The sequence below is a fragment of the Eleutherodactylus coqui genome, chromosome 13 (genome assembly GCF_035609145.1).
Source record: "Eleutherodactylus coqui strain aEleCoq1 chromosome 13, aEleCoq1.hap1, whole genome shotgun sequence".
NCBI lineage: Eukaryota > Metazoa > Chordata > Amphibia > Anura > Eleutherodactylidae > Eleutherodactylus > Eleutherodactylus coqui.
The window spans coordinates 73,327,657-73,399,745 of record NC_089849.1 but is presented as its reverse complement, the minus strand read 5'-3'; the positions used below and the strand labels follow the sequence as shown (position 1 = coordinate 73,399,745).

The window sequence follows — 72,089 nt, the reverse complement described above, 5'->3', positions numbered from 1 at the left end:
CCCTCACAGTGGCCTCAGTAGTAAAGGCGACCCCCACAGTGGCCTTAGTAGTGTGATAGACATGATGATTAGTTAGTATAAAATGTCTATTGATTTGTATAAACCAAATGTATTATGCTGTTGTAATGACTTCAACCTAATGTGGAACTCTGCTGCATAAGGAAAGAGTTAAATCACAGTGTTATATATATATATATTTATATATATATATATTGCTTGTGCCCATCTTGGATGAATCCCCAGCCCTGCCCCCACACAGAAAGTTACTAAATAACACAGAGACCTCTCCACCCCTCCCATCCTGAAGCTAGACAAACAATGGGTTGCCACATACACAGAAACTGCTTAAGGTTGCCTGCATAGAGGACAGAGTCCATGCCACATCAGCACTTGGAGAGGGTGGGCAGAGAGGTGGGAGATTCTATATGATCCGACAAATGAGAATCCTATATGTTACTGATGTAACCTGTTGCACGCCCATTCTATGTCTTTACAATAAAAGGGGCTGTCTGGCTGTTTCTGGGCAGAGAGCCATTTTGGATATGAGATTGATCGCTTATGTCTAATTTGCTCGACGATGTGTGCACACGATACAATTCGGAAGCTACAAAATACCCCGAAACCTGCTGGAGAAAACCGTAATCCAGATCAGTGGCGTATCCTGGGTGGACCGAGTTAGAGATTTTGATTTCTTTTATTCTGGAAAAATACAGAGATCGGCGGATGGCACGCAGAACTCAGGGGCCCGAAAATCTACAGAACACGGTAAGATTGCTTTATGTAATTCTACCGATGTGAGCTGAGTTCTGACTGCTTTTCTGCCTATTTCTGATCCAGAGCGATAAATCAATGAAAGGCAGGTAATATAGTTCTTTCTTACTCGGAAAAAAGACCACCGTTTTAACCTGCTTAAGGGGTATTTTGTATGCTGTGGCTGCTATGTCTGAGACGGTTAAAAATTGTGTATACAAGACCAAGAGACAAATTCTGTGAGGGTTAATGTGTCAGAAGGGCGGACTTGGCTGTTTAAGTCTGAGGGAGCACGCCAGAGAGAGAGACACTTACTCCTAGGTAAACTAGTGTGAGGTTAGGAAAATTTATGATACGCATATTTACCTTATGATTGAGCGTGTTATGTTCTCATATGTGAAAAGGTATATACGTGTGAAGTATAGCCGTGGTGTGACGGCTGATGTCTCCAGAATATTGTTGAGGTTTTGGTCATTGAAAATAATCGTCAGTCTCTGTGTATAGCTAAAATGTCCTGTCCAGACGGATTACTAGTAGAGGGTGGGTTGATATAAAGGTAGATGAGATATATACCTTGAGCCGTTGTGGGTATTCTCCAGTAATCCCGTCTGTTTGGTATTATAGAAAGAATGTGCAGTGTTTATTATTGGGGGAGGGGTGCTGATAAGAGAGTGAACTGAAAGCATTCTCCAATTAACCCTTTCTGTTCCCGTTGTCTTGTGTTTTATAGAATTAATGTGCATTGTAATCTGAGTGGGAAAGAGAGGTTATATTGGAAGGATTTGAAGAAAGCAGATTTTACAAGAGAAACACTACTGTGTCCAGAAACTTCGAATAGGCTAGAATAAGCAGGTAGAATAGAATGAGGGATCAGTACAGGATGTTTTGAAATATTCAAAACATGTAGAAAGTTTTACAAAGAAATGTCAGGTTATGGACAGATAAGCAGAAATGAGTATGGTAAGATAGATTGTAGAAAGTTTTCAGAAGATGAGCAGGAAGCCTAGCAGAAAGAAAGGTGTTTTTAGATTGCTAGGAGGAGGTATAACGTAGTTAAGAGATTTAAGAGGAGAAAGCATGTAGTGGGGTATGTGTATTGCTAATGAACAATGTAATGCCTTTGTGTTGACTACAGCCCCTCCCTGTAATGGCGGCCGTGCTTGCAATGTTTACAACTCCACATAGTGTGACTCTGCAGCACTTCCCCCCATGTGCTCACTTTCAGAGTGTGTGATGTTACTTCCGGTCCCTCCGGGACAGGACCTGGCCCTGCCCCTTCCTCCTCCAGCGGCCATTTTGCCTCACCTGGGAGTGCTGCTGCCCCTGGCCCCACCCCTTCCTCCGGCAGCCATCTTGCCTCACCTGGGAGATTTGTAGCTCCGCCCCTTTCTGCCTCTCGTGGCCATTTTGCTGCACTTGGGAGGCCTATATTCCCCAATGCCACTGTATCCAGTGCTAATATCATGATTGTCTGAAGTAAGGTTTTGTTTGACCAGACTTTGTTACGCTCCAAATGTGGCCACTTTGGATGTGTGATAAGTTCAGGGAAACAAACCTTTGTGGAGATGCAGCTTGGGACATAGTAGATGACTAAGCTGGTTTATAGTGCACGGAAGATTGGAGTTGATGCATGGGGGGCAGAGACCAGGAATACATGACAGGGGACGCTCTCTCATGTTCCCAGGGGCTCTGTTTTCCACTGCCCGCTTCTCCAATGGATGCTCAGACAGATGATGTTATGGAAGGCTCCTACAGATGGAATAATTTCCCTATAGTCACCCAGCAAACTTTTTCACGCAATTTGGTGAAGTAATTTTACTTTTTATGTGAAGAAAGAGGGACTGAATTGCCCAGAGTAGGATGTTAATTCATCCGTATTCTTTAGTTTTTCCTTAAGTCTTTTGTATATTCTAGTGTCAGTCTACACTGAAGCTATAATTATATTCCGACAGAAGAGTAAAAGCTAAACGCTGGACTTCCCCTGAAATACTATTATACTGGGTGACGTAAAATTTGACTTGTGTTGCGCCCCCTTGTGTTAAAAAATGCTAACTGCAACCTGAGGAAAAAATCTAAAGGATATTTTCGCTCAGACTTCGCTGCATATAATATCACCTTGACCTACAAGGTGCTTGTTTTTGTGCCTCTTGGTTTACTAGTTTGAACGCAATTACTCTTTTTTTCCATTGAGTATTCCGGTTCAAAAGGGGGGTGGCATAGGTGATCTAGGTCATAGATGATCTAGGTGTTGTAGATCAGCTATTGGGCTTTTAAAAAAAAAAAAAAAAAAGTAAATAAATAAATGGAATAAGATAACAAGATTCCGAGCCATGTGAAATAGAACATCAACATGATTATTTAGTACTAATACAGTAAGAAACTGCAGGTATGCAAACAGTTACCAGAACCCCTGTTGATAATGCATATGTTGAGCTTTTTGCAGATGGTACCAGGGTGAGGATTGATGACTGCACATCGGATATGCAGTGGTCACACAACAAGATGTCCTAGAAGCAGAAGCTCTGCCTCCGCATGTCACAGTACAAGAAGCGGAATTGACGGGCCTCACTGAGGCGAGTAGAGTGGCGAGAGGTAAGACGGCAACCCTTTACACTGACTCCTGGTATGCATTTGGCATAGCTCATGATTACGGCCCAATATGGAAGGCCAGACAGTTTTTACCTTAGCAGGACAACCAATTGAGAATGGTGCAGCGGTACAGAGTCTCATGGAGGGCCCTACTTCTACCTGACAAAGTTGAGAGTTCGCACCGATTCCTACACTGGAGAGGCGAGAGACGACACCCTCGCTGACAGCATAGCAAAGGCAGCGGCCTTCAAGCCGTGGAAGAAAGAAGAAAGATACTGAAAGCATGAGTCAGTGGTAAAAAACTTTGGACATTGACAAAAATTTGGACTTTGATATGCTAAAGGCTTTTACAGTTACAAGCCAGCAAGGAAGGAAAGAATAAATGGACTAATATGGGAGCAGCAGAAACAGGACAGCGTGTGGTGAACAGTCAACAGCACTTGCCTACCACAGTTCCTGTATCCCATGATGGCCCAGCTGATGGACGGAAAGACCCACCTAGTAAACCAGCAATGACGACGACGCTTGAAAGACGATGGGCGACTTCTGGGTTCTCTGTAGCTGCTGCATCATTTGTCCAGTTTAGCATGATCTATGCCATAGGTGAGTCAGGGCAGAAGTAAATTTGCCACATCACACTTGCCGGGATCACTCTACCCATTTCAGGGATTGCAAATTGACTACGTTCAGCTCCCACTTGTTGGGAAGTATGAATACGTGCTTGTTGTTGTTGATGTCTTTGCAGGTTGGAGGCTGACCCTGTTACCAAGGCAAACAAGTAGGTAACCGCAAAGAAGCTCATGAGCGAGGTAAACTGTGAATATGGGGTACCAGAAGTGATTCAGAGTCAGACAGAGGTATAAACTTTGCAGGTGAATGTAACATGTCATTTCTGCTCTGGGTGTATCCCAGGCCTTTTACATACTCTACCATCTTTAGAGTAGTGGAAAGGTGGAGAGACGTAGTGGCACGCTAAAAGTAAGATACTTAAAAATGACGCCACTTTGGAAAGACTGTCATCCAATAGCCTTATACAGTGTTAGATATGAACCCAGGGGGGATTATACATTATCTTCCTACGAGATTGTTTGGGCTAGCCCCAAGGCTAGGTCGTTACTATCCTCAGTAGTCACAATTACAATCTGATGTGTTGACTGAGTATGTGATTTCCGTTGTTAAAGAACTAACCAAAGCCTATGCACAGGTGTTCTCTTCCAGACTCAGAGGCAGACACTGGGACACATATCTTGCAGCCTGGGGATTGGGTGTGCGTCAAGAAGTTCCTCAGGAAGCACCCTCTTGAGCCCCGATTTGATGGCCCCTACCAGGTGCTTCTGACTACTGCCACAGCTGTGAAACTAGCCGAAAGACTTACATGGATCCATGCTTCATACTGTAAGAAAGCTTCAGATCCGGGAGACCAGTCTTAGTTATGCCAAAGACATTACTCTGGTTAGGGCTAGTGAGAGAGGAGGGTGGCAACTGGAATCCTTAGTCGGAAGAATATGAGGGTATGGTTACCTTCTAGTATAACTCGTTCAATGCTCAAGTAGCCGCATATTCCTTCGTCGATTGTACTGTGGTCCCGTGTCTAGGCGCAAGATCCCACCGCAGGCCAGATTTAGTCCAGTCCAGCTGGTTATATGACTTATATACCCGGGGAATACAATATGTTTGCGCCACTAATAACGTCTGGGGAGAAGACTGCCGTTATTGGGGATTAGTGGGATGTAACACAGGAATAGACTGGTCCTATAAACCGCAAAGTGCCTTAAATAAGAAAGATAAGAGCGGGAAATCCCTAATTAGTCGTATAACCCTCCTTGAGAATAATAAGGACAGCAGGTATTGGAAGGCTGAACTTAGTATGCTGCTTGGTTTTAATGCGGTTTTTACACTAACCATGGGAAATCCAAGCCCGGGGGACGGGGGGGCTTACAGTTTGGGGACATACCGGTACGGGAGGACAGATCCCTTAGGGAAGTTTAAAATAAGGGATATGGTAGATGCACCCGAATGGAAGCCTTCACTTAGTCCCGTGCCCATAATTAACCCCCTCCGCCGTGAGATAAAGACCTTGACGAACATGATGATCATAGCCGACCCTACCTTTGAGGACACCTTGACAGTAGCGACTGGCTACTCTGACCAGAATCTCTGGTTGGAGTTGATGAGGTACAATGCTAACAGGAGCAACAAGTCTAACTGTTGCGTGTGCGGTAGTGCCCGACTATACTCGGGGATGGTCCCCCTAAATCTCCCTGTAGATGCTGAAGAGTGGTTTATTAGTCTCTTCACGAACATTTCCACTAATTACACTGTCCGTGAGAAGTGGAAGAAGCAATACTCTATAACTACTTAAGTGTTTTGCACTGGAGAGAGTATTACTGACTACCCTGGAAACTACACCTGCCGGGCAAATAGGCAGGGTGGAGGGAGATTTTTGGGGAACTCACCAACGGGTATTGCTCCTCCTACGGTACGATAGGAGGGGAATGGACACAGAATCAGGTCCAGTCCTTAGGAGACGTTTACTGGCTTTGTGGAGACATGAGGTAGAGGACCCGCCTGGAGGGTAATTGGACAGGGGAGTGTGCCTTAGTAAAGCCCTTATGCTCCTCCACATCCTGTCAGACAGCATTGAGGATAATGAGGCTACCCCCAATAGTTACTTTATCTCGATCCATCTCAGTCTGTGTTTTGTGGTTATCCTGTCATGTTGGTCTATCCTTGTTTTCCGCATAGGTACGGCGGTTCCTTCCAGTCTTGTCACTAGGTAGTGTAGGGTCAGGGTGAGGCGACCTGGACGTGTTCACCATTAGGACTATCTCCAGGAGGGACATTGGTGTGGGTGAAGATTAGGGAGTCCCACACCGTGCGTACCTGTGCACGCTACTAGTATTGTAACATTATACTAGAGCGAGAAGAGAGACCCCTGGTGGTAGTTTTGATCTACACGTGTACATTGACGTCATAGGATAGCCAAGGGGGGGTACCTGACGAGTTTTAAAAAATTAGAGACTAAGTTAAAACTAGATTCGAGTCCATTTTCCTGGTCATTATGGTAAATAAACGTTGACTGGATTAATTATGTTTATTATAATTAGCAGTGGTTTATAAATTATACTAGAGATGCCTTATAGGGACTAGTCGACCAATAGGACCTACCTCGACTATGACTTTTCAAAATAGAATGGCCTTAGATATGACTTTAGCTAAAAAGGGGAGTGTCTGTAAGATGATAGGGGAGACTTGTTATACCTACATCCCAGACGACACGTGACCCGCGGGTAAAGACGCAGTTGCCATTAAGAAGCTGACCGCGCTAACTAAAAAGAGCTAACTTTTGGGAAGAGTACTCGCCATGGGTGAGCGGGTGGTAAAGGATCCTGGCACAGACGGGCGTCGCTGTTGTATGTGAACTGATGGTTACCTTCTCTGTTCTAGTCTGCTGTGTTATCCCCTGTGTCAGAGAGACCTGCGAAACTGATGCTGGAAAAGCCGCTCCCATCATGAGTTTGCTGGATGCATCCCCAGAAGGAGTGGACAAGTCCTACACCCCCTTGAAGACCCTAAAACGAACCTCCAACGCGCTCCAGTTATAGGCTCATGCGCAGAGAACTGTGAAAATTAGATAGAGAATTAGAGGATAGACATTTTAAGGGGGGATTGTGATAGACATGATGATTAGTTAGTATAAAATGTCTATTGATTTGTATAAACCAAATGTATTATGCTGTTGTAATGACTTCAACCTAATGTGGAACTCTGCTGCATAAGGAAAGAGTTAAATCACAGTGTTATATATATATATATATTTATATATATATATATATATATATATTGCTTGTGCCCATCTTGGATGAATCCCCAGCCCTGCCCCCACACAGAAAGTTACTAAATAACACAGAGACCTCTCCACCCCTCCCATCCTGAAGCTAGACAAACAATGGGTTGCCACATACACAGAAACTGCTTAAGGTTGCCTGCATAGAGGACAGAGTCCATGCCACATCAGCACTTGGAGAGGGTGGGCAGAGAGGTGGGAGATTCTATATGATCCGACAAATGAGAATCCTATATGTTACTGATGTAACCTGTTGCACGCCCATTCTATGTCTTTACAATAAAAGGGGCTGTCTGGCTGTTTCTGGGCAGAGAGCCATTTTGGATATGAGATTGATCGCTTATATCTAATTTGCTCGATGATGTGTGCACACGATACAATTCGGAAGCTACAAAATACCCCGAAACCTGCTGGAGAAAACCGTAATCCAGATCAGTAGTAATAGTGACCCCAACAGTGGCCTCAGTAGTAATAGTGATACCCACAGTGGCCACAGCAGTAACAGTGACCCCCACAGTGGCCTCAGTAGTAATAGTACCTCCACAGTGGCCCCAGAAGTCATAATAACCCCCACAGTGGTTTCAGTAGTAATAGTGACCCCCCACAGCTGCCCCAGTTATGATGTAAGCATTTTATTGTATGACCCTTGGGTAATATTTAGATAAATAGATGGACACCAAGAAAACAAGTGTAACGAGGCGCAACCAACTTATGGCATAAACCAGGATAATGGCAACAAAAACAAAGAGTCCATAAGGAAGAACCTGGCGCACACTCAAAATTCCACAAACATATAACACATTTTATTAAAGTCATACAAAATTACCTTTAAAAAACCATGTATGTGCGTACGTGATCTGCACGGATGGATTTAGAACCAAATTGGTCCAGAGTGCTTTCCACATGGATAAGCGGCCCAGAGAATGCCACAAAAAAAATTCCCCATACCTTATCTCTGCTGCCGCCGGCTTGTGTTCTCCTAGCAGTGGTTGCAGTGTGTTTGCTCTCTGATGTTTCTCATCTGACACGCCAACGTCCATCTATTCATCCATCATTATCAGAAGTGCTGCCTGTATCTGGAAAATGACGGCGGGCACTTATGTACCTGAATGATACACCCTGTAGTAGGGAGACGATGTCCTAGATTGTCACCATCTTCTTTACTCTGCGATAGGACCCAGGGGGAGGAAGTGGCGGGGGTCTCCCAGGAACCTTCCTACTATGATCTGTGTGCTGATGAGGAACCACAGGAAGATCTTATAAACTTTGTACAACAGATGTAGGTATTTCACTGTAGGACCCCCATGATAGTGACTGCAATATCTGGTGCTATTCTTCACAGACATAAAGCCCCATTTACACAGGACGAATGTCAGCAAACGATGCCCGTCCCTGTGTCTCCACGGTCCCATGCTCCTGCACGGGAGCTAGCAGAGCAGGCTGGTTCACAAAGCGGCCAGCAGGGGAGCGGGGCAGTGCAGGAGATTTCTCTCCTCTCGCTTTCCCCCTCCATTCACATAACACAGCGGCCATTCACTACTGATCTTTTATGCTGCATGTTATTGGGCTCTCGGGTGATCAAGCGTCCACACGTTATGCCTTACACATGTGCAAGGTTACATTGGGATTTTCCCCTTCATGTTGACTAGGAGCAGAGGTCAGTTATTGTGCATCCTTAATTCTGCGCATGCGCCAATGATCACTACAGTAGCCGGAATGAATGCACAAACTCATTTGCTATACCCTGCTCGTGTGCACTACCGCGGTGGGGCTCTATTGCTTTAGGCTGTCCTACGGCATAAGCGTAGTATCGCACGACCTCTTCTTAAATTTCGCGCATGTGATAATGATCATTGCAGTAGGTGGAATGATTGCACGGACTCAATCGCTATGCCCCACGCGTGCGCACTACCACGGTGGGGCTCTATTGCTTTAGGCTGACCTACGGTATGAGCGTAGTATTGAACGATCTCTTTCTGAATCTCACGCATGCGCTATTGATCATTATGAACGCCCATATGTTCAACCATGAGGGGGTGGTGATTTCTCCATGACGGGTGAGCCCGAAAAGGAAAAATAAAAATGAATTTATTCCAATGCTCCTCATGAATCTATTGGGGGAGTAGATGAAATGCTTGAAGGTAAATTAGACCGCGCTGGAAGGGTCAAAGCTCTGGCTGTTAGGTTCCATAGGCGCATAGTCTGCGAATAATGGTACCAGGACGACCATGTTTTTTTTGTACAACCCCTCCCGATCCATAAGAATAGCTGATTGGTTTACCTGTGTCTCTCTATTGGTCTATGTAATGTATACTGCTTGTATATATGTGGGTCATATTGATGTATGTGCTTACGCTTGACAAAGACCATTCAGGTCGAAATGTTGCACACTCTTATGGAGCAACAAATAAACCTGATGGACTTTTTCTAAAGATACCAGAAGTGGATTTGAGTTCCTGAGTGCCGCTCCTTCTTATATTTATTGGATTATTCATTCAACACTTGGCATCATTTGTTTGTGTTTCTTCCTTCTTTAGATACTTCAGAAAAGTAGTTTCTACCTGCATCCACAGGATGCCACATGACCATGGATGAAACCTTTTCCCTTCCCAATCTTCCTCCCCCTCCCACATAACTGTCTCCACACCACAATCCCCCTCCTCTCCCATCCACAAACATAAAAACATGGATGGACATGTACAGGGCTCTCCACTGGTTTTGTGACATGAGTGCCCAAGGAAGGGATGAAAAAGACCCTTGGTCATGACCAGCTCTAGGTGTCCATGGGCCCTTGGGCAACAAAGTCAAAGTGCTCCCCCTTAGCAACTATAGACCCCACTCTGCCCTCTCAGTAAGCAGCCATTCCTTTGCCACTAACTGTGTGTAAATACTGGTTATTAATAAAATGATGGGAAGTAGCGGCACCATGGTAGGCTGCCATTATAGGGGACTTTAAAAACAAATGACTCCATAATGTGGAAGGCAAATCGTATGGAATTATATCATCATCTATTCATTCTTTATTGCTAGTTTGAATTATTTTTTGAATGATAACTATCGTTCCACGTAAAAAAGGTCTTATCTAATATAGCCCCTATCAAACTTATCACCACTAGAGATGAGCGAGCATACTCGCTAAGGGCAATTACTCGAGCGAGCATTGTCCTTAGCGAGTACCTTCCCGCTCGGTAGAAAAGATGTGGGTGCCGGTGGGGGGCAGGGAACGGAGGGGAGATCTCTCTCTCCCTCTCTCCCCCCTGCTCACTCCCGCAACTCACCGCTCCCCCGCGCCGGCAGCCGAATCTTTTCTTCCGAGCGGGCTGGTACTCGCTAAGGACAATGCTCGAACGAGTACTTGCCCTTAGCGAGTATGCTCGCTCATCTCTAATCACCACCCTTTTATAGTAACTTATGCACTGTAACATTTCCAGTACTGGTGGGTGGTAATCACAGCATCCTCACTGTTGAGAGGAGGGGGCTATTTTGGCTACCCAATCGATACCCTCACAACGTGATTATGGGTGGCCAAGCAATTTTAATAGATTCCCAGGGCCTAACAGTGCCCTGTAGAGTCAGGACTTAATTAACGAACACTGACAGGGATAATACATTGCAATACAGAAGTATCACAATGTACAGTATTATACACTTGATCAAATATTGAAGCTGGGGGACTAGTAAAAAAACAAAAACGGAAAATTGTGAGAATTTTGAACATGTTTAAATAAAAAGTGAAATAAAACATTTGGAAAGGAGGCAGAAACCAGATACCCTTTAATATCTTCAGACAGCCAAAATGTAATGGTTGGATTAATCTTCCCAATATAAAAAGCTATATAACATAGCAACATCAACAAGGATAGGAATAGATTGGCTACAACAAACTTGTGTTTTTGTAGATGCACATATTGAACAAAAGTTCATATTTTGGATTGCTCTTCCTAACTTTCCCCCTCTCCCACCCCAGATGATCCCAGGGTAATGCAGAGATAAGTCCCTATTAATGTCGCCATGGAAGGCATGCCACAAGTCACATAAATTTATTTGCACACACCCAAATTATTGAACATACTTAACCTCTTAATGACAGCCCATATGTGTCTTTTGACGATGGCCTTAAAGAAGCTTTATTCCACAGTGCTGTCATTGGACGGCGACTACACGAGAAGCTCTGCGTGGGTCTCCCTTGCCAGGGAGACTGGATGTCAGCCATCAGATGACAGCCTGGCACTTGCTCTAACGATGGGACTGAAGAAACCTTCAATCATTGGTGTTTAACTCTTTAGACGTCGCAGTCAGTGCGACCACAGCATGTAAAAGGGGTTGACAGAGGAGGCATAGGGCTGCCTCTCTCAACCATCAAACCCCAGTGATGTGATCGCTGGGTCCCGATGGGTTGCTATGGCACCCAAACATTTGAATATTGCCTCCGGGTTGCTCAGTAACGCTAGCCTATGAGGCTCAGCCTCTGGCTGAGCTTTAAGGCTTTCTAATGCACTAGTATACTGAAGTAGTGTATTAAAAAAATGATAAAAAAATGCTGATAATCAAGTCCACCAGTGGAACACAAATAGTTAAAAATGGGTAAAAAATTAAAATGCCAAAAATCTACCTTTCCCCATCCACTATGTAATAAAGATAAAATTAAGAAAAAATAAATAAAAATAATCACACGTGGTATCGCTGTGTTCGTGATGATTCAGAGAAAAAAGTTAGTACATTATTTAGTTAGTACATTATTTAACCCGCACAGTGCACACCACAAAAATAAAATACAAAAAAAAGGTGAAAATAGCTAGTTTTGCCTATCTTGCTTTACAAATAACAGAATAGAAAAAAATGTTGCATGGATCAACAAATTGTACCATTAAAAAAATATAACTCATCTCGCAAAAAAACCCTTTCACAGCACGGTTTACAAAAGAAGAAAAATGTTGAGGGTCTTTGAATGCAGTGATGAACAAAAAATACATTTTTGTTAAATGTGAAAAAGTTGCAAAAGAAACAAAAAAAAAACAACAATAAACTATAAATTTGGTATTGGTGTCCTCGTACTTATCTGCAGAATTAATTTAACGTATCATTTAAACTGCACAGTGAACACCGTAAAAGTAAAAAATGGAATGAAAAGAAATCAAAATTTTATGTGTTCCCAAAATTGGATAAAGACTAGAGTTCATTCTGCAAAAAAAAATAATACCGCCCCCTAGGGCTCCATTGATGGAAAAAGAAAAATTAGTTGGTCATTTATGCACAAACAGGCTTTGTCAGTAAGGCCGCCTGCAGACGAGCGGGTCGGATCCGGCAGCGAGAAATCTCGCCGCGCGATCCGACCCCAGAGCCTGCAGGGACGACCGCGTACTCACCCGCGCCTGGCGGCCCCGGCTCTTTGATGTGCCGGCTGCCGCACAGCCGGCGCATGCGCAGACCGGAGTCGGCGGCCAGGTGAGTGCGTGCCCCGCAGAAAATTAGAACATGCCGCGGTTTGTTTGCCGCGCGAGATTTCGCGCGGCCAAACCGCGGCCGTCTGCATAGGAGTGCGTATTGTAATGCACTCCTATGCAGACTTTCAGCGGCGGAAATCCCGCGGGAAATCCCGCGGCGGGATTTCCGCTCGTCTGCAGGCGGCCTAAGGGGTTAACATTGCTGAAAAACCACAAACTTTCAATGCAACACATCTCATGGGGAATTCCACCTATGGCATGGAGGAGGAATAATTAACATTGAATACCTACTAAATAAAGACCAGCTAAATGCCCACAAATCCATTTTACCTTTCTTCCCTTTTTGCAAGCCAAAAGTAAAGTTGATAAGATATGGACCAGTAGGTCTCCACAGGAATGCCTTGGGCTGGGTTCACACGGGGCGGATTTGCCATGGAATTTCTGTGCGGCAAATTCCCTAATGTATTTTTACATAGGTTTTTGGTTGCCCCTTAGCCGTCTTTTTTCCAGGGTAAATAATCCCTCTCTGGGTATTCCAGTCCTCCCATTCCATGTATTAGTTTAGTTGCCCTTCTTTGAACCCCCTCCAGCACTGTAACATCTTTCCTGAGCACCGCTGACCAGAACTGTACACAGTATTCCATATGAGGCCTAACAAGTGCCTTATATAGTGGCAGTATAATGTTCTCGTCTCTCGCCCCTATACCGCTTTTGATTTCAAATGTTTTTTTTATTTATTTTATACATAAAACGCCATATTATAAAATTGTATGTAACCCCTCGCAAGGGGATCTTTTAGAAATAGCAATCTAAAGGTCCATTTACACCAGCCGATGATCGCTAAAAAATTGCTAATCAGCGATCGTTTTACCGATAATCAGTGCGTCTAAATGTGCGCCCATCGTGCACTGCTAGCTGATCGTTAAATTCAGTCCAACCTAAAAATTGTCCTTCAGCCTTATCAGCAGTTCTCCACAGGGAGTGCTGATAGCACTGTTTCCTGCTGGAGAACAAAGGATCTGAGCACAGATAAGAACCCTCGGGCTATTAGCTGCATTCAACTAAGGCTTCATTTGCACACTTAATTGCTGCTAAGTAGCTGAGTAGCTACTTAATAGTTTATGCAAAATGATCGCTCAAAGCTGTCACTCAAACTGTCCTTTGAGCGATCATCGGCCCGTGTAAACCAGCCTTTAGGCCGGCTTCCCACGGCTGTGACGGGCTCCGCTGCGGAATTCTGCGGCAGAGCCCATCACGGCGCCCCCTAGAGACCTTAATACTTACCCCTGGATCCGGCGTCTTCCGTCCCGCATGACGCTTCGGCACGCATGCGCAATAGTGCGTGTGACGCGCCAGCCGCGTCATATGACACGCCCACAGCGTCATAAGACGCGGCTGGCGGTGGGCGGGGAAGCGGTTTCACGCTATCTTCCGCTGTGCTACAGCGGAAGATAGCGTGACAGACGGCTTCCATTGACTGCAATGGAAGCCGTCCGCACGTACACCTGCGGCATATAGAGCATGCCGCGGGTGAGGACGGGTGATTTTACAGTGCGGAATTCCGCACCGTGAGCATTGAGCTATTAGGGTCAATAGAACCTAATAGCTGCGGGCAACGCGGCGGATTTTCGCCGCGGAAATCCGTCCATGGGAAGGAGCCCTAAGAGTCAGAGTTAATTGTCAAACAAACATTTAAACAAATAAAAATAAACGATATCAAAGCAAAGTTCCGCTCTTTTTTGTGTCTGTGGTGAAATAGCCCCTGTTAATATTTTAAGTGTTATCATTAGTCATCCTTTGTGTCTTAGGGAGAATTCCCTTAGGAGGTCAGTACCCGTGGCAGATCCGGGATATTTAGGTACTCAGACCACAGCTGGCAGGTCCTGAGGAAGCCCACTATACTATCGCTTCTCATGGCGGGCAGTTTCTCCTACTGCCCCTATACCTCTTTTAATGCACCCCAAGACTTTATTAGCCTTTGCAGCAGCTCATTGGCATTGGTTACTCCAGTTAAGTCTACAGTCCACTAGTACCCCCAGGTCTCTTTTCATCTCACTTTTCCCTAGCAGTACCCCATTTAGTATATATTGGTAACATCCATTTCTCCTGCCCATGTGCATAATCTTACATTTATCAACATTGAATTTCATTTGCCATTTTCTTACCCAAGCCCCCAACTTATCTAGGTCCTTTTTCAGCCATACATTGTCCTCTGTTGCAGCTTATATAATTTTGTATCATCTGCAAATATTGATATTTTGCTGTACAGCCCCTCTATCAGGTCGTTGATAAATATATTGAACAGAATGGGGCCTAGTACTGAGCCCTGTGGCACCCGCTAGCGATGGTGGCCCAATCAGAGTACGAACCATTTATTACCACCCTCTGCTTTCTATCTCTGAGCCAATTCTTTACCCAGATACACATGTTTTCACCCAATCCGAGCTGTCTCATTTTGCATACAGCCTATTACGGTATGCGGCACGGTGTCAAATGCTTCAGAAAAATCCAGATATACGAGATCAATAGACTCTCCCAGATCCAGCCTAGAACTTACTTCATTGTATACCTCAATGGATTACACCACTTCTCAATGCGGATCATTGATATCCCTGAAGTGACTAGACCACAATTACTGACAGCCCTAAAACATAGCTTGTGCCTTCTTCCCTCAAGTCGCTATGTCGAGATGGCTGTACAACTTTTCCATAGAGCACACATTACCCCCTCATACAAGATAAATGCTTTCGGTGTCAGGAGGCCGTGGCGGGTCTTCGGGACTGTCCTATCCTTCAGATTTTTGGGGTCAGGATGCATAGGTTCACATAATACATTTGCCCTCAGCCAGCCTTTTTAATCCTACCTATGCAATATTTGCTAACATCAATCAAGTTGAGAGAAGTACAGCAAGAATTCGAAAACATTTGCATATGGTTGCTATGGCTGGAGTTAAAGCAATCTTGCAGATGTGGATTGTCAGAACCCATCCTCCATATAAACTTTTCTTAGAGAAAGGCCTCATGTCCACAGACAGGTCAAGGTTTCATGGGCGGGAGCCTCGCCGCGGGATCCCATCCTGCCCGCGGCATGAGGACATTCTGGATGCCTGTGGGCCGCTCGTGGTCTCCTCCGTGCATGTGGGCAGGCGCGCCGGCCGGCACGCCCCCCACACATGCGCAGTGGAGATTTTTTTTTTTAAATCTCCTGCTTTCCCGCAGCACACCCAGAGTGACAGTTCCCAGTGTGCCGCAGATCAGACGGCTTCCATTGACTTCAATGGAAGCTGCCCCTGCAGGACCTGCGGCAAAACGCAGCATGCTGCGCATTTGTTTTCCGGTCCAGAAGGTCCGAAAAACAAACCTGCATGTCTTAATTAAGCTTCAGGCGCCCATGAATAGTCTATGGGTGGCTTGAACGCCGGATCATCTGCGCAGGTACACCACGCGGATCCCGGAATTCAAACCCGCCCGTGGAAATGAGCCCAAACTCTCATTTCTTAAACAAATTGCTTGGGCGGAGACCTCTGTTAGAAACACAGGTACAAACATTTTTGGAGAGATGGGAAACCTTTATGGACATTACCCCGCCATGTGAAGGAGACTGTAAAGGAGTCTTTCATATTAGCCTTCTGAGATCCACGATAGGAGACCCACCGTTCACCCGAACGTGAGATGCAATTCTGAAAAACAAACAGGGGTTCCGTGTGTCGGCGAGCCCGCCTCGGTTAGCTGGATGTAACTTTTATTGAGTCGGATATGCGCCAAAGGGGAGAAACACAGCAAACCATTCTGATATAACTATGGTGTCAACTAAGTTTAAGGTTTGCCATAAAGATCGAGTTGCAGGACCCTATGTTATATAAAGTCAAAGAAAAGCAGTTTCCCATTTATTACATATTTACAAAAGCAATTAAAAGTCACCTGTATCCCAGAATGCTACCAATAAACCCACAGCTTGTGCCAGATAACCGAGCCCTTACACAGCCCCATCAACTGAGCACTAGGAAAAAAAAAAAGTTACGGACTCAGACCTGTCCTCAGGTGTATGCTACCCGAACCACAAGCAGCATGATCCCGGGACAGATATGTAGACCTGTCCCCAGGTGCATGCTACCCGAACCACGAGCAGTATGATCCCGGGACAGATATGTAGACCTGTCCCCAGGTGCATGCTACCCGAACCACGAGCAGTATGATCCCGGGACAGATATGTAGACCTGTCCCCAGGTGCATGCCACCCGAACCACGAGCAGCATGATCCCGGGACAGATATGTAGACCTGTCTCAGGTGTATGCTACCCGAACCACGAGCAGTATGATCCCGGGACAGATATGTAGACCTGTCCCCAGGTGCATGCTACCCGAACCACGAGCAGTATGATTCCGGGACAGATATGTAGACCTGTCCCCAGGTGCATGCCACCCGAACCACGAGCAGCATGATCCCGGGACAGATATGTAGACCTGTCTCAGGTGCATGCTACCCGAACCACGAGCAGTATGATCCCGGGACAGATATGTAGACCTGTCCCCAGGAGCATGCTACCCGAACCACGAGCAGCATGATCCCGGGACAGATATGTAGACCTGTCTCAGGTGTATGCTACCCGAACCACGAGCAGTATGATCTCGGGACAGATATGTAGACCTGTCTCAGGTGTATGCTACCCGAACCACGAGCAGTATGATCCCGGGACAGATATGTAGACCTGTCCGCAGGTACATGCTACCCGAACCACGAGCGGTATGATCCCGGGACAGATATGTAGACCTGTCCCCAGGTGCATGCTACCCGAACCACGAGCAGTATGATCCCAGGACAGATATGTAGACCTGTCCCCAGGTGTATGCTACCCGAACCACGGGCAGCATGATCCCGGGACAGATATGTAGACCTGTCTCAGGTGTATGCTACCCGAACCACGAGCAGTATGATCCCGGGACAGATATGTAGACCTGTCTCAGGTGTATGCTACCCGAACCACGAGCAGCATGATCCCGGGACAGATATGTAGACCTGTCCCCAGGTGCATGCTACCCGAACCACGAGCAGTATGATCCCAGGACAGATATGTAGACCTGTCCCCAGGTGCATGCTACCCGAACCACGAGCAGTATGATCCCGGGACAGATATGTAGACCTGTCCCCAGGTGCATGCTACCCGAACCACGAGCAGTATGATCCCGGGACAGATATGTAGACCTGTCCCCAGGTGTATGCTACCCGAACCACGAGCAGTATGATCTCGGGACAGATATGTAGACCTGTCCCCAGGTGTATGCTACCCGAACCACGAGCAGCATGATCCCAGGACAGATATGTAGACCTGTCCCCAGGTGCATGCTACCCGAACCACGAGCAGCATGATCCCGGGACAGATATGTAGACCTGTCTCAGGTGTATGCTACCCGAACCACGAGCAGCATGATCCCAGGACAGATATGTAGACCTGTCCCCAGGTGTATGCTACCCGAACCACGAGCAGCATGATCCCGGGACAGATATGTCCATTCAGCCCATGTATGCTTTATTCTGTAATGCTGCTGGGTTTCAGATAAAACATATGTCACTTCCGTGTGGCTCACAAGCACCACACTTAGCACAGACGCAGGGTGATGTTCAATACTACTAGTAGATAGATTTATGCATCGAAGAACAGTGCACACCACAACTGAAATACGTAGCCTAGAGGTAAAGCCTGTACGCCACAAACGTACACTCAGCACGAAACAGGGAATGTACACACAGTTGGAAAAAGCCACACATCATGCTATGCAGAATAGTAGCACCACTCCAGGGAGAGGGAAGGAAACATGGCTCTAAACTAGCAGGGAGGTGACGGGTCCCTGCCTAAAGCTGAGTCATCGCCTTGATAAAAGGTGGCCCCACGGTCTTCTTTCTGGGCCCCGATTGCCCCTATAGGGACCCCTGGAGAGATGAACGGACACGCAAAGCAAAAACAGAAATGAAAAGCAACAATACAACTTAAAAAGAACCCGCAGCAACGTATCTGCAAGTAGAAAAACTCCCAGCACAGCTCCAAACTCCAAGATCTCCACCATGGAACGGAATAAGCAGCACTGAGCACCAGGAGGAGTGAGAATATAAAGCTACTCTGCACCTGAAAACTGGCAGAGTGAATAGAAAACCACATCTCCACCCTACTCCCAGGTATGGCTAATCCAGCATGCATCCATGCAGCAAAGAAAGACAGCAGCAGCAGAACTCTGCACATGGTGCATTAACCCTTGACCTGCTTAACAAGGCAACAGGTCTTTGCTTGTGTTAAAGCCATGCTACGACGCTGTCACGACCGACAAGCTGCAACAATATCGAGAAGTTTGACTGGGTGCAAAGTTGCAACAGAGCTCTAAGTCAAAGAGGCGGGCCGCGCCGGACTCTACCCATCAGGTCATCAAGGCAGCCCTCTCCCTATACGCAAGCAGTGGATGAAGCCGTCACATGTGATGCTACTGGCGGGAGAGCTGGAGGTGGCCTGCCTCTTTAACGTCAAGCTTGATCTGTGAGTCAAACTTCTAAGGCTAATGTCACACGAGCGAGCGAGATATCGGGCCAATATCACGTTTGGAAACATGTAATTTCCCCACGGATGCGAGGCGTGTCTGAAACCCCTTGCGTCACTTCTGAGAAGTAGCGATCCTGAAAGCCGCGCCGGAGCATCGGCAAGTGTATCCCATTGTTTTCAATGGGCAACTAGCATCACATTGTGAGCACCTTACACGGCGTGCGCTGTTTTTCCCACCCCATTGAAAAAAAAATGGGTGAGGTGTTCTGTGGAAACGCGCAAAGATAGGACATATTTTCCTGCACCGTGCACTAAACAAGGCTTTTTTGCATGCATATCAGCATATTCTGCTTTTTCTGCTCCCAGGACATGTACATCTGCGTGCGGAAAACAATCGCATCCAGTGTAATGGCTAATTAGTTCTAGATGTGTTCTTCTTCATGCGTAATCATGCAGTGTTTCAGGGATCTGCCTCTTGTTAGGAAAATACTAAATGTCTGATTATTTAGATTTCATTCAGCCGTTTTAATTACAATTTTGAGCCTTTGACCAAAATATACTGAGTAGGTGGCTAGACCAGTTCTATGTGCAAATCAGAAGAGATTCTATTGACTTGGACACCAAGGTGAACTCAACATGATGGACATTTAAGATTACATCCTGGTCTAGGAAGAGGTGGAATTAAGTTTGTATTCAGACAATGTCAATATTTATGACCATTTGCAACTCTTTGCTGTCCACTTCACACAAGAATGTGCTGATACCTTTTTGTTTAGAAGGCCTTGGTATGCAGCCATATGGTAATCTGTTGGAATGAGGACTTGGTCATCTGTATTAGAATATAAAAAGGTCCTATCTTCTCAAGTTAGGAGGAGTAGTAGCTTTTGGAAGCTATGAGGAAAAGTCCTGGACTCTCTGATGGAAGGATGAGAAGCTCAGGGTAGTACGGACTCTTCAGAGACCAGATGAGGAGGTCATCTGTTGAACCCCTAGAAGTGAGGGAACCTTTGGTGATGGTAATATGTGACCTGTAACCTTTTAGGTAATAATTAGAGATGACCGAACGTACTCGCTTCGAGTAATTACTCGATCGAGCATTGCTATTTTCGAGTACCTGGCTACTCGGGTGCAAAGATTCGGGGGGCGCCGGGGAGCGGGGGATGGCGTGGAGGAGCGGGGGGTAGCAGTGGGGAACAGGGGGTAGCTCTCGCTCCCCCCCACTCCCCTCTGCAACCCCCCGCTCACCCACGGCGCCCCCCAAATCTTTTCACCCGAGTAGAGAAGTACTCGAAAATCACGGTGCTCGAGTGAAAAAGGGGCGTGGCTGAGAACGCTCGCTCATCTCTAGTAATAATGTAACTTGCTATCTTTATACTTGATGTGACATCTGCAACCTTTATGTTTTGTATATAGCTATTATCCCTTGTATATAGATATTATCCTTTGTATATAGATCTGATAGTTTACAAACGTAGGACAATTATTCACCACTATGCTCAATTATCATTTGGTTTTAATAAATTCTTATTGATAAACCTTTTATAGTGTCTTACTCTCTTTAAAGCGTAATCTGAGCTAAGTCTTGCTCCTTGCAGCAATACGCCTCTGTATTGTACCCCCCCCCCCCCCCCCGACTTCTATGCGCACCTTGTGTGTGAATACACAGAAAAATAGTGGGTCTTCTATTTTTTTTTCCTGTGCAACCAAAATGTGTGTGAAAAATACGGAAATGCGAATGAACGCACTCAAAAGCAATCATGGTGCCCCAAGGCTGAAAAGGGGTTAAATGCGATAACATAAATCTCAGTTTTTTGTTTTTTTTTTAAATCAGAAATCCCACATAACCTTCATGACTGCTCACACAATGGGGTACAAGCACCGTTCCCCCATAGCAGGCAGCCTCTTCCCTCATACAGCGGGGTATGAGCACCGTCCCCCCATAGCAGGCAGCCTCCTCCCTCATACAGCGGGGTACAAGCACCGCCCCCCGCCCCAATAGCAGGCAGCCTCCTCCATCACACAATAGGGTACAAGCACCGTCCCCCCACAGTAGGCAGCCTTCTCCCTCATACAGCAGGGTATAAGCACCATCCCCCCATAGCAGGCAGCCTACTCCCTCAAACAATGGGGTACGAGCACCGTCCCCCCATGGCAAGCAGCCTCCTCCATCACACAATAGGGTACAAGCACTGTCCCCCCACAGCAGGCGGCCTCCACTCTCATACAGCGGGGTACAAGCACCATCCCCTCATAGAAGGCAGCCTTCTCCCTCATACAGCGGGGTACAAGCACCGTCCCCCCATAGCAGGCAGCCTCCTCCCTCATACAGCGGGGTACAAGCACCGTCTCCCCATAGCAGGCAGCCTCCTCCCTCATACAGTGGGGTATAAGCACCATCCCCCCACAGCAGGCAGCCTCCTCCCTCATACAGTGGGGTACGAGCACCGTCCCCCATAGCAAGCAGCCTACTCCCTCATACAGTGGGGTACGAGCACCGTCCCCCCATAGCAGGCAGCCTCCTCCCTCATACAGCGGGGTACAAGCACTGTCCCCCCATAGCAGGTGGCCTCCACTCTCATACAGCAGGGTACAAGCACCGTCCCCCCATAGCAGGCAGCCTCCTCCCTCATACAGCGGGGTACAAGCACCGTCTCCCCATAGCAGGCAGCCTCCTCCCTCATACAGTGGGGTATAAGCACCATCCCCCCACAGCAGGCAGCCTCCTCCCTCATACAGTGGGGTACGAGCACCGTCCCCCATAGCAAGCAGCCTACTCCCTCATACAGTGGGGTACGAGCACCGTCCCCCCATAGCAGGCAGCCTCCTCCCTCATACAGCGGGGTACAAGCACCGTCCCCCCATAGCAGGCGGCCTCCTCCCTCATACAGCGGGGTATAAGCACCCTCCCCCCATAGCAAGTAGCCTTCTTCCTCATACAGTGGGGTACGAGCACCCCCCCCCCCCCCCAATAGCAGGCAGCCTCCTCCATCACACAATAGGGTACAAGCACCGTCCCCCCACAGCAGGCAGCCTCCTCCCTCATACAGCAGGGTATTAGCACCATCCCCCCACAGCAGGCAGCCTCCTCCCTCATACAGCAGGGTATTAGCACCATCCGCACATAGCAGGCAGCCTCCTCCCTCATACAGCGGGGTACAAGCACCGTCCCCCCATAGCAGGCAGCCTCCTCCCTCATACAGCGGGGTATAAGCACCCTCCCCCCATAGCAAGTAGCCTTCTCCCTCATACAATGGGGTACGAGCACCCCCCCCCAATAGCAGGCAGCCTACTCCATCACACAATAGGGTACAAGCACCGTCCCCCCACAGCAGGCAGCCTCCTGCCTCATACAGCAGGGTATAAGCACCATCCCCCCCATAGCAGGCAGCCTCCTCCCTCATACAGCAGGGTATAAGCACCATCCCCCCCATAGCAGGCAGCCTCCTCCCTCATACAGCAGAGTATAAGCACCATCCCCCCATAGCAGGCAGCCTACTCCCTCATACAGCGGGGTACAAGCACCGTCTCCCCATAGCAGGCAGCCTTCTCCCTCTTACAGTGAGGTATAAGCACTGTCCCCCCATAGCAGGCAGCCTCCTCCCTCATACAGCGGGGTACGAGCACCGTCCCCCCATAGCAGGCATCCTCCTCCATCACACAATAGGGTACATGCACTGTCCCTCCATAGCAGGCGGCCTCCACTCTCATATAGCGGGGTATAAGCACCGTCCCCCAATAGCAGGCGGCCTCCTCCCTCATACAGCGGGGTATAAGCACCCTCCCCCCATAGCAAGTAGCCTTCTTCCTCATACAGTGGGGTACGAGCACCCCCCCCCCCCCAATAGCAGGCAGCCTCCTCCATCACACAATAGGGTACAAGCACCGTCCCCCCACAGCAGGCAGCCTCCTCCCTCACAGCGGGGTACAAGCACCGTCCCCCCATAGCAGGCAGCCTCCTCCCTCATACAGCAGGGTATAAGCACCCTCCCCCCATAGCAAGTAGCCTTCTCCCTCATACAGTGGGGTACGAGCACCCCCCCCCCCCCAATAGCAGGCAGCCTCCTCCATCACACAATAGGGTACAAGCACCGCCCCCCCATAGCAGGCAGCCTCCTCCCTCATACAGCGGGGTACAAGCACCGTCTCCCCATAGCAGGCAGCCTCCTCCCTCATACAGTGGGGTATAAGCACCATCCCCCACAGCAGGCAGCCTCCTCCCTCATACAGTGGGGTATAAGCACCATCCCCCACAGTAGGCAGCCTCCTCCCTCATACAGTGGGGTACGAGCACCGTCCCCCATAGCAAGCAGCCTCCTCCCTCATACAGTGGGGTACGAGCACCGTCCCCCCCATAGCAGGCAGCCTCCTCCATCACACAATAGGGTACAAGCACTGTCCCCCATAGCAGGCGGCCTCCTCCCTCATACAGCAGGGTACAAGCACCGTCCCCCCATAGCAGGCAGCCTCCTCCCTCATACAGCGGGGTATAAGCACCCTCCCCCCCATAGCAAGTAGCCTTCTCCCTCATACAATGGGGTACGAGCACCCCCCCCCCCAATAGCAGGCAGCCTCCTCCCTCATACAGCAGGGTATAAGCACCATCCCCCCATAGCAGGCAGCCTACTCCCTCATACAATGGGGTACGAGCACCGTCCCCCCATAGCAGGCGGCCTCCACTCTCATACAGCGGCGTACAAGCACCATCCCCTCATAGCAGGCAGCCTCCTCCCTCATACAGTGGGGTACAAGCACCGTCCCCCCATAGCAGGCAGCCTCCTCCATCACACAATAGGGTACAAGCACTGTCCCCCCATAGCAGGCGGCCTCCACTCTCATACAGCGGGGTACAAGCACCATCTCCTCATAGCAGGCAGCCTCCTCCCTCATACAGTGGGGTACAAGCACCGTCCCCCCATAGCAGGCAGCCACCTCCCTCATACAGCGGGGTACAAGCACCGTCTCCCCATAGCAGGCAGCCTCCTCCCTCATACAGTGGGGTATAAGCACCATCCCCCCACAGCAGGCAGCCTCCTCCCTCATACAGTGGGGTACGAGCACCGTCCCCCATAGCAGGCAGCCTCCTCCATCACACAATAGGGTACAAGTACTGTCCCCCCATAGCAGGCGGCCTCCTCCCTCATACAGCAGGGTACAAGCACCGTCCCCCTATAGCAGGCAGCCTCCTCCCTCATACAGCCGGGTACAAGCACCGTCCCCCCATAGCAGGCAGCCTCCTCCCTCATACAGCGGGGTATAAGCACCCTCCCCCCATAGCAAGTAGCCTTCTCCCTCATACAGTGGGGTACGAGCACCCCCCCCCCCCCCCAATAGCAGGCAGCCTCCTCCCTCATACAGCAGGGTATAAGCACCATCCCCCCATAGCAGGCAGCCTCCTCCCTCATACAGCGGGGTACAAGCACTGTCCCCCCATAGCAGGTGGCCTCCACTCTCATACAGCAGGGTACAAGCACCGTCCCCCCATAGCAGGCAGCCTCCTCCCTCATACAGCGGGGTACAAGCACCGCCTCCCCATAGCAGGCAGCCTCCTCCCTCATACAGTGGGGTATAAGCACCATCCCCCCACAGCAGGCAGCCTCCTCCCTCATACAGTGGGGTACGAGCACCGTCCCCCATAGCAAGCAGCCTACTCCCTCATACAGTGGGGTACGAGCACCGTCCCCCCATAGCAGGCAGCCTCCTCCCTCATACAGCGGGGTACAAGCACTGTCCCCCCATAGCAGGTGGCCTCCACTCTCATACAGCAGGGTACAAGCACCGTCCCCCCATAGCAGGCAGCCTCCTCCCTCATACAGTGGGGTACGAGCACCGCCCCCCCCCCCCCCCATAGCAGGCAGCCTCCTCCCTCATTCAGCAGGGTACAAGCACCGTCCCCCCATAGCAGGCGGCCTCCTCCCTCATACAGCGGGGTATAAGCACCCTCCCCCCATAGCAAGTAGCCTTCTTCCTCATACAGTGGGGTACGAGCACCCCCCCCCCCCCCAATAGCAGGCAGCCTCCTCCATCACACAATAGGGTACAAGCACCGTCCCCCCACAGCAGGCAGCCTCCTCCCTCATACAGCAGGGTATTAGCACCATCCCCCCACAGCAGGCAGCCTCCTCCCTCATACAGCAGGGTATTAGCACCATCCGCACATAGCAGGCAGCCTCCTCCCTCATACAGCGGGGTACAAGCACCGTCCCCCCATAGCAGGCAGCCTCCTCCCTCATACAGCGGGGTATAAGCACCCTCCCCCCATAGCAAGTAGCCTTCTCCCTCATACAATGGGGTACGAGCACCCCCCCCCCCAATAGCAGGCAGCCTACTCCATCACACAATAGGGTACAAGCACCGTCCCCCCACAGCAGGCAGCCTCCTGCCTCATACAGCAGGGTATAAGCACCATCCCCCCCATAGCAGGCAGCCTCCTCCCTCATACAGCAGGGTATAAGCACCATCCCCCCCATAGCAGGCAGCCTCCTCCCTCATACAGCAGAGTATAAGCACCATCCCCCCATAGCAGGCAGCCTACTCCCTCATACAGCGGGGTACAAGCACCGTCTCCCCATAGCAGGCAGCCTTCTCCCTCTTACAGTGAGGTATAAGCACTGTCCCCCCATAGCAGGCAGCCTCCTCCCTCATACAGCGGGGTACGAGCACCGTCCCCCCATAGCAGGCATCCTCCTCCATCACACAATAGGGTACATGCACTGTCCCTCCATAGCAGGCGGCCTCCACTCTCATATAGCGGGGTATAAGCACCGTCCCCCAATAGCAGGCGGCCTCCTCCCTCATACAGCGGGGTATAAGCACCCTCCCCCCATAGCAAGTAGCCTTCTTCCTCATACAGTGGGGTACGAGCACCCCCCCCCCCAATAGCAGGCAGCCTCCTCCATCACACAATAGGGTACAAGCACCGTCCCCCCACAGCAGGCAGCCTCCTCCCTCATACAGCGGGGTACAAGCACCGTCCCCCCATAGCAGGCAGCCTCCTCCCTCATACAGCAGGGTATAAGCACCCTCCCCCCATAGCAAGTAGCCTTCTCCCTCATACAGTGGGGTACGAGCACCCCCCCCCCCCAATAGCAGGCAGCCTCCTCCATCACACAATAGGGTACAAGCACTGTCCCCCCATAGCAGGCGGCCTCCACTCTCATACAGCAGGGTATAAGCACCGTCCCCCCATAGCAGGCAGCCTCCTCCCTCATACAGTGGGGTACGAGCACCGTCCCCCCATAGCAGGCGGCCTCCACTCTCATACAGCAGGGTATAAGCACCGTCCCCCCATAGCAGGCGGCCACCTCCCTCATACAGCAGGGTACAAGCACCGTCCCCCCATAGCAGGCAGCCTCCTCCCTCATACAGTGGGGTACGAGCACCGCCCCCCCCCCCATAGCAGGCAGCCGCCTCCCTCATACAGCGGGGTACAAGCACCGTCCCCCCATAGCAGGCAGCCGCCTCCCTCATACAGCGGGGTATAAGCACCCTCCCCCCATAGCAAGTAGCCTTCTCCCTCATACAGTGGGGTACAAGCACCCCCCCCCTAATAGCAGGCAGACTCCTCCATCACACAATAGGGTACAAGCACCGTCCCCCCACAGCAGGCAGCCTCCTCCCTCATACAGCAGGGTATAAGCACCATCTCCCCATAGCAGGCAGCCTCCTCCCTCATACAATGGGGTACGAGCACCGTCCCCCCCATAGCAAGCAGCCTCCTCCATCACACAATAGGGTACAAGCACCGTCCCCCCATAGCAGGCGGCCTCCACTCTCATACAGCGGGGTACAAGCACCATCCCCTCATAGCAGGCAGCCTCCTCCCTCATACACTGGGGTACAAGCACCATCTCCCCATAGCAGGCAGCCTCCTCCCTCATACACTGGGGTACAAGCACCGTCTCCCCATAGCAGGCAGCCTCCTCCCTCATACAATGAGGTATAAGCACCATCCCCCACAGCAGGCAGCCTCCTCCCTCATACAGCGGGGTACAAGCACCGTCACCCCCATAGCAGGCAGCCTCCTCCCTCATACAGTGGGATACGAGCACCATCTCCCCATAGCAGGCAGCCTCCTCCCTCATACAGCGGGGTACAAGCACCCCCCCCCCCTAATAGCAGGCAGACTCCTCCATCACACAATAGGGTACAAGCACCGTCCCCCCACAGCAGGCAGCCTCCTCCCTCATACAGCAGGGTATAAGCACCATCTCCCCATAGCAGGCAGCCTCCTCCCTCATACAATGGGGTACGAGCACCGTCCCCCCATAGCAAGCAGCCTCCTCCATCACACAATAGGGTACAAGCACCGTCCCCCCATAGCAGGCGGCCTCCACTCTCATACAGCGGGGTACAAGCACCATCCCCTCATAGCAGGCAGCCTCCTCCCTCATACACTGGGGTACAAGCACCATCTCCCCATAGCAGGCAGCCTCCTCCCTCATACACTGGGGTACAAGCACCGTCTCCCCATAGCAGGCAGCCTCCTCCCTCATACAATGAGGTATAAGCACCATCCCCCACAGCAGGCAGCCTCCTCCCTCATACAGCGGGGTACAAGCACCGTCACCCCCATAGCAGGCAGCCTCCTCCCTCATACACTGGGGTACAAGCACCATCTCCCCATAGCAGGCAGCCTCCTCCCTCATACAGCGGGGTACAAGCACCGTCTCCCCATAGCAAGCAGCCTCCTCCATCACACAATAGGGTACAAGCACCGTCCCCCCATAGCAGGCGGCCTCCACTCTCATACAGCGGGGTACAAGCACCATCCCCTCATAGCAGGCAGCCTCCTCCCTCATACACTGGGGTACAAGCACCGTCTCCCCATAGCAGGCAGCCTCCTCCCTCATACAATGAGGTATAAGCACCATCCCCCACAGCAGGCAGCCTCCTCCCTCATACAGCGGGGTACAAGCACCGTCTCCCCATAGCAAGCAGCCTCCTCCATCACACAATAGGGTACAAGCACCGTCCCCCCATAGCAGGCGGCCTCCACTCTCATACAGCGGGGTACAAGCACCATCCCCTCATAGCAGGCAGCCTCCTCCCTCATACACTGGGGTACAAGCACCGTCTCCCCATAGCAGGCAGCCTCCTCCCTCATACAATGAGGTATAAGCACCATCCCCCACAGCAGGCAGCCTCCTCCCTTATACAGCGGGGTACAAGCACCGTCACCCCCATAGCAGGCAGCCTCCTCCCTCATACACTGGGGTACAAGCACCATCTCCCCATAGCAGGCAGCCTCCTCCCTCATACAGCGGGGTACAAGCACCGTCTCCCCATAGCAGGCAGCCTCCTCCCTCATACAGCGGGGTACAAGCACCGTCTCCCCATAGCAGGCAGCCTCCTCCCTCATACAGCGGGGTACAAGCACCGTCACCCCCATAGCAGGCAGCCTCCCCCCCCCCCCCCATAGCAGGAAGCCTTGAAGGATACAGCACCGTCCCCGCACCCTCCTCCCTCATACAACAGGGTACAGCACCGTCCCCCTTAGCTCTGTTCCTCACTCATATACTGGGATGCAGCACCGTCCCCCGCAGCCTCCTACCTCATACAACGGGGTACAGCGTTGTTCCCCGCAGCTTCCTCCTTCATACAACGGGGTACAGCACCGTTCCCCGCAGCTTCCTCCTTCATACAACGGGGTACAGCACCATTCCCCACAGCCTCCTCCCTCATATAACGGGGTACAGCAGCCTCCTCCCTCATACAACATGGTCCAGCACCGTCCCCACAGCCTCCTCCCTCATACAACGCGGTACAGCACCGTCCCCGCAGCCTTCTCCCTCATATAACGGGGTACTGCACCGTCCCCACAGCCTCCTCCCTCATATAACGGGGTACACCACCGTCCCCCACAGCCTCCTCCCTCATACAACGGGGTACAGCACCGTCCCCGCAGCCTCCTCCCTCATACAACGGGGTACAGCAGCCTCCTCCCTCATACAACGGGGTACAGCAGCCTCCTCCCTCATACAACGGGGTACAGCAGCCTCCTCCCTCATACAACGGGGTACAGCAGCCTCCTCCCTCATACAACGGGGTACAGCAGCCTCCTCCCTCATACAACGGGGTACAGCAGCCTCCTCCCTCATACAACGGGGTCCAGCACCGTCCCCGCAGCCTCCTCCCTCATATAACGGGGTACAGCACCGTCCCCGCAGCCTTCTCCCTCATATAACGGGGTACTGCACCGTCCCCACAGCCTCCTCCCTCATATAACGGGGTACACCACCATCCCCCACAGCCTCCTCCCTCATACAACGGGGTACAGCAGCCTCCTCCCTCATACAACGGGGTCCAGCAGCCTCCTCCCTCATACAACGGGGTCCAGCAGCCTCCTCCCTCATACAACGGGGTCCAGCAGCCTCCTCCCTCATACAACGGGGTCCAGCAGCCTCCTCCCTCATACAACGGGGTCCAGCAGCCTCCTCCCTCATACAACGGGGTCCAGCACCGTCCCCGCAGCCTCCTCCCTCATATAACGGGGTACAGCACCGTCCCCGCAGCCTTCTCCCTCATATAACGGGGTACTGCACCGTCCCCACAGCCTCCTCCCTCATATAACGGGGTACACCACCATCCCCCACAGCCTCCTCCCTCATACAACGGGGTACAGCACCGTCCCCGCAGCCTCCTCCCTCATACAACAGGGTACAGCAGCCTCCTCCCTCATACAACGGGGTACAGCAGCCTCCTCCCTCATACAACGGGGTACAGCAGCCTCCTCCCTCATACAACGCGGTACAGCACCGTCCCTGCAGCCTTCTCCCTCATATAACGGGGTACTGCACCGTCCCCACAGCCTCCTCCCTCATATAACGGGGTACAGCACCGTCCCCCACAGCCTCCTCCCTCATACAACGCGGTACAGCACCCTCCCCGCAGCCCTCATGTTGCCGTCAGCCGGCCGCAGCCCGTCCCCCCTAGTAATAAGTGACATCACGTCTCCGTCCTCTCGGCCTGCCAGTAAACAGCGCGCAGCTTCATCCTTATTGGCTCCGTCTACAGCCCACAAAATGGCGGACTCCACAGCCTGCTGCACGGCCCGTATACCCCCCAGCAGCGGCCCCGCGGTCTGCAGCCACTGACCCTCCCGTCCCCCACAGCCGGACCCCGCCAGCATGGCTGCAGCTCGGCCGCGGGGTGTGTGACCGCCGCCCGGGCTCCTCACTGCATACAGCCGCCGCGGCGCCATGAGGTAGCCGGCGCGCTGCGGACGGATATCACCGGGGCGGAAGTCACTGCGAGGAAAGAGTCCGGAGAGGAGTGAGCGGGCCGGGTAAGTGCGGAGCACGGGGGGCGCAGGGTGCTAGTACTGCGGGGGCCCGTGTGTACCGCCGTGCGGGGGGCCCGTGTGTACCGCCGTGCGGGGGGCCCGTGTATACCGCCGTGCGGGGACCGGTGCTGTCACGTCAGCCGCTCCACATGTGCACAGCTGGGGCATGGCCGCCGCCCGCGTGTGGGCGCCGCCGGGCCTGTGTATATGAGCTGCCCCGGCTAGAGGGCTCCAGAGCTGAACTCCCAGTGATGGCTGCTTCTATCAGGCCCCATGGCCGTATTTGCACTGCAGGATCCGCAGCGGACGTTCGCCCACTGGACATGCTTTTCTGTGCCCACGAGCGGAAATCAACTGGGGTGAAAATGGCAGCATGGCTTATTCTAGTGCGAGCCTCACGGGCTCCTCCATTGCAGTTAACAGAAGCCGTCTGTCCCGTGGTGAGTCGCCACGGATCCGCGCCATCGCCGGTGCGACGGCTCTGCCCTGCGCATGTGTGGTGGCGCACCAAGTGGCACATCTGCAGAGAGAAGACGCCCGACAGGTAAGGCCCGCTGTCCATGGGCGCTGTGGTGTGCCGCAGGAGCCGCCGCCGGGGAGCAGAGGCCTGCACCGGATCTCTGCTGTTCGCCTATCTGACAGGCTGACCGCGGAGAATCGCGCCAATTCGCAGCATGCTGCAAAATGACGGCCGCGAGCGGAGAATCGCAGTGATTCTCTGCCCGTGGACGAGGGCGGCGCTCTCCATAGCAACGCTCAGGAAAGCTTCAGACGGCATGATTCGCCAGTGATTTACTGCCGGCGGAGTCACGCCCGTGGACAGGGGGCCTTAGTCGGGGTCACCGCCGGGGTCTGCGTCCGCTGCGAGATCCCTGTTGGAATCCAACCTGCCCGTGCGCGGTCGCCCGAAGACTGATCACATTCCTGTTCTCGTCGGAGCCGCTGGACGCGCCGTATCGTCACGGGCACCCAATAGACCCCGCCGACTACAATGCCAGCCACTGAGTTTCTATCATGCTGCTCGCAATTTTACCGGACAGAATAGCAAAGCGTGCTGCGCTATTTTGTCCAGTATGTCGCGCCTGATCTGTGCCGCAGGCTTCTCACAGCTGCTTTAACGCAGGCGTGGCCAGGGTCGCGCGGGGGTCGCCGTTATGCCAGGGTCGCGCGGGGGTCGCCGTTATGCCAGGGTCGCGCGGGGGTCGCCGTTATGCCAGGGTCGCGCGGGGGTCGCCGTTATGCCGGGGTCGCCGTTATGCCGGGGGCGCCGTTATGCCAGGGTCGCGCGGGGGGCGCCGTTATGCCAGGGTCGCGCGGGGGGCGCCGTTATGCCAGGGTCGCGCGGGGGGCGCCGTTATGCCAGGGTCGCGCGGGGGGCGCCGTTATGCGGGACGACTTTTCGTTCGCTCGTCGTAAGTCGCTCGCTTGCAAATTGTTTGCTATATAAGTGAGAGCGATGGAAAGATTGGCGTTTAAAGTGAAGGATTGGCGAACGAGCGGCGATAATTCTTCACGCTTGAAAGAAATTAACAATAATTCATTTGCGTATCGGCCGCCATTCGCTCGTTGTCCGTGTTTACACTAAACAAGTATTCAGATTCGAACGATCCAACTATATATATATATAATTTTTTTTTTTCACGTCTCACATGGTCGGCGGCCATCGCTCTGGGGTGTGTGTTCCATCAGTGAGGAGGCTGGATGGGGGTCTCTTCCACGCTCTTGTAGGGTTGTGGCACGCGTGAGGGGGGGGCTACTGACATCATCACCATCCCGTTTGCACTTGGGGCAGCCGTTTTATTAGGAGCATCATGTAGTGCAGCGCCCTGTGGCGGTAGGTAGGGGCACCCTCTCTGCGCTCTACTATGGTGTGTGCAGGGCCGGCGGTCTACACAAAATAGTAGAACGTTCTCTGAAATGCATTTATTTTGCCCCTGATGTGCAGCTTATTGGTAAAAGCCCCTCTGGAGGCAGTAACATAGCAACTCATCATATACTCACCGCACCACTGCTCGGTCCTCCAAGCCTGTGTTTGTTTACAGCTGCAGTCCCAGATGGCTTACAGGATGTTACAGACACAGCAGCTAATAGCGGAGCTCTGTCATTGGCTGCAGTGCCTGTAAACATGAGGGGAGATGGGGACAGCAGGAGGGCTGAGAATATTTATCTCATTGCATGCAGAAGGGCTTTTACCAATAATCTACAATGCTGCAGGTTTTCTTCCCTCTGCACAGACTTTGCATCGTTGACGTCCCGTGTGACCCGCCTCTCCGTAGCCGTATGGCGCAGCGCTGCACATGTTGTAGACACTTCTAGATACACGCTTTGTAAGAAAATCCAGACCCTGGAAGTTGTCATTTTGCTGCAAAACCCAGCATGCAGTTCCATCTCAGGCAGATATATAGAGGTGATTAGATGAACAGTCTTGTCACCTGAGGCCCTAAAAGTGGTTCCCCCCTTGGCCTATAAGAGGCTCTCGGAGGCTCCTTGTGTGTAGTGACCTCTTTTCTGCTTGTGTAGAGCTTGTTGACCACCAGTTGCCTCAACGACGCAGAGAAGAGATGTCACCCCGTTACCAGAGTCTGAGAGGGGCGCATTATTGGGATGTGAGAAGCTGGATGGCCATATCCATGAATTGTCCGTTCTGGCCAGACTGTAAGGGGATGTTGGGACGAGTGGATGGGGGCACACAAGGTGACTGAGCTCAGGACGCCCCCTACAGACCACCAGTAGAGAGGAGCGTCTGATCGTTCGACAAGCACCAGCAGCTCCAACTATTTTGTTGTCCACCTTCCGGAGACGGGTGGCGCCATCATTTATGAACCATTTCCAGATACTTGGCTGAAGGACATTTGGTCTCGCATCACCCGTTACGTGTTCAGCCTCCGACACCCACCGTCATCTCCGTTTGCAGTGGTGTCGTGGACAACTAAACTGGACACTACGGAGTGGAACGGGGTTGTCTTTAGCGACACTTCCAGGTTTAGTTTGGGCGCTGACAATGGCTGTTTGTATTCCTAGAAATGAGCGTCTCAATCCTGCTGCTGTGATTGATGGTCTGGGGGGCCATCGCATACGACGGGGTATAACCGGAGGTGGCATACAGCTGTCCGCGGGCGCCATGTGCAGCTGCCTTGTGATCTGGATCCTAAATAGGTGTGAAGTGGGGAATGTTGGTCTATTCATCTTGTTTCATCTTCCATCATAGAGCAAGCATGCCGATTGTGGAGAAACTGAAAGACGCCCTGAAGCCGGGTCGGAAGTACTCCGATGATGTGGAGCTCGGGAAGCTGCTCACCTCCTCTGCTAAGAAGATTCTTCTACAGAAAATCGAGTTTGAACCTGCAAGCAAGAGTTTCTACTACCAGTTGGAGACGTTGAAGAGCAAATATATCCTGTTGAGTCCAAATCTTCAACCTCCGACTTCACAGAGGAGCCTGGAGGGGTGCCAGAGGCAGAGTATGTACTTGGAAAGGTTCCACTTTGGGTTGTTTGTGTATATAATGAGGTATATATATTCGAACCTAGCTGCCAAGTATATGAGCACTACAGCAGCACTGGATTCTCCATATAGAACACTCCTGCCCTTTGCATTCAGTCTTTCCAATATATCAAGACACTAGAGACTTTTACATGGGCTGAGTTACTCAAAAGATGGACTTGACATCGCAGTAAGCGAAGATGGCTCACTTGTCAGGGGCACTTGGCTTTTAGCTCCCCTAAAAACCAAGTGGCTATTGGCGCTTGCTTTAAACAGGCAGTCATTCATTTTTGAATGACTGCCTGTTTACTCATTGGATGCGGACAACCGGAAGAGATCTCTGGCCCGCTCTGCCTTCATTCCTAGAGCGGTTATCGCTAGTAGAGCTATTGGGTGCCTAAGCGCCCAACAGTTGTGCCGTAGAAGGCTGCCTGTCCACGGGCGCTGCCCGGGCGCAGGAGCCGCAGACTGATCTCTGCTGTCAGCCTAATCTGACAGGCTGACAGCAGAGAATCGCAGTGATTTTTCCGCTTGTGAACAGGGGGCCGGTGCTTTCCATAGCAACGCTATAGAAAGCTTCAGACATGATGAAATCAAGCCCATGGACGGGGCCTAAAAGTACCCTAAAATATAATTGTGACACACTTGTAGATGTAGCCCTTTACTTACAAGTAGCTGCACCTATTAATGATGTGTATGGGGGAAGCCTGGCATCTGTTTTGCAGAAAAGAGCAATTAGGCGGGTTGCGTTCCCCTAGATGCATGCTCACCTGGCCTGTGTATTTATGGCAGTCGGGCCAACAGTTGTGTAAGTTTACGTCCAGCATTGTCCTGTAGGTATGATACCTGCTTTTGGATACGCTGTGTAGGTGTAGATACATCAGCGGCTGTCATTCGTTGTTGATGGGGGAGTAGAGAATAACTTTGCACATCAACGGTGAAGAAAAAAGTGGCGTCTTGATTGTCGCTGCTTCGACCATGCTAAACCAGTATAGTAGTATCCAAACTCCTAGCACAGTTATTGCTAAAGATTAGAGGCTCCTGTCACAGTTATAATTAAGAAGATGACCCTTCATCCTCCTGACTGTATACTTATGGTCTTATCTAGGAAAATCTAGAGGGTAATGATAATCACACTGTCCTCCCAACAGGCAGAAATGGTACTGGCTCTAATTGGTCAGGTGAGTCTGTACTGATGCATCATGGCGATAGCTAACACAGCATAGAGGAAAACAAAGCAGAGGAAAATCTAAAAATCAAGATGGTGTCTGTTATGTATCAGACTGGAGCCTGCACTGTATATAAGCACACTATACATAGGAGACATCCAGAGTGTGACAAACAATCAAGTGACAGGAGCCGTAATAGAAAAATGTGTTCTCTCTGGAGTGACCCATTAAAGGGGGATTTCCCATGTCTTAAAGGGATGTAATTTTGCTAGGCTTTGGCACGACTTTCATTTCTTCTGTTCCTATTTCCTTGCAGGCGGTGACCTTGCCTCTAGTAGCTCCGATGGAGTTCCTCACCCTCAGAAGGTGCTTTTTCCAGTTGAGAAGTTATCCATGAAATGGGAGCGAGTCTCCAGGGTGGGAGCGGGCCTTCAAAATCTGGGAAATACTTGCTTTCTCAATTCTACTGTTCAGTGTCTGACTTACACCCCTCCTCTGGCTAACTACCTGTTGTCTAAGGAGCACAGCCGCAACTGTGAGTACATTTACACTTGTCTGGAAACTTGAAAGTTCTACTCCATCGCGTTACTTTTATAAGTTTGGTGAGCCTTGTGTCTAACTACCATTTCACATTTTTAGGTGAACTTTTTTAGTGATCGCCTCATGAATACAGCGGACACATAATTCTGAGTCCACTATATTTAGTGCTGTTAACTTTTTTTTTTTTTTTGTGCCGTTTGGTCCAATAGTCATGCTATGAACTGTGCATGCGCTGATCATGACTGAAGGACATCTGTACGTGGACAGTTCATCAAAAATACAAGCATGGCCCACCGCTGGTGACATGGTCATATACTGAGCCGCAAGGGCTTGTATATATGACCTCAGCAAAAGTCCAGTGGTCTTGACAGTAGGGGCACGTGACCGTGGGCCAAATTGGAGAAACAGCATATATTTGTAATAGTGGGTCCTTTTACAAAGATGATCATTGTAACGTAAATAGAGGGATAGAGAGTGTTTGGGGGTCTTGGATAACCAACTAGTCTTCAAGTAATCAATAGGTTTGGTGACAGATCCACTTCGAATGGTTTCCAAACTTCTTGCCAAATTCTGAGAAACGGGTTCTGTTGTCCATAAACTGAGAGATGGATGACCGCTATGGATCTAGCAGCCACTGTTCTGGCCTCAAGAGCTCATAACATAGCGCTCACCATCACTCTTGAGAATGTGGGGCCAGCCGTGCCTCCATACAGCATATTTTGCCTACACATGAATGGCATCCTTACGAATTGTAGATGCTGCAACACTTGATGGGAGGACGACCCAGACCGTCAGAATGGGGGACTCGGCAACTTTCAATATACCCTCGTTTTCTCCATTAGCTGACGTTCAGTGATGAGGCAGATCTTGCAAAAAGTTTGGCAACTGCACTGTGGGTAATGGGAGGCTTGTTTGGGTGGCGCCGATTGAAATGTTCTATGATGACAGAAGTGCTTTGTTCGCCTAACAGAAGGACGATCTCAACAAGTTCTGTATTCACATTGCCTGTAATAAAGAGAAAACACTATATGATCATAGGAACAAACATTATGTTAAAATGAAGCCTAACGATGTGTTTCTTGTGAAATTCTCTACCAGTATGATATACCACATACCTACTGTTCTATTGGAAAAATCAGAGGTGGATTCAAAATGGCCGTCATGTTGGTGACATGGCCTAACTGGTTTTTCATTCCCCCACAGCATGTATGCAAAATTGGATCATGTCGGCCAAACGGTTTTCATTTTCTATAATGGTGTTTCCACACTTTTGAGACGCCCTCCCTGTATGATGAGGGCTTTCCGTTCTGGAGAGCACAATTACACAAACTTTCTAACTTCTTTTCAGGTCAACAGGGTGGATTCTGTATGCTGTGCATTATGCAGAACCATCTCATTCAAGCCTTTGCCAACAGTGGAAATTCTATCAAGCCGGTTTCTTTTATTCGGGAACTGAAGAGTAAGAGTTACATTTTACCTTTATTTACCGATAACCAGTAATTGTTACAGATTCAATACTAAATTGAGAAAAGAGTAATTTTGACTCTCCTTTGCATTGTGGGCAATTGTTTAGTCGTCAGAAAGCTGTATGTACTCCAAAATGGTAGCGATGATAAGTTCAAATCATCCCTCAAAAGACAAAAAGCCCTAAAAGGCTAGAGCTATCAGAATATGGTGACATGATGACAAATTAACTTTTTGTGTGCTTTTATTATACAAATGTAGTAAAATATTAAAAAAGCAAAAATTTTTTTTTAGTATCGCTGTGATCCTACTGACCTGCTAAATAGTTACCACTAGAGATGAGCGAGCGTACTCGGATAAGCACTACTCGCTCGAGTAATTGGCTTTATCCGAGTATCGCTGTGCTCGGGGCTAAAGATTCGGGTGCCGGCACGGAGCGGGGAGCTGCAGGGGAGAGCGGGGAGGAACGGAGGTAAGATCTTTCTCTCCCTCTCTCCCGCCCGCTCTCCCCTGCTCCCCGCTGCGACTCACCTGTCAGCCGCAGCGGCACCCGACTCTTCAGGGACGAGCACAGCGGTACTCGGATAAAGCCAATTACTCGAGCGAGTAGTGCTTATCCGAGTACGCTCGCTCATCTCTAGTTACCACATAATTCATAGCACATAGTGAACACTTTTTTTTTTTTTTCTGAAGAGGAGAGCCCCCAAATTTATCAGATGGCAGTAATTTTCAACAGCATTAATTATCTTGCCTCTTTTTATTCTTAATTTAGAAATTGCCCGTCATTTCCGATTTGGGAGCCAAGAAGATGCACACGAGTTCCTGCGGTACACAATTGATGCAATGCAAAAGGCTTGTTTGAATGGATATGCCAAGTAAGGCTCCAAATAACCTTTTGTGGTGATCTTCATCTTTGAATACTAATTTAATACAAATTAAAGGGACTTCTAACTACTTTGAGCACTAGAAGCTAAGCTTATGGGCTCAAATTAGCGGAAATGTGGAGTTCGGGGATGTACAGTAAGTTTTATACTTGCTTTCCCCGCTGTCGGCTCTCAAACCCTCAACTGCAGTGCAAATGTGGACTACGTAGGCCAGCACTAAGTAGTCCTCTCGTGCTGTGTGCACAACTAGGTAATCCACCAGAAGCGTTCAGTGGCCAGTTTAACAGCGGATACCAGGGGAACAGGAGGGAGGATAAGTATACCTACATCCTGGACTGGGCATGTTGTCTACTTAGAGCCCGTAAGCTTAGCTGATTCCCTTTAACCCTTTCCAATCCACTGTCTGACGTCTAAAGACATTCTGATTGAAGGCTGTACAGCTCTGATGTCGGAAGACGTCCGGCAGGGTATTCTTACTGTAGATTACTGGCCGCTCTGTTGTTGGGTAGCCTCTCCGGCATGTCACGTAGTGCAGTACTGGCTCAAGCCAGCAGATGGCACCATTGTATAATGGCAAAAAGAGAGAGCCCACTAGGAAACTCTGAATCCAAAATTGGATTGCAAAGGGTTAAATGTGACTTTCAATACTTGTGTCAATTGTAATGGCTGAAAGAGATACTTTAAACAGGGATATCTATAAGCACTGTAATAATAAAGAATGACTATAATCTGTCAATATAAAGTTAATTTAGTAGATGCTAAGAGCTCGCTCTAAACGGCTCCCTGAGCTGTACACTGGGCCTGGAATCCATCTGGAAAGGACATTTGAGTGGAGCATTGTGAGCTGCTGTCTGTCCAAATGTCGCTTTTAGCTGAATTCCAGGCACAATACACACTTCGTTCTAAATTCTGGTACTGGAAGCTCTTCGGGTCTGTTCCAGCGGACTTTGCTGCAGATTTGACTTTCATTCTAAGTCTAAGGTGAACCATTTGTTTTACAGTATGGGTTTTTTTTTTATGCATGCAGACTTGAAATTCTTGGGTAGGGGAAAAAAATGACCTGTCCATTTGATACGGAATCCATGTCGAGACATCCATATGTGAATTTGCCCTTTTGAAAAGGGGGTAATTTCGCATACAGATCCGTGGCACACAGGAGTGCAAATCTACAAGGTAAAATCCACCGTGGATTCTATCTAGTGAACTTGCCCTTGGCATCTACTAGGTTAATCTTCTTATTACACATCTGTACAGTTGCCCTTGTCTTTTTAAGGGCCACTCTTGTGGGTATTTTTTATTTATTTTTTATTCATTCCTTATGTAGCTATGCCACAGTATATACAAGCCAGTGTTACCCTGGTTAGTTATTTCTTTCTGTCTGAAACTCCTGGCCTCTTGGAGTACAATGCGCACAGGCGTGAGCATAAATGCGCTTACACCTGTGTGAAGCTGGCCCAATGTTGTTGTGTTAGATGTGAAACAAAGTTAAAAAAAAAATCTCCGCCTCATTGTGGTGACTGATAAGCATCAGACAGGAAACTTCACTGCAGGGAATTGGAGACCTCGAGTGTGACAGGCAATCAGGTGAGGGGAGCAGACATGAGAAATGTGTTTTCGCCAGAGTGGCCCTTTAAACTGTTCCTAGTAAGAAATGTGTCAATGTTTGTTTTTAATAAATCTACTTTGTTACAAGGGTTTTTGAAAAGGATTTGGATGAAACTCTTATCTTCTTTCTAGGCTGGATCGCCAAAGTCAAGCAACCACTTTAGTCCACCAGATATTTGGGGGCTACTTGCGTTCTCGAGGTGAGTGAGGAAAGGTCGTCTCTCTGTACGTTTGGACAAAAAAGATAATTGAACCTAAAACTCTTCTTCTTTCTTTTAGTAAAATGTTCGGTTTGTAAGAGCGTCTCTGACACATTTGACCCATATCTGGATATTGCGCTGGAGATACGGGTAACTTAACTTTCTATTTCTGTCACTAATGTATCTATATTACTATTTTAAAGGTAGGTTGGTTTTGAATGCGTATGCTTAAGACTAGTCCCTTTTGCATGGTCTGGAAGCAGCTGTTTAGATGAGCCTTGATCTCTGAGATCGGAGCTTATTTAAATGGCCTTTACACAGGCCAATGTCAGCCATATAGGGGAACGGACAATGATTAATACGATTGTTCTTCCCCGGTACAGTACAATCATTAGGATCAGAGCTTCTTTAAGTCACCTTTTATATAGGCTGATGAGTTAAGTCTGCTATTGTGGACTCTGCTGCTGGCAGCTCCCATTACATCTTTGACTTTTGGTTTTCAGTGCAGATTACAATCTTGATTATAATGGAAAATAGTCAATTAAAAAAAATGCAGTGTGGCCTGGCACTGACTTGGTCTGGAGTACATTGTAGTTCACCAGGTGTGATAAATGGCAGCCTTTGGCATTTATGTTGCTTGGCTGGCATTTCTTTGTTCTGTTGGGCTGATGACTCGGTCGGCTCTATCCGAACGTCAGGATAAGCTCTTCAGTGGTCACACAGCTCTATGCAGGCATCACTTTTAGTAGCTGGGCTAAGGCGTTTGGTCTTTTATAACCCCAGCAGTACATGTGACCCAGCTAGCTTTCTCTACTGCTTTTATGGATATTAAAAGGTCACCTCTGGTTAAGGCCTCCTGCACACAACCGGGTCGGATCCTGCATTGAAAACAATGGAAATATTATACCGCGATTTAGCGCAGTGCTAAAAGTGCCGAAGTAAAAAGCACCTGTGTGTGGGAGGCCTGAGCGTACATGATTGGTTATCATACCTGAACGCCACATTAGTAGCGGAATTTCAAAACTGTGTAATTGTGTCCTATGTGTTTTATATCAGTACGGTATTATTTACCTTTTTTTGTTGTTGTTGTTCACAGCACTCTGCAAACATTATTCGAGCTCTGGAGCTGTTTGTAAGATCGGATGTTTTAAGTGGAGAAAATGCCTACATGTGTGCAAAGTAAGAAGAGCATTATGAACAGTGGGGGTTTAAAGTGTTAATTGAAAGCTTTAGGCCTCATGTCCACGGACCCGCATGGTTCCCCCGTGCAGAATCCTGCAGACATGAGGCCACAAAATACACTATACTCACCTGTCTGGACCCTGCGGGGCTCTCCTCTGTGCAGGCCGGATCTTCTTTATTCTGCCCGGCGGAAGCACTCAGGACGCTGGCGGCGCTGTGTCTTCCTTTTTTTTTTTTTGTTTTTAAACTCCTTTCTTAGCTGTCTTTGCTTCCATTCCGCGGATCCGGACAGCTTCCATTGGCTTCAATAGAAGCCGTGGAAGCCAACCCTGCGGGAAAACAGGTGCCCAATGATTCCCTATGAGTGCAGGAGGCCCACGCGTTTTTGGTCCTATTTTCTCCGTGGACGTTTGGCCTAAAAGCGTACCTATGACTTTGATCTCCCACCCAACCTGACCGTGTGGCGGCTGGGATACAGACCTGCTCGCTAGGCATTACAGTTGTTGTGTGCCACACCTAGAGCGTATTGTGCACTGGACCGGTACATATTAATTGGCCCTACACATGATGCACACCGAGTATGGTATGGTTGCTATGGCAACTGCCATCCAGCACGTAGGAACCTTTCCGCACACCAGATGGTCAGGTAGGGTAAGGCAGTAAAAGTGTAGGTGTGCTTTAATTATATGCTTCATTACCAATATCCCTAAATGGCTGAACATGCAGCACTTTACAGTTAGCAAAAATCAGAATAATCCTACATATATAAAATAAGCAAAGCCTTAGGAACAAATGTTGACTGAAAACATTGCGATTTACAAAATTGAAATAAAAAATCTTTGATATACTAGTTATCCAGTATTAACAGCAAGGATGACAACGTCTGCTGCGCTAGTCTTGCCATCACAAATACATAACCCTAGCCGACCCCATTATAGGTCAGTGGGGGCTGTCAGGCCTAACCTACCTGTCCTGGCTCCTATATAAATAGAGGCTGTTGTGATTGGAGACTTGTCCCTGAAAGAATTTTTCAATATTAAACCTTTTTAAAGTGTACTTTCATTTTTGCAATTCTCTAATATACTTTTAACATTGATTTTATACTCTTTTATTTAAAAAAAACCCAAAACATTCCTCATGCTGTAAAAAGTCATATACTTTCCTCCCCCGGCCCCCTTTATCTCCTAGTTCCGTCCTTGGCACTAGTCTGTGTTTACAGACAACTTGTGTACGTGACCTCACAGGCTGCTGCAGCCAATCACAGGCCTCGGCGCTTGAGCACTAAGCTCTGTGATTGGCTGCAGAAACCTGTGACGTCCCGTACGCAGGCTGCTGCAGCCTGTAAGCATGGTATCACAGGTGAGGCCAAAGCTGCTGGCGCACGGAATATGGGGACCTGGCATGGGGATCATAGTTTTTATTTTTTTCTTCCAAGAATGTAATATTATAATACAGATAGTGATCTGTAAAATTAATGACACCAAAAACTGTTAAAAAGACACTGGACATAGAAACTTAATTTAGGACTTTATTTCAGAGGTCATTGTCTATTGATTAGATTCCCTTCAACAGTCATTGCTCACGATCAGTCATGGTCGCTCTTTTATATCTAGTCTTACTTTGTTTTTTTTGTTTTTTTTAGATGTAACAAGAAAGTTCCTGCTACCAAGAGATTTAGTGTTCATCGCACATCAAACGTCCTCACCCTATCACTGAAAAGGTTTGCCAACTTCAGTGGGGGCAAAATAACCAAGGTGAGAAACTAACATGTATTTGTGTGTAGCACTCCCTTTATAATGGAGACCTTCGGACTTTGCTAATCATTGCCTATCTCCTTTGTAGGATGTTGGATATCCAGAATTTTTAAACATCCGTCCATACATGTCACAGACTAATGGTGACCCTGTTATGTATGCGCTCTATGCCGTTCTTGTACATTCTGGGTACAGTTGCCACGCCGGACACTACTATTGTTATGTAAAGGTAAGTATATCCACTAAACTGTGTCCAACTATTATCCGTGCAAGAGGTCTCAAACCACTGGGACTGAAAGATGCTGAGCTTGATGGAAGCTCAAGTAGCCCATTAGCTGATGGTAGCCATCTTAGGAAGGGTTGACTTTATGAAGACTTTCCTTTTTCTAAAGCATCATTTTTTTTTTCTCATTCTTAATCTGAATTGCTCCTACCTCCTTTTTAATAAACATTTCAAATTTTAGACCTATATCTTTCTAATACAGGTTAATACAAAAGTCGGGGCTACCCATCATAATTGCTGAATGAAGAGATACAAATAGTTAACTTGGGTGGGGGAAAACTTCTTGGCACTGTGGTGTTACCTGCCAGCCATCTTGGATTTGGCCCAAGAGACTTCAATGGTAGTGGGGTTGTGGGATACAGTATTTAGGGGTAGAATTTAATCAGAAATTGATCAGTGCATTCATTTTCAATACCTGCAACCAGCCTTTACATCTTACAGTGAAATCTTGCAATTGAAAAAAATAAATAAAAAATTGACAAATCTGCTATTAAAATGCATTAAACTCCTCACCTTGACTCATTGTTATACTTGTGACCATTTCTTTTGCAGGCTAGTAATGGACAGTGGTATCAGATGAATGACTCGCTGGTTCATGCCAGTAACATTAAGGTTGTGCTGAATCAGCAGGCTTATGTTCTCTTCTACCTGAGGTAGGTTTCTTTTGTAAATTGTTAGTTTTGTAGTAATTAACAAAAAATTACTATGACTGTCTTCACAGATTGTCACAGTTGTGGCTGCTCTTATAGTACAGCAAAACTTTGGAAAGGTTTGGCACAACCCATACTTGAAGCAAAGTGTCCCTTTGATCAGATGATCGCCATGGTCCTGGCTTTCAATTTTTCTAACGGCTGTTACTGTAGAGAGCTGTTTCGGCTCCGCCCTATGTATATCCCCCTGTAGCATATTCTAGGCTCAGCATGGCGATTGGTTGTCATCACAGCCAGGGGTCTAACAATGGCCTGCAGGTTTGTCCTGTATGTCAGCCTGTAAAGCTCTGCCTTAGGCAGTGTCTGATAGGCTTTGTCAATATAAGGCTATGGTCAGAACAGAACCCCTGACGTTGACGTGTAAGGGAGCATAAAGCTGTCGTGTACACTAGACTGCAAAACTGAAGTATTGCATTGTATTATAGGAGTCCTCAAACAATCAGGTGGTCAAGTTTTGCAGTTGGACCAAATAATGGGGGGAAAAATAAAGTTAAATTGGACAGAAAAATATGTGACCCTTCACTTATCCGGTATGGTGAACGCCAAAAACAAAAATCCAAATTTGATGTTTTTTGTTCATCCTACCTCCCATTAAAAAGTATAAAGAGAGAAAAAGTAATATTGCTAATACCCTGTTTCCCTGAAAATAAGACATGCCCTGAAAATAAGACATAGCGTGATTTTCCAGAATTTTTGAGGATGCAAAATGATTTTTCAGGCTTTTTGAGGATGCTTGAAATATAAGCCCTACTCCAAAATTAAGCCCTGCTAACATTTAATTAAAAAGTCAATTTAAATAGTGTCCAGGCAGCTATACATGTAAAAAAGTTAAACCTTTTTGAACAAAAATTAATATAAGACACAGTCTTATTTTCAGGGAAACACGGTATTAAAAAAGGGAAAAAAAACACAAAAAAGAGCCCTCATAAAAAGGGTTATTTTATTGTGCAAAAGTAGTAAAGCATAAAAACTGTAATTGCTACAGCCGGCAGAATTAAGTTTAACGCATTATTTAAAAGTTATAACTTATTTGAAGTGTATTTTAAAAAAAAATAAATTAAAAAAAAAAACTTTTCTAAGAAATAATGTTGGAATTGTGTATATATACCCCCAAAATGGTGCCACTGGGACAAAAACAAAACTGGTCCTACATAAAACAAGCCCTAACAGGACTACATTTAGGTAAAAATAAAGTTATGGCTTTTAGGAATTGCTGCATCTACAAGATGTCAATTTGGGCTGTAGGATTGGGGTTTGGTTAGTCAGGTAGTAGAGCTCTAAACTGGAAGAAGGGTTCAAGAGCCAAATGGGAGGGTGATGGTAAGAGGGGATTTGTTTCCTTCTCCATGCCAGCTTCACTCTTGTATTGTCTTCTGCTCCACAGGGTCCCAGAGTCCAAAAAGAGTTTTGATGCCTCGGTGTGTAAAGTGTCGCAAACTCAAATGCCTCGTCCCAGCTCTGTCCCTCCAAATTTAAAGAAGACCCAGTCCAATGGCAGCCTTTCATCCCCTCTTATTGGGAAGGTGATTAATTCAGATATTTGTTTTCAGTTTTTATTTCAAATCAGTCATTGCGTCACTATAGTGTATTCTCTCTTGCGACTGGTCTATGCATTGTTTGATGAATGATTTGAAGCTGTGGTATGAGAGGGCATGGTGTTTTGTATTTTATTTTTTTATTTTTTTTGTGGTAGTGGGAGTTGTCCTTATCTTACATAAACCTAAAGTGGCATTTTAACACTTATATTTTTTTATGGTTCAAAAAGTGTTTATTCGAGAAAGTTTACTTCCACAAAAGCAATGCATAGAGGTACTGGTGCATCTTGTCTCCACCGGAAGCTAGTTGTTGACCAGGCTTAGGTGGAGGATACACCCTGGTCACGCCCCTAGCAGCCGATTGGCTACTGGTGGTTGGTGCTGTTCCGTCCCCATTTCCAGGACGGCGGTGGTGGTGGCTCACAACCTGGCACACATCGCAGAATACAGCGGCACAGACCCTGCGGGGGATGGAGGTGTGAGTCAGCACCCCGTCTTTCATCATACTCGCAACTGCCAAAGCAGGTCTCCACCCATTATTCTGGTGGAGACAAAGTGCACCCAGTACCACGCGTAGAAATCATCTGTCATGACTCAACAGGAAGTTATAAAGTGTAGTCCTCCAACTGTAATATCACAGTAGGAACATACAGTTGAGCCTATTAAAGTGGAGGTGATATAACAGGCATGAGAATACAATAAAGTTTTTATGAAGCCTTACAAAAGGAAAAAGAACAAATAAGAGAAGAAGAAAGGCGTAGGAGGAATAAGACCCAGAGAGGTAGGGAATTGAAAAGAAAATGAAGAAAGTGAAAAAGTGCAGTGTCCCCCAACGATGTCCAGACTTGTTGTGTTAAGCAATCCTGTGATGGTAAAGTTCCACCTGTTGACCAGGTATAGAAGGAAGGCGAATCTCTAACCGTAACATTGTATATTTTTAATGGCTCACATACACTTTGTCAAAAACCATCAAGCCTCTCTAGAAGAAGTTGCCGTTTTGCTGCAAAACTGGGCATGCAATTTCATCTCAAGCAGATCTACAAATGATTGGAGTTGTGGTGTTGATGTACGATGCGACACCCAGGGCACGTAGGAAATGAATCTTGGTATTCGTGTCGGCACTTCACTCCGAGGGACACGTATGGTCACAAATCTCTGAGTGGCTATCACATCACATGCATCAGTTTATATAGTAAATTGCCGCATTTTGTTTCCTGCGCCTGATTTCGCCCAGACAAATCGCGGCCGTCTGCCTAGGATTGCGTTTTCTAACGCAATCCTATGGCGGCTTCCACGGGCAGAAATTCTGCGGGAATTTCCGCCCGTGTGCAGGGGGCCTAAGTAGGTTTGGGTAATCTTATCTTTAACATCAAACAAAGAAAGCAGGAAGTATATTTTACTTTCACTTAGTAAAGGAAGAGGGGCCTAAAGTGTTAGTGTGGGGTCTGCAGCTACATTCCTTTTGGTATCCAATTACACAGTATTCAGCTACAATATGGAATAAAACCTCCACAGCGCCACCTATTGGAAGACAGCATTCCTTCAAGCCAAAGTCAGACTCTTTATACAAGCCTTGTACCAATGACTGGGAATCAATTTTGCATATTACCCAGAGGAACGTGCCTGGCCATTTGAGCCTCCTCACTCACTGTCTAGGTGCCCTCCCTAAGGAAAAAGGTATCCTTTCTGAATACAATACGGGAGACGGTATCACATAGAAGAGGATTAGCTACATAGCTCAGCAGACTGACTGTACAGTCAACTACATTTTATACAAAGATGAAGGGATGTTAATAAGGCTCAGATTAGTATGCAATAGGTTACATTTCATTTGGTAGATATATATGTAATAAACAGAACAGTATATAATATGCTTCAGTCATCGGGCTGATAACAAACAATAGCTTATAAGTCCTCGTACCACAGTGTGATTGGATGAACAGTCTTACCACCTGAGTCCGTTGTAACCAGACTGTTAGGAGGTGTTGGTACTAGTGGATGTGTGAAGGGCACACAAGGCAACTGGGCTGAGGATGCCCTCGAAAGACCACCAGTAGAGAGAAACATCTGACAAGCACGACCAGCTCCAGAATTATCCTTTAGTACTCCCTTACTTGTATCTACATTGCAATCGCACACAGAGCGCTTCATTTGATTCCATTTTTTTACAAAGAGTGTAATGGCCCCAGTTACAGGGACCATGCAGCCTCCTGAGATACAGTGCAGACCCAACAAGCCCTGCATCTACCGCTTAAAGGGATTTTCTGTGGAAATACTATTGATGACCTATCCTCAGAAAAGGTCATCAATAATCGATCGGCCGGGGGCCGCCGCTCGGGACCCCAACTGATCAGCTGTGCGGGTGCATGCTATCAGCGCCGCAATAACAGGTCTTGGCGGAAGCTTCCACGTTGACCTCCGTGTAGTGGCCGGTGCTTGTAAGTGCAGGCACTGCTCTCATTGAAATAGTATTTCCACGGAAAACCCCTTTATTAAACTGTGCTTTGTAACTGCATAGAGGGCAATGTATACAGCGAGCAGGAATGTATAGTAAGGCACTTCTGCCTTCCCTGTAGGGAATCTGACTGTCTCTGACAGATGTCTCTCTTCTCCTGCGGCTACATCATTTCCATGCAATTGCAGATGTTTCAAAACCTCTCTGTAGGGTTTAAGGTGTTGGCCAAGCAGTAAAGCTTGGTTTAGTCTGCATCCTATTCATGCTGGTGCAAAAGTTCTAGAAAGGACTACTTAGTAGGATTATTGCATTGCCATTGGGGATGTAGGAAAATCTGCCCTGTACATGACTGCTAGATCTGAACTGCCCTGACCGTGCCTTGTAACACTTTAATTTTTTTCCTTCCTTTCCAGAAGCCTGATGGGTTACATGAGAAGAAACCACAAAAAGTGGAAGACATTGGGATCCCAGTCAGTCACACACATATTTTGCCTTGCACCAAGGACCATAATGGAGTTAACCGTATGCGGCCTCTTAGTGCAGGCCCTTCTCCTAAGCTCGGCTGTAAAACCTCATACGCCCCTTGTCTTTTGGATGATCAATTGAGTCGAATGAAAAAGCCCCTTCATTCCAAGTTAAAGGCTTCTCATGCCACATGTCCCACGAATGAAGCGGTAATGCAGGAAGATTCAAAGCCAAACTGGGATAACGAGAACACATCTGCCGCTTCTCTCGTTAAAACTGAAGTCCAGGAAAGTAATAACAAGGCCAAGCAAGAAGACATGGAAAATGGAAAGCAACAAGAATCTCACATGAATGGCCAAGCTTCAACTCCAACTACCCCAACAGTTGAGAACATAACTTCTCCATGCTCCTCCCCGACAATGGAAGCTGAACAACCTGGGACAGGCGCTACTATGAAGTCGAAGTCGCCCACGCTAGCTAGTGTATGTGAGGCTTTAACTACAATGTCGCCGCCACCTGCCAAAAAACTAGCCCTATCCGCTAAAAAGGTGAGTTTGTGACGCAGACAATCGGAACAATACACTTTATATAGTCACGTTACTCACACATGGCAGCTGGTATAAACTGTGATTTGCTGCTCGTTAAACCCTATGGAGGCGGCGGCCGCCCTGTTGTATCACACCCCGATTTGTGGTTTTCAAACTGATTCTGTCATCAAATTCTGAAGAGCAGCTATTCTATACTGTTTATGAAGTAGCGCAGTGGGTTGTAACTCCCATTTGGAGCTCTGTCCAGAAGTGTGCGCTGTATTTTAGTGATGGGCCCTGCTGGCTTGATTTGACAAGGGGCACATGGGGTCACGACTACCACAGAATTTAGGGCGCAATGGGCCTTGTTATAGAGGGGGCTATTACATACGTGCTTTGAGTAGGCATAAGAGGGTAACATTGGTGATTTTTTTGTTTATGGCTCAGGTTTAAATAACCAATATTTTTGCAGTTTTTGCCCCCAGAAGCTTTATAGATTTGAGAAAGCAGTATTGGTGTTCTCTCCAAATGTGTGCGCCTTTTGTTGACATCAGATCACAATGGCAAATATTTCTTAGCAGCTCCCTTCCTTCATACGCCTGATACAGTGGTAATGGCGCTTTTTTTTTTGTATTCGCTGATATTGGACGAATGAATGAAGGAAATGAATAGCAAATACGTATTTGTAGTAATTTGGAGCGTACATGCGTTTGTAAATGTTACACCGCCTGGCTGCTGTTTGGGGTTGTGGTAGACCCCTTTATCCTTACCTGGTGGCGTGATGCTGTGGGATTGGCTCGTATGGTATTCACGGACTTCTTTGTGATTGGTGGTTTGGTTCGACCATTGCTGAAGATGATTGTCGGTCATTATAGCGCTGTGTGCATCCAGTAGGTCCTCCCCTCATGACGTTCTCATTGTTCAGTGACTGCTATCATTCAGGCCCACTCCCTCAGATGAAGTTCGTCATGTCGGCACTAAATTACTGATTATCTGTGCCCTAGATGGGTCACGAATAGTTGATCGTGGGGGTTTGACACACAGGATCCCGTCGATCAGCTGATTGAAGAGACCACTGTGGCCTCCAAGTGTGTGACGTCACGTTTGGCCTCTCCAAGTGTGTGACGTCACGTTTTTCGGTTACTTGGCCTCAGAGCAAAACTGTCTCATTTAAGCAAAGAGGACCAAGCTTGCAATACCAGTCACATCTGCTATATATCCCTTCAGTCAGTTGATCGGCGAGGATCATGAGCGGCAGACCCTGACTACAAACTGTTCAGTATCACACACTGTATACTTCGAAAAATGTACTTTGTTTCAACTGTAAAATAGATGACGACTGTAATTGGGTGCTACACTGGACAGAGGGGGACCAGATTTGCAAAATATGCCTGTATTTTCCAGAAACAGTGGCACACTTGTATATGGGGTCTTGTCTGGTATTATAGTTCATCTCCACTGAAGGGATTATCTACCCATAGAAATGGTGTTGAGGAATTTACTAAAGTAATGGGGCTGGGAGTGACCACCCCGATTTTTTTAAAATAAATCCAGTGGTTAGCTTTGCAGCCTTGTAGTGGTGGGGTCCCAGGTTCAAATCCCCAACAAGGTCAGATTCAGACCTAGAACTCCAGCACTACAAGGCGGCAAAGCTAAGCCAACACACAAGCAAAAAATAAAAGTCCGATCGGATCATCCATATCAGATTATCACCTGGCCAGTCACGACGAGTAACACTAGACAGAAATGCTTATCTAATCCAGTCCCGGTGCAGGGCTGCCAGCACCTCCGATTCCAGTCCAGTTCCAACACCAGGTCACATGACGTGTCCCTTCCACTGCCTGTAATGTTAGCGCAGGGGTCCAGATGATGGGCTGATTTCAATAACTAAAAGCTCTGATGCAGAGTAGTGGTATGAATTATTAAAATGATCCGGTCATCTAGGCCCCTGCAATCACATCATGGGCAGCGGAAGGGCCACACCATGTGACCTGGTGTCGGAAGCAGGATGGAAGTGAAGGTGCTGGCAGGACTGCTAGACCTGGACCGGGTGAAGCATTTCTCTCCACACATAACACCTTTAAAGCGAATGGATCTGAATAGTAATACCACACACAACCGGTGCATTTGTGTTTGTAATAGTGGATTTACACTTAGTAATCAATTCTCCAATCTTAGAAGGTCAATAATTTGGTTATATTTCCTATTTATTTGTATGTTGCTTTTTCTATAACATCCCCTTTATGTAATGTTTTGAATCATATATATATATTTTTTTTCTAATCATTTTTTTTTTTTTTAAAGGGAAATCTGTCCGCTTGAACAGGCTGTCCAAACTGCAGGCATGATGTTATAGAGCCGGAGGAGCTCAGCAGATGGATATATAGTTTATGGGGAAAGACTCAGGATAACTTGTATTATATTCATTTATATCTCTGCACATCCTGAGCTGAACAGTCAAATGGGCGGAGCTATCGGTGATTGACAGCTACCCCTGTATGTACAGTCACACACAGCTGTCAATCACTGATAGCTCCGCCCACTGGACAGCTCAGCTCAGAATGTGCAGAGATATAAATGAATATAATACAAGTTATCCTGAATCTTTCCCCATAAACTATATATCCGTCTGCTCAGCTCCTCCGGCTCTATAACATCATGCCTGCAGTTTGCACAATGCGTTCGAGCCGACAGATTCCCTTTAATGCCATCAACTGCCTTCTTTTTGCTGTGGCTGTGGTCACCATTTCCGCCTGTTGCTGTCCTCTCTCTCCTCATTTATACTTTTTACTTATCCCTGTACACATATATTTCATATTTATTTATGTGGCTTATAGAAGTATATATAAAATCTCTTTTTCCCCTTCTTTTTCATTTGTTTTAATTTGCTTCGAACCTCCCTTTTTCTTTACACCACCAAGATTTTATTTATGTCAATAACTACAGGGCAGCATGCCGCAGAAGGGAAGCAGAAATGACGCCCACTCCCTTCCTCCCCACTCCATCACTGCTGGCTCCACTCATCCCATCTCTGTTTCCCCTGGTCCCACCGCAGTCCAGCTGCTCCATGCACATCGGTAAGTCAAGGACTCCTCTTTTATACAAAAGACCAAAATCCCACGCTTTTTGATTTTCTGATACGTGAAAGAGTCATGTGTTCTAGATGCAGATTCATGCACCATCCTTTCATTAAAGGGGTTGTCCCGAGGCAGCAAGTGGGTCTGTACACTTCTGCATGGCCATAATAATGCACTTTGTAATGTACATTGTGCATTAATTATGAGCCATGCAGAAGTTATAAAAAGTTTTATACTTACCTGTTCCGTTGCTGGCGTCCTCGTCTCCATGGTGCCGACTAATTTTCGCCCTCCGATGGCCAAATTAGCCGCGCTTGCGCAGTCCGGGTCTTCTGCAGTCTTCTATGGGGCTCCGTGTAGCTCCGTGTAGCTCCGCCCCGTCACGTGCCGATTCCAGCCAATCAGGAGGCTGGAATCGGCAGTGGACCGCACAGAAGAGCTGCGGTCCACGGAGGAAGAGGCCATCTTCAGCGGTGAGTAGAGAAGTCACCGGAGCGCGGGGATTCAGGTAAGCGCTCCGGTGAGCTTTCTTTACCTCCCTGCATCGGGGTTGTCTCGCGCCGAACGGGGGGGGGGTTGAAAAAAAAAAAAAACCCGTTTCGGCGCGGGACAACCCCTTTAAATGGTGGTTTGTGGGTCCTTTTTTACATAATTTTTTTAAATTTAATTTATTTTTTGGGATTTCAATTTTTTAACAACTTTTTAATAATGCACTTTATTTTTGAGCTAACGAGTCTTACACAAACGGGCTGCACTGGAGCTTGCAATAATCTTGGCCCTTGATTAACATGGAGATCATGCCGCATGAGCAGACCTTAAAGACCATTTCCCACAGGATAGATAATAAATGTCTAAAAATGGAAGACCATCATGATTTCTAGAACAGAGTCAAAAGCTGCCCTCCTGACTGCGACCGCAGTAAGGAGTTTGATGGCAGCGGCTGAGTATGCATGGTCTTTGGGGCTCATGGAAACAACCCGACGCGGTCACTGTACTCTGCTGTCTGCATCAGTCTTTGAATGAAGCAGTAGCATGCATGCTCAGCAAATGCTATGTTAAAACTCCTCTTCGCTGCTCAAACACATGCAGTGAGGAGGAACAGGAGTTTAAGACCTCCTTTATAGCAATCATGGGGTCTCAGTGGGGCGCCCAGCAATCAGACATTTATCACCTATCCTATGCTAAGTCAGTTGTGGGAAAATGCCTTCAAAGGGGTATACCCATCTTGTCTTTTCATAGTCTGGATGGTAAAACTGCTGCCATGGCTGCTGGCCACCCACTACACTGTTTCCGTAGCTCCCATTCACCTCAGTGAGAACTATGGAATGGCACTGCACTATGCGCTCGACTCTTGCCGACAGGTGGTTGGTTGCAACAGAGAGGCCTGGTTTTCCCATCTCGGCCATGCAAATCTGAGATGGGGATACACCTTTTACCCCTTAAAGACACAGAACATAAGGTTACATCCTGCACCTTCGGGGTGTGTATGGAGGGAGAACACAAGGTTATTTCCCTCTATATCGCTGGCGCCGTCTGTTTTCTTACAGTCAACACCAGCCCGCAATCGCTCTGATAAGTTGCACGGCTCATCAGAGCTGTTAACGAAAATAGGGGATGGGGGGAACAGAGGATGGTCCATAAGGGGTAGAGTGTAGAAAGTATTTTTCCGTGTATAAGACACGTTTTTTGCCTTTGGGGGGGAAAAAATCTAACTGCGTCTTATACACGGGGGTAGGGGGTGGGGTTGGGTTTAGCAGCATGTTTCTCAGTACTTACTATGGTCCTCGGTATGGAGCCCATCCTTAGTGGATTCCGATAGCCAGCCAGGATCCTCTGATGTCAGGACACACCCCCTTGGCAGACACTACAACTCCCAGAAGCAACTGCGAAGTCTAAAAACAGAAAGCTTAACAGAGCAGGAACTACCAGTCCCAGCAGGCAGCGCGCTCGGAGCAGGTCTTCCTTTAAGTAGGAAGTGATGGAGCTGCAACCAAGATGCCCCAAAACCTAAAGATACCGGTAACATCCGGGAAGAGATTGTCTTACTCTGCCAGTGATGAAGAAGAGAGTAGTGATGCAACAGAGGCCAAATATTATCATAGTACTGGGGTGTAAACATTACCTGAGGATATTATTAAATGAAAGTGTGTTCTGTTTTATGGTTAAAATGTTCTTTTCTTCAATTTTGGGTTAAAAAAAAAAAAGTGGGTGCGTCTTATACACGGAAAAATACGGTACTGTAAAATCTCAACTGTCGCGGCTGCTGATTGGCTTTCTCTGGGAATCCTTGTGCAAATGTATATCTGTATCAGTGACCAAAAAATGAAAATGCAGAATTTTAATGGTAGAGTACTGATCTTCAAGTAACACTACTGTTAGACATACACTGCAATACCTCTTTAGATTTAAGTCATGTAGGAGACGTGGCCGGTAATGGCTACAGGTCTGTATGGTCATAGGCATTAACAATCGCTCGGTGTATTCATGGGATTGTCAGTTTGGCTGCTTTTTTAAATGCCTTTACCTATCACTAAATAATAGTCTTTCTTACCTTGCAGGGCATCTCTTCAAGCCGCAGACCACTTCCCAGGGACTTGTAGCAATACTAATTCTAAGCAGAAATCTTTCAAATTGCATGTAAAACATGCACAGCACACCGCAAAATCATGCCAACACTCCCCTCCACTTAGCCAACCTACCAGCCATTCTTCACATAGTACATCCTCGCCAACCATGTCCCTCCAAGGCATTACAAGGCACAAATCTGTGGAAACGCTGAGCGCCAGGTCCCCAAATGAAAAAGACAAATCTCACTTAGAAGCACATCTCATAACCCACAATGGGGACAGTGAGGAAAGTAAAGTTATGAAGAAGGAAAAGAAGAAAAAGAGGAAAGCCTTGCTGAAGGAAGGGAGGACGGAAAGTGTTGTATCTCACTTGGAGACACGGACTAATAACAATCATGAATTCAAAATAAAACATGGCAAAATAAAGCGTAAGAAATGTAAAGCTCACCAGGCCACCAAAAGTACAGAAACTATACTCAACCACGGGCAATTGTCACTAGAGGCAAAGGGCAAAAGAAAGAAGAGGGACAGACTGCAGTCTGCGCAGCATGTGGAGGATACGGCCCTGATGCCGTTAAATGGGTAAGAAGTCCGCCGGTTACTGTGTTACAACAGATTGTGCTCCTGATTCACTGCTGAGCAATGGAAGGGTCAGATCCGCTGTGAACATCTGTGAGATCCGCACGTAATAATATCTGCACCATGTTCAGATTTCCATGTAGAAATTTTTTTTTTTATTTTTTTTTGCTGCATTCTTGTTCATGGTGTAAAAGGGTTTTCCAGGCAAAAATGCTATTGATTATCTATTCTCAGGATAGGTCATCAATACTTAGGCCACCACACAGGCCGATCAACTGAGCAGGTGCCGCTATACACAGGGGTCAGAGTGGAATCTGCTGCTCTGACTCCTATGTTGTGGCCGGCGCTTGTAACTGCAGGCTGGGGTCTCATTTAAAATTCATGGTAGCTGCACCTGCAATTACAAGCACCAGCCACTGCACGTGTCGTAGTGGCGCTGAGAGCAGGCACCTGCTCAGCTGATCATCCAGGATCCCGTATGGCAGATCCCGGCTAATCAACTATTGATTTAATTAACCTGAAGATAGGACATCAATAGTATTTTTGCCTGGAAAAATCCCTTTTAAAGGTGACTATTGGTCTGTTTGCATAAAAAGGTTTAGGTTTTATAAGCCGTCCCAGCGATAACCTAGTAAGTAAGACATATGTCCAGCCTATTACCTCCAATGTTGATCCAGAGGAAGGCAAAAACTCCAATGAGGTAGAAGCCAATCCACCTCATTTAAGGGAAAACATTCCTACCCGACTCTAATCTGGCAATTGGAATAATTCCTGGATCATCCCTCCAATACTGTCACACGGGCAAGGCGTCGGAGTGCGCCGGAGATCGCTTGCCTCCATTCATATTAACCCTTTCCAATCCACTGTCTGACGTCTTCCTACATTCTGATTGAAGCTTGTACAGCTCCAATGTCAGAAGACGTCCGACAGGGTATTCTTACCGTCTATTGCCAGCCACTCTGCTGTCGGAGCCTCTCTGGCACGCACACACTGGCTTTTAGCCAGCAGATGGCGACGTTGTATAACAGTAAAAAGAGAAAGTCTTTTAGGAAACCCTGAATCCAAAATTGGATTGGAAAGGGTTAAACAGGCAGTTGTTCGTAGGTGAGGGACTGCCTGATCTTTGTTTGATTTCTAACCCAAGTGTTCTACTGATACTTATCTACATACTGACCTCCTCTTAGCACCACTGACAGTTCACATGATGACAAAGAAGTGGATCGTGTGGCTAAAAAAGCCAAGAAAAAGAAGCTGAAGCTACAAGAACAGGACAGCGTTACAATTGTGGAAACTGAATCTAGTGGTAAACAGAAGCAGGCCCTTCTGAAAGAAAATTCTGGTAAGATCACCTTACTTTGAGTCCCTTTCAAACTTTTTAAGATGTTTAACAATATTTGTATTCAAACTAGAAAAAAAAAAACTGGAAACTTTTCATTTATTTTTTGCCACCTAGGGTTACATTTATTTAGCATTCTTACAAGTCACATGCTGTATAGTGATACACATTGGATAAACTTCATAGGACATGGTGGGGAGGGTCTTTCAAGGACTTACTAAAATCGGACAGGTTAGGAGGACGGTCAAGTCCTCCATATAGCACCATTGAAAAATACAACTCAACCTGCAAAAAACAAGCCCTCATACAGCGATGTCGATGGATAAATAAAGGAGTTATGATTTTTTTTAAAAGTGGGGCGGAAAACACAAAAGTGGAAAAGCGAAAAAAAAAAAGCTTGATCAGTAATGGGTTAAAGGGGTTGTGTCCTTACCAGAAAAGTTTAATGGCTTGGTATGAGGCAAAGTAAAAGGCATACTCTCCTGTCTTCAACCTCCTGGGACCCATTGAAGCTGTTCCTGCTGCCCCATCCTTATTCCCCAGTGCTGACTGCCGCCAGAAGTCAGGTGACCACTGCAGCCAATCACAGGCCACAGCATCATCATCATCCCAAACTCCTGGCATCTTGTCGCCAGGATGTAAGCGCTCATGCCAGAAGTTTGAACGGTGACGCTGCGGCCTCTGAAGACAGAACCACTTTATTTTCTAAGATATTCTAAAGATATTAATCTACTGTTCGTTCTTCACTCAGATTCTGTGTTTGTATGGGATACACACATCAAGGATGGATACAAACGATCTCATTCAATTAACGGATCAGAAAAGAAATTCCGCCCAGCCTGGGACGGTACGAAGGATTCATCTGTTGTCCAAGAACTACTGAAAAATTCCAGTAATAAAGCATACGGGACAGAAGGTGTGTGTGTGTGTGTGTGTGTGTGTGTGTGTGTCTGTGTGTGTGTGTCTGTGTGTGTCGCCACCTTTGCTGCAGAATTCACCTAATTTTTAATGCAGTTTATAGCATAAACGAAGTTCACTAAGGCCACTCTCACACAACCCACTGTGTACCACAATCAGCGTGGTGTTTGGAGCGCTGTCTGCTCTATTTTCGCGCTTTTTAACGCACCTAGTCACTCATCACAATGATGGGGTGCAGCATTTTGTGAATGCCTGTGAGATCGGCCCTATAGGTGATATAAACTTAGACTAGCTACTGTTAAAATTTGACACATTCGCCATCCAACTGTGATAAATCTGGTGCATTTTAAGACTCTTTTGTCTTAGTTTGCACTGTCTTTATAATAATGTTGAAGTTTTTACGTGCCCTATTTTATTTTTTTTCACCACTCATGCTGTGGTATAATGGGCATAATGTTTTTATGGTACGGTGCAGACCATCCGCGGCATTCCACACCCATTAACAAAAAAAAAAGAATGTTCGCATGTCCGCTTATGGAAAAAAAAATTGCAGCATGCTCTATTTTTGCATGGATTCCACGCAGACGGCTTCCATTGAAGTCGGTGGAAGCCGTCCGACCCGCAGCCCTTTCGCAATTGTCATTGTGGAAAGGTCACGGATTCCATGTCATCACCTAGCAACTGTGCGAAGGGGGGGGGGGAATTTGGGGGGAAAAAAAAATCTATACTGTGCGTGTCCCACAGCGAGCTGTCCGGACCGTCGCATACAGATTAAATACAGGTATGCGCAGGCACCAGCCGGACACATGGTCAGATTCTGCTGCGAGCTCCCGCATGCAGAATTCGACCCAGTTTGTGTGAGACTGGCCCAAATGGGGTTTCTAGAGAACTCCATTTTTTTTTTTTTCTTTTAAGCATTTTGTCCCTCAAGTGGAGTTAAAGATTGTTGGATCGATGGTATATTGTACTGCACTAACTTGCATAGTGTACTTCTGATAGGTCAGCAAGCAGACCCTGCTAGAGGCATGCTTGGCACATCCAGAGGCTTTGAACTGTCCACCTGTCATGGAATTCGCCGTATGGGATGCCGATGGATGAAAGGGGAAGCCCTGTCCCCCTTGAACCTACTTGCATGCTGTGATTGCACTCTCCTGGCTGTTAGCGCCTGAGCCCGGTTGACAGTAGACAGCCGAGCTCTGGATCTTGGCAACACAGGACTCCTTTGCTGGCCTTAGACTAGTTTGCCATGTTTTTACAAAGGCCCATTAGTGACCGCAGTAAACACGCATCCATATTTTTGTATCCCTGATGTTGGCATGCTGAAGAATACCGGTAAGTTGTGTTTTGTGGGAACACAATCCTCACTAGATATGTTTTTTCTTCTGTCAGTCCGTACTTGGGATGGAGAACAGTCTGCTGTGAGCCAAGATGCTTTTTGCCCTGCAAATGAGGGAAAATATAGTACCGTTATAGATGAATGGGATGAAGAATTCGACAGAGGAAAGGTAACAAAGCTGACTTGTTTGCGGCGATCCTAAGTGTACTTTTTGTTTTGTTTTTTTTTTTCTCAGCCTCCTAACAGGGTTGTCTTCGAGCTCGTTCACATTAGCACGGAAAATGCAACCCCTGGCCGAATAGAACAGACCCCATTACCTAGAACTATGAGGTCCATTCAGTTTCCATCCAGCTGTCTGTCATTTTACAGGATGATATGGCGCAGCATGCTGCTACTATGTCCTGCTTTTTGGCAGAGATCAGGAATGGAAGGTCTGAATGGAACCTTCAACGCTGATGTGAACAAGACCGTATTAAGAGAATTGAAACTGGTCAACAATCAGTTGATCACTACATTCAGCCTTACATTTCCTTATGGCTATCACTGCAGCGAATGTCATATTGTAATATGGCACTGCAGATCAATGGCTAAATATGTAATGCATTGATATGCATATGCCTTAGTAGTGCATATGGAAAAGAGTTGTCCGACCTTAAGAAAACCCCTATAAAAGGGTTTTCCAGGACTCTGATATTAATGACCCGGTCTTGAGGATAGCTTATCAATATCGGATTGTCGGGAGATGACTCCTTGGCACACTTGCTCATCAGCTGTTTAAACTGTTTACAATGAGTACTATATTCTCTTCACTGGCCTGAGATGTCTGATTTGTTGGTCACGTTGTGCAGTTCAGTCCCATTAAAGTCAATAGGGATCAGCCCTATTCACATCTGCACGAGGAAAGACTAGAAGCAATGTGATGAAACTGAAAGGGAGGAGACACAAGATTAGATATTAGAAAAATCTTTGCCAGTGAGGGTAATGAATGAGTGGAACAGGTTACCATAGGAGGTGGTGAGTTCTCCTTTAATGGAAGTCTTCAAAGGCTGGACAGACATCTGTCTAGGATGATTTAGTGAATCCTGCACTGAGCAGGGGGTTGGACCCGATTTACCTTAAGGCCTCATGTCCACGGGGAAAATAAGAATTAAAATCCGCAGCGGATTTTAACTCTTCTCCCGCGCGCGGATCCGCACCCCATAGGGATGCATTGACCACCCGCGGGTAGATAAATACCCGCGGATCGTCAATAAAAGTGATTTAAAAAAAAATGGAGCATGAAAAAATCTGGACCATGCGGGTCTCCCGCGGGGACGGCTCCCGCGGGCTTCTATTGAAGCCTATGGAAGCCGTCCGGATCCGCGGGAGACAAAAATCATATTTTACTCACACGCTCCGGTTCTTCTCTTCGCCGCGGCGCCATCTTCTCTCAGTCGCGGCCGGATCATTTTGCTTCGGCCCGGCGCATGCGCGGGGCACGTCACCGACGTCATCATGCACATCCGCCGAGCCGAAGAAAGAAGATCCGGCCGCGACGAGAGAAGATGACGCCGCAGCGAAGAGAAGAAACGGAGCGGATCGGAGGTGAGTTTATTCTCATTTATTCTTATTTTCAGCGCTCATGTCCGCGGGGCAGGAGGGACCCGCTGCAGATTCTACATGGAGAATCCGTAGCGGATCTGATTTTCCCCGTGGACATGAGGCCTGAAGGTTCCTTCCAACACTACCATTCTAGGATTCTAATCAATTGAGCTGCAATACCAGGCACGGCCACCTTCAATGCATGGCACTGTGCCTGGTATACAATGGAGAGGCCACAGCAATTGCCCAGATGCTGTGGCCCATTCAAATAGCAGGAGTACCATGAGCCAGACCCCAATGATCTGATAGGCTGACTCATGCTGCGTGGGGGATACTAAGGATGGGTTATCTATATCAGAGTCCTGGAAAACCGCTTTTTACTATCAGAACTGAGAAAAAATACCTTCTATATACAGATAAGATGTATGTTACTTTTACTTATGTATTTATATGTATGTATTTCAGGTGAAAAAGATCAAATGTCGGCGCGACAGGTGGAGAATCAAAAATGGTTTTCAGTCCCTGCAGAATCGGCGTAATTTTTGGTCAGTCACTCACTCCCCACAGTTCTCCAGGATGGCATACAAGTACTGAAGACAATATGGAAGATCACTTGTGTTATGATTCTCTAACGTCTCTTCCATACCAATGATCAGTAATAAAATAATGATATTTTGAGAGCTGTGTGATAGCTCTGTTGTTGTAAGCCCTTCACGGGTTTCTGTTCTCCACAACCGTTACATACATTGGCAAATAATTAGCAATGACCGCTTAATGACTCGCTGGTATGTGATGGGAGCCCTGGGGGATCGGGGCCGCATAAGGAGAGAACGGTATAATTGAGAGGCAATATTTCTCAGTGTCTCGACCATTTACTAACGGCACGTTGATCAGAGGGGAAGGCGCGATGGATATGTTCACACCGCGTTCAGTGTGTATGCCCCACGTAATTGGACGTATCGCTCATACGTTTGCATCTCTGCTATGGACCTCCTTTGTTATAGAAAAATACATACACGTTTTTTTTGCGTTGTGGTATCGGAAAGCGTAGTTTGGCTATACGAATACAGATAAATAAAAGGTCTAGTGACACACACCAATCAGGTTTCCCAAAAGGACTATGAAAGTGCCTGCCTATATGAACAGAGCCGAACGCATCAAGTGTGTGTTTTCTGCTCACTTTTATTCCTTGACATAGGAGACCCTTACCTGAATATGTAGCGCAGACACGGTTGTGATCTTGGGGGGGGGGGAGGGGTCTTTCACTAGACATTTAACAACAAAGCAGATAAGGGTTAATAATGACTAATAAAAAATTAAAAAAAACTTTGCTGAAAAATTATCAAAATTATGGGCTGGGGGAAACGAAAATGTAGCTTGTCCAACAGTTTCCCTTGGGGAGTCTCACTCAAGCATAATGGTATATGCAGATGTAATTTATCCCCACCAACTAAACTGCTAAGGGCTAATGCCCACAGATGGATTAAATGCAGTGGAAATCCGCGGCGTTCTCCCACAGCTATTGGGTTCTATTGAATCTAATCGCTTTCTGCCTTTCAATGTTCACCCTGCAGAATTCTAGCGTAAAATTCTGCAGCGCGAAAGTAATCGTGGCTTGTTCTAATTACCGTGGAAAACCGTAGGGCCAACTTCCATTGTAGTCAATGGAAGCTGTCTGTCAAGCAGTACTTTTGCTGTGAGCACACTGGAAGTATTGCATGCTTACATGTCACCGCCCACTGCTGGCCTGTCGTGCGCTGCACTGTGCATACGTGCCGGCTCGACGGATGGGACTCGCGCAGCCGATTCGGAGAAGTGAGCATGGGGTGTTCGAAGGAAGCGGTGTCGGACTCCGCTGCAATATTCCACTGGCGGAGTCCGACACGGCCATGGCCAGGAGGCCTTAATCTGAGACTGCCCTTCAGTTGAGTGTTTTTATAAGGGTTTATTCACACGGGCATATGCGTAAAATGTTGTGTAAACATTGCAGCGTTTGAACAGCACATTGTCTACTCATGACGAGAACCCCTGGCTATACCCTATTAGGAAATGTAGTCCCCATAGAGGGGAATCTTCCTGTATTGGCCAGATTGGAGAACTGCTAAGTAAACCGACCATGCATTACATTTACACCTATTCTTTACAATGGGTGCTGTGTAACACTGCAATATCTACTGATCACTAGTGGTTCCAGGAGCCTGACCGCCGGTGGCTGTTACTAGAAACGTCTTCATTGAATCTATTTAAGTAATTTTACTGTATTCGGTGATTTATCTCTTTGCTACATTTCAGGGGACATATTTAATGGGGACTTGTGATCCTTTACCGCTGCCCTCACTGCACAGCAGCACATTCATCTTTAGACATTAGGATATTTACCTGTAGATCAGTATATATTCAATATACTATATTCTGCAAAAAATTACTTTTACATGCAAAAATTATAATATAAAGATTGAAAATGATTAAATTGGACTTATAATAAATGTAATAGAACCATAAGAATGTAATGTATATTTATCAGATGCTAGTCCTGCAAGCCAGAGAAGATGTCTGCGCACTGGAAGTGCCACAGGTCATAACCCGAAATAATTAGCACTTTACTGTAAAGAGAAACCTTCTTCATTTTGGTCGCCTAAGGCTGGGTTCACACGGGGCCGATTCGCAACGGGAATCCCGCGGTTTGGCTGCAGCGAACAACCGCGAGATTTCCGCCGGGAGAACCGCTGCTTCAAAACCTGCGGCGGTTTTGAAGTGGCCCGGCTGCTCGCTCTTCCGCTGCGGCCGGCGCTCCCATAGAGGAGAAAAAAATAATTAACATGCTGCGGTCGGCAAATCTGCAGCGGCGGTTTCTGCCGGCGTAGCTGCAGCACATTGGCCGTCCCGTGTGGATGAGATTTCTGAGCAATCTCGTCCACATGGCTGGCTAATCCCGGGATTAGCGGCCGCATGCAGATTTGCCATGGCGAAATTCTGCGGCAAATCCGCCCCGTGTGAACCCAGCCTTAAGTCCCATTTAGCCGGCCGTACATTCTTGCTTATGGTCTGTGTGGGGAAAAAAAGAAATGCTGCATGTCCTTTTATCATGCCCCATACAGTTTCATCACATCTCCCAGGAAGATAGTGCTGTAATGGAAAGTCATCTGCAGCATAACTGCCTATCAGTTGACGAAGAAGCGTTTGCGGGGGCCTATTTTCATATTTCTATGAATGAGCCCAATCCTTAGGCCATGTAAAAGGACCTCAAGGCCGAGTTCAGATTGTGTTTTGCCTATCCGCCAAGCTTTTAAGGGGTTTTGTTTAAATGCCCCCCAAAATGGTATTTAGCTATATCCCACAGCAGAGCCATTCACTTTAATGAGTCCTAAAGTGCAAGTCCCGAACTCCATTTGATCTGATTTCCAATAGTTTGGTAGAGATAGAGTTGGAATGGAGGTGCAGCCAACCAGCTGGACGCCTCGCCCCAGGGATAGAAATTTGAATATTGTATAGGACAACTGTCTTTATATAAAAAAAAAAAATAAAATTACCCAGCACAACCCTCAAATGAAGAAACAATGAGTCAAGATTGATAACTTTTATTGTGTAAAGCACCAGCAGAAACGCTTGTTTCAAGAGCTCAATGGCCTCTTCCTCAGTCAAGCTGGGAGGCAGACTGTAAATGCATGGCTCAGCAGTATAGAAGATAGTGGGATATGACTATGGTGCTAGCTTGTGCTTGATATAGTCATATCCTATGTTACTGCTGCCTAACCCACTATCTTCTCTACTGCTGAGCTATCTATTAAAGCAACCCTCCGGTCCTAGAGAAACCAAGATGGCTGAACCACTTCTCGGACTACCTAAAGCATAGTGTGCATTGGTAATTAAGACGCTACATGCTGATCTGACTGGCCAGCATTATTCATGTAGACAGCACTGGTTAATCAAAGCCGGTGTAGTGTCTTAAGGCTCACTTAGACACAATGATTATCGCTCAAAAACCTTCTTTTGAGCGAAAATCTTTGCATGTAAATGTGCGTCCACCGTGCACTATTCCTTCATCGCTGAGATCTCAGCGGGATATCACTGATAAGTATTCTTTCAGCTGGTATCCTGCTTAGAGTTCTCAGCGGGATACCACTGACAGCTCCAAGAACAAGCAGCTGTTTGCAGATAACAGCGCTCCTGCTGTCCTCTGCATACAGCAGGAGCTTTCATTTACACTCGTAATAAACTCTTAGGTAGCTAAGTAGCTAATTAGCTACTTAAGAGTTTATGCAAAGTGATCACTCAAACTTCCATTTGAGTGAATTTCAGCGTAAATTGGCCTTTAGGCTAATGATGTATACTAATACACAGCCAGTCCGAGAAGCTGGTGTGGCCATCTTTATTTCTCCAGGCCCAGACAGCTGCTTTAACTACAGTTCACTTTGCCTGTATCTCAAATAACTAAAGAAGTGGCCATTGGCCTTGAAATGCATTTCTTTCCTCTTGTTTTATACAATAAGTCATCACTTTACTCGCTAGTCCAGAGATTCTTCCCTGGAGGGTTGTGTAGTGTACGAGGGTCTTTCGTTTGTTCTGCACAACCTCTAATAGTATGCTAAACAAAGCAATAGTATTTAGAGTCAAGCAGTGGCCACTTCTCTCCTGCTTCACACACAAGTCTGTCTAGCTTTGGCCCAACAGCCTACAGAATGTGCTGTAATGTGAAGTGTAGATACAGTCCGTGTAGAAGACCAGATATCCACAAACATGACATTGAAGAGGATAATTTAGGAAATAATGTAGATTTTCAACCTGGTAATGAAATGTCTTCCATGTTGCCGTAGCGCTATTTTGTATCACCATTTTTATGCCTACATGTGCCCCCTACATGGGTGTTGGGCAGATGGACTTGGCATAGTCTCATTATCCTTTTAACAATCCTATCGCCCTAATAGTCAGCCACAACTACACTAATTTAAAATGTCCATAAATAAGTACAAGCCAACAATCCTGATCCTTCACGGCTAGGGTGGTGGAGAGCGATGTGATTTCCTATGACGGTGTACTCTAACGGCCTTTTCCTTTCAGTTTTATTGTAAGAACCACTAGGTTTTATTTTTGAGAATGAATGTGAATAAATAATAATCTGCCCCTTTATTCATCAAAGGGAGATTTTCTCATGTTTGCAATGTGTTTTTCTGCATCTACTTTGTACTGCGCAATTGTTCAGGTAGCTGAATAGTTCGGTTACCTGAATGGTTTTAGTTGGTGCATCCAGTGGATCGTTTCCTATGTACATACTGTAAGGCACAGCACACGTGTAAATATCCAAATAAATATTCAAGTCTAGAGATGGGTGCTTGTGTTTCTTGTGCTTTCAGCTGGTGCCAAGGTGAAGAAATCTTGTTGGCTATACAATGCCCATGCCACCATCTTTCCTCAACAGCCAGGATCGGCGCTGTCCCCTTAGATGCTGCCGTCATTAGCAGCAGGAGCATGCTTCCACCAGCAACCCATCACATCATTGCATCGCAGTTGGTGGAGTGCCGATGTGTTTCCTCTGCCTACGGGCCTTGCCAGAAGCTTGGCGTAATAGTTTGCCTTTCAGGGTAACGCTGACAGGCAATGATGCTTTGGAATACTTAGGCCTCGTTCACATGGGCGTCATTTTGATGCAGAGTAGGTGCATCAAAAAATCGCATCTGAAAGAATCTATGGTTTCCAATGGGTTGTTTCAGGCAAACGACTTTTTTTTTTTTACTCCAATATTTTACTCCATGCAAAAACAAGTCCTATCTTTTGACGGCACAAGGCCAGTAGCTCCTATAGACTCCTTTGGGAGCCAGCCAGCAAAGGGAGGGGGAGCAGCATACTTGCGAATACTAGCCGCCATGTGCTTGCAGCTGCACTCCCTTATCCATAGGCCCCCCATGATCCCCAGAACAGGACGCCTGTGTCCCCTTCTGCCTGTCACTGTGGGGGTTGCTTCCTTCCCTAGAGTGATATTACCATGAAGAGAGCGTTGCCTGAGCATGTGCTGTCGGCACTCAATTTCAATGGGGCTGATACTCCAGCGGTGCCTGGGTATTTGTATCTCCGCAACCCCACTGAAAGTGAATGGAGTGCTCCATTCAGTCTCCTCCTCCCTGCAAGGGGAAGTGCATTAACCCCTCAGGAGGACGGGGGACACAGGACCCTTCCCCCTTCAGTGTCAAGATCGGCAGGGGTCTCTGCAGTGGATTTGGGCATAACTTGCAATCTACAACCCCTTTTAATAAATTCTAAAACAAAACTTTCCTTACTTAAACTACAAAAGAGAAAAACGCAAACAATGGCAGAATTAATGCATTCCCCACCCCCACCCACCTCCTCACCCCTACATATTGAATGAGCATCACCCAGGAGTATATGATGAAAACTGGTGCTTTTCGGCATACCCCTATAATAGAAGCACTGCACAAGTTTGGCCTGCTGTCAAGGAAAGAAACTAGGTCAGGTCAAAGAAAATAAATCCGTTATGGTGCCGGGGCTGCAAATGAATAGGTGGACAAATTTTTTTGTGTTGCAATCCACACACAATACAAAGGAGCAGCACTCAGTCATAAAACATCATGAGGTGCGGGTCCTGTGTGCAAGCTCCACTGGTCCACACTCCTGGGACCCCAGTAGCAAGCGATTGTAGAAAAACGAAGCAGCACCACTGACTCCATGTACAGACAGGTACATGAGAGTCTGGCTTTGCTTTTACTTCCCAGTCATGGTTTCAAAGTTTGTATGAAGAGTCTGACTTTGGCTTGAAGGAATGCTGCCTTCCAATAGGTGGCACTGTGGAGGTATTATTCCAGAAGATACCAGAACACGTAACTGACTCGGCACTACATCCATATTTGCTCTAATCTCCAGTGACCAGACTCTTCTCCACCTTCTCTTACCTCCCATTGAACTTGCTATACAGAATATCTGTTTAACTTGTAAACCACTGAAAACCCCAACTCTGAAGTACCTGCGCTTTTTGAAAATGTACAGAACAGGCGATTCTAAGCATTTTTGCAATAAGTTTTATTAGAGTACTGTACATATTTCTTACAAAATTCCTCTTTGGCTATGCAGCTATGTGAATACAGGGCTGAGAAATCCATCTTCACCTAGCTGCATAGCAGAAGGCAGCGCTCCATCCAGCTATATCCATACCTGTTCTCTATAGAACCACTGCAGACACAACTGTTCTGTTCACATAGTTTATTAACAAGTGTCTCTATCATGTAGAATTTATTTTTGAGAGCCCTGTGTCCCACCACCTCTATGTTTTACTACTTTCCCTCTCTCGGTCTGCTAATATGCCATTGTCCCTGGGTGCTGCGAGGGGAAGCCGTTCTATGCTGCAGACAGCTTCTCCACTCACCGCACTCGCTCTCCACCAGACCTGATGCACTGTCAAGGACTCGGGTGTACTCTACTATTTGTCATGACCCGATGCACTGAGCCCCTGATCGTGCATTAGATCCGGCGGGAGTGAACACTGAGAGGAAAAGCCATCTGCAGCATAGAGACTCACATGGATATAGAGCATGCTATGAGAGAAAGACTACCTATGTAAATACACCCATTGTAAATAATGGGCTGTATTCGCAAGTTTTGTATATTTGACAAAGCACAAAACTCGCACCATTTACTTGGCCATTTGAATGCACCCTTAGGGCGGCTTCACATGACCGTGTTTGTGTGTGCAATGCGCAGAGAATAGGACCCATGGAGTTCAATGTATTCATTTTCAGCACATTTTTTTGTGTGCGAAAACAAATGCGGCATGCCCTATTTTTGCGCGTTTGCACACCGAAGTTCCCCATAGATGTTTATGGACGGTGCACTTACGCAATATGCTGCGCTATTCCACGGGCAAAAGAAAACACCTGGGACTCATTAGGCTAAATAGCACATCATTTGCAGCGGGAAAGTGATGCACTTTTGCGAGCATTTTTGCGCATACGCTCGTGTGAAGGGTCCACACATGATTTTTAAGTGCAGATTTCACTTAAAATGAATAAAACCACAGGAAAAGAGCTAAATGTTTTTAATGGAGGCTTTTTCATTTTTTTCCCTCAAAGCTATTTTTGGGCTCATTCTTCCCTATTGGAGCTTAAAAAATTTGTATCGTGCTCGCATGTATATATATATTTTTTGTTCCCATAGGGAATAATGGTCGATTTTCACGCATGAGAAAATACCAAGTGCGGCGATGTCTTTTTCTTGCTAAATGCATGACACTCGCATAGAAAATCGCATCTATGCAAGTGCGACATTGGTTCTATCGGACCATTATTGCACTCACATGAAAATCGGCCCTGTAAATGCATCCTTAGGCTACCTACACATGGGCGAGCCCATGGGCTACCTACACATGCGCACACCAATGTGCCTTTTCACGCCAATATTTATTTGAAGTAGCGATCCTCCAGCGCAGCATTCAGGTGAGTCAGAGGATCAGCAAGTGTTTCCCATTGTTCTTGCATCGCACGGTGTGAAATGTTTTTTACTGTCCTATTGTAAACAATGGGCAATGTGTTCCGAGGGACACAAAAAGATAGATGTTTTTTTTTTTTCCCCCCCCCTTTCACCGCGATAAAATAAATTATCGCTCATGTATATGACTCCATTCAAAAGAATGAGGTTTATGTTTGCACGTGTTTTGTGCCTCTCGCAATGCACCGAACGAAAAGTGCACAATCGCGTTTAGACACAACAGCATTTTTGCATCTGGCGTACAATATATTTAAATTCTTATGGGTTTTTAGGTGTAGAATCAGAATTTACCTTTTAGAAATGATGAATCGCGTAAGGTTTTTATGTAATTTAAATTTTTTCCATTTTTCTAAAAAGGTTTTTGCTCATTTTCTGGTGAATTATTTATATAAAATTAAATCAGTGACTAAGCTAAACTCTTTGAATGTAATACACAGTGGATGAAGTTCTAAAAATGGTCACTGGATGGCAGAACAATGTAGTTGAGCAGAAAGGTTACCGACATGAGCCTATGGCCACCTGCAGACAGCCGGGTCGGATCCCATTGCGAGAATTCTCGCAGCGGGACTGACCCGAGCCCCTGCAGGGACCAGTGCGGCGCTCACCTCTCCTGCAGCTCCGGCTCTTTGATGTGCCGGCTGTCGGCCAGCCGGTGCATGCGCAGAACAGAGCTGGGGCGCCGGGAGATACATTTCTGTGCGAGCCTCTGCGAGACCCGCACAGAAATAGAGCATGCCGTAATTTGTTTTCTGTGTATATTTTTACGCGGTCAAATCCTGGCCGTCTGCATAGGATTGCGTTTTGTAATGCAATCCTATTCGGGCGGGCAGGGGTGGAAATTCTGCGGGAAAACCCGCCGTGTGCAGGGGGCCTAACTGTACTGCTGTTTAGTGTTTGCTGTAATCTGCATGAAGCACTTCTCTTCATTCTTACCTCTGCAGATCGGGATTTTTTGAGTTTCATTCACAAATACATTACCAGAAAAACATTATTGAGTTGTGTTATTTTTTTTGTATTTAACACAGCGGAAGATAGCGTGAAAACGCTTTCCCACCTACCGCCGCCGCGTCATATGATGCAGCCGGCGCGTCACGTGACGCGGTGAGTGTGTCACATGACGCGGCGGCGGTGGGCGGGGAAGCGTCTTCACGCTATCTTCCGCTGGTAAGTATGGGGTCTCTGGGGGGGCGCCGTGAAGGGCTTCGCCGCGGAATATTCCGCGGCGGAGCCCGTCACGCTCGTGTGAAGCCGGCCTTATTGTCTATGTAATAGCGCTATGTATCTCAGAAATGTAACATGATAGATAGAATTTGATTCTTCCACTGAATTTAGCACCCCAAAATGACTTAAATCAACCTATTTTCAAACCAGATACAGAATTTTCTTTTTGATTTCTTGACCAGTGTTATCGCTCAAAAGACGGCTTTTAAGCAAATTTTGAGCGATAATCATTGTGTCTAAATGGGCCTTTAGACTGCTTTCAGACCAGCAGATTTTTACTCCACATTAGGTCTGTGTTGAGGGGACAATATGCAACAGGCAAGAAGGACAGCCTTCCTGTTAGACAGTTTGGATAAATCATCCACAATACCTGTAACATCATGAAATGACGGTAAAATTTAAAGGGGCCTTATTACCCCTTTAGTAAATAAAGTGTAGAGATGTAATTTATACCCAGTGAGTCTAGATAGAGTCGGCCCGGGTTCACGCTGCACATTTTTCTTGCCTTCTTTTTTAAAACCCACCTGCATTTTTTGATAAATGCTAATCGCTATCTTCGATCAATAAGGGGGCGAGAAAATCGTGAGAGATTTGTGTTTTGTGAGATGCACAAATCTCACACAAATATGAAGGCCATTCCTTTTAATGGGGTCATACACATGAGCGATGTTTTGCTGCATGGCACTGCGATGCGGGAAACAAATGGCAGCATGTTCTATCTTTCTGCGATATTGTCCTTTTCCTTCAATGCTGCATCGGCCCCATCGAAAGCAATAGAACTTCACGATTTTGGGGGATTTTCTAGCTTCAGGGGATGTTCACATGTGGTGGATTTGCTGTGGATTTTCCGTAGCAGAAAATGTGTAATCAGTGGGAATTTTGGTGCTATTCACCGTGCATTCTACCTCTTTAAATGAGGGGGTGAATTCTGCACCAAAGTCTGCTTCAAAATCCTTGTCAAAGACTGAGTCTTGCATGTGGATTATGACACTGACTTTAGTGCAGATCCAAACTAGCATTGACAGCACATTTTCCAGTGTGTGACCGTGGCGTCATGCAAGTTCCCCTTCAAGCGTTCTACTTCCCCTTTCTCGACTCAAATATCTGTCTCTTCCGGACATCTGTGAACAGGCAGTCATTCATACATGACTGGCTGTTTACACCAAATGAGAAGTTGCTTAGTCTTAGTCACCGAAACGAAGCAACTAGCGACTAATGAGTGATTTCTTGCTTAGGACTTTGTCGGGTCCTGCTTTACACGGGACAGCTATTGGTCAAAATCGCACCTTTGTGCAATTTTTTTTTTGTCTGATTACTAGAGATGAGCGAACGTACTCGGTAAAGCACTACTCGTCCGAGTAATGTGCTTTATCCGAGTACCTCTATGCTCGTCCTGAAAGATTCGGGACGCGCTGCGGAGCGGGGAGCTGCAGGGGAGAGCGGGGAGGAACGGAGGGGAGATCTTTCTCTCCTTCTCTCCCGCCCGCTCTGCCCCGCTCCCCGCTGCAACTCACCTGTCAGCAGCGGAGCGCCCCAAATCTTTCAGGACGAGCGGAGAGATACTCGGATAAAGCACATTACTCGGACGAGTAGTGCTTATCCGAGTACGTTCGCTCATCTCTACTGATAACCCATGTAAAGGTGCCCTTAGAATAGGCCATCGCTGTATGATCACTGGGGGTTAAGTAGGGCTTAGCTGACTGGTGTTGGGTCATGTGCTATTGATGACCTATCCGGAGTCAAACCCCTTTAATTGCAACATGGCGTTTCTGAAGGAAACATTAATTCCATATTTTCTGTTATGTTTACTTTCTACTTCTTGTCAAGAAAGGTTGAGGAGCAAGGCAGAAGCAGCCAGCTGTTTAGAGGCGTCTAAGGCCAGATTCACGCGATCGTATTTGCGAGTGAAAAGAACCCGTTGACTTCTATGGGTTTCTTCATAAGTGCGTATTTTGCGTGTGCAAATCGGTTATGCAAAAAAATATGCAACATGATCTATTTTCTTGCAAATTAGCAGGATTCACACTAGCATATCTGTATTTACACACGCGTTTGCGCTGCGTTTTTGCGGAATAGGCATTGCTCATTTGCATACGCAAGTTTTTACTGAACTTTTTGCAAGCGCAAATTGCGCGCATTTGTGCGCTCAAAAGAATACACACCGATGCTCTCAACCATAAAAGTGGCCAATTAGTTTAAGGATTTCAGTATATGTTCCTTCCCCGTGCAAATGTGCAGGAAAATAGAGCACGCTGCTGCAACTGCTGCGTATTGTTGTGTGTGACCGAAATGT

General features: G+C 47.4%; 1 protein-coding gene across 1 annotated transcript; it reads left to right on the top strand.

Annotated features, from left to right (window-relative positions):
- The first annotated feature begins 30,148 nt into the window (after positions 1 to 30,148).
- On the top strand, positions 30,149 to 65,244 carry USP36 (ubiquitin specific peptidase 36). Its single transcript, XM_066587155.1, has 19 exons — positions 30,149 to 30,440; positions 33,646 to 33,896; positions 35,404 to 35,622; positions 36,976 to 37,086; positions 37,864 to 37,966; positions 39,713 to 39,780; positions 39,860 to 39,930; positions 40,877 to 40,959; positions 42,605 to 42,716; positions 42,805 to 42,945; positions 43,552 to 43,652; positions 45,094 to 45,232; positions 48,113 to 48,712; positions 51,638 to 51,768; positions 54,327 to 54,917; positions 56,099 to 56,253; positions 57,002 to 57,166; positions 58,558 to 58,673; positions 60,551 to 65,244. The coding sequence occupies exons 2-19, from the start codon at positions 33,653 to 33,655 to the stop codon at positions 60,677 to 60,679; spliced, it is 3,279 nt and encodes a 1,092-aa protein (XP_066443252.1). The 5' UTR covers positions 30,149 to 30,440; positions 33,646 to 33,652; the 3' UTR covers positions 60,680 to 65,244.
- Positions 65,245 to 72,089: the final 6,845 nt, after the last annotated feature.

Coding starts and splice junctions, on each gene's coding strand:
- USP36 (XM_066587155.1), top strand. CDS start 33,653: ATGCCGATTGTGGAGAAACTGAAAGACGCCCTGAAGCCGGGTCGGAAG. Junction 39,781..39,859: donor GGGCTACTTGCGTTCTCGAG/GTGAGTGAGGAA, acceptor TCTTTCTTTTAG/TAAAATGTTCGGTTTGTAAG. Junction 43,653..45,093: donor TATGTTCTCTTCTACCTGAG/GTAGGTTTCTTT, acceptor TCTGCTCCACAG/GGTCCCAGAGTCCAAAAAGA.